A 72,089-nucleotide genomic window follows, 5' to 3' on the forward strand; every position below is an offset into this window, starting at 1 on the left:
TTCTCCAGAAGGTGAGGACTTGCGTAGGAGAAATGGACTCCGGCTGAGTCAGAGCGTACATAAGCTCACTGTGAGCCAAAAAATCCTGAATAAGATGAAACTCCTTGGGGGCTTCATCATTGTCTAGGATGGCAGCATAGTTATTGGTCACAAACTTTGCTCCATCAATCTCAAACGCTGTGGTCGACATGATTCTGAAAGAAAAATAAGAGTTTAAAGAGTGCAGGTAAGGTGTTTGATGAAATGCGTAGTAGAAATTGAAGAGTAAAGTGTGTGAGAGAGAGACGGTAAAAAAATCGTGAGTTAAAAAGTTAAAAACTTTTTAAAACTGATAAATATATGTGTGTGCACGATTTACCGAGAGGAAGCAGTAGTGGGACACGTGTCATGTGTCTAACGGTAACAAAAAAGATAGTGGGACGGTAATTATTACTGGCGTGTGTATCTGCAAGTGTGTAACAATTTCCGAGAAAACACAATCATGCACCGTGTTTTTCTCCACTCAGGAATTCAAATGGATTTGTACCGTTTGACAATTAAATCTAATATTTACCTGACCAAAAATCATTTATTTTAAACTCCGACTTTGATCAGATGTTTGACCATTTGACCAGAGTTTAAATAAATGGCAGTCTATGAGACAAATCAGAGATTGTTCATAAAATTTCGTACTGATGAGTGATAGACAATGAAAGTCTGAATGATAATTTTTCCTCAGAGTTTGCAAACGATTATTTGAATTTAATCAAAAATCACTCGATGTCAGAAGATATTTTAATTACAAATGCGGAGTGAAAGTTGTGTGTTGATATGATTCGTCTGTTGTCACAGAGATGGACAAACTTCTTAAGAAACATTAGAAAGAATCAGATTAACCGAAAATGTTTTAACCACATCATAAGCCGAGTTTCTCACAATATGGATCAGAGTATAAGTTTTCTTCTCTTTTCTAAGATACTTATTGTTTGAAAGGAAACTTCTCATGGTAAGTGAGTCATAACCTTCATCAGATTTTTATTTCTCAGTGTATTTCTCCAGTAATCAGAGAATGCGAAAGGTCTCCAAGAAAAAAATAAGATTTTTCTGATGCACTTTGTTTAATACCAGCAGTGCACTTGGATCTTTCCTTTCACAGAGTTTCTAAGATCTCAAAGGAGTACATGAGATAACCTTTTCTTTCTTTTCTTTTGTTTTCTTTTGTTTTCTTTTCTTTTATGAGCTTTTCTTTTCTGAGAAGAAACAAATTTTGTTGATCCATATCTGAGACTTATTCACTCTTAGCTCATAAGGGGAGTAAAACAAATTCTTCACTGAGTACATGTCTAATATTTAAGAAGTGAGGCAGTCTAGGTAACAGCTTTAAATCATGTTGTGTGTGACATAGATTTCCACATATGTAATATCACAAATATCAGACTTTGAGGAGTGTATGACTTAATTCAAGTATTTGTAACATATTCTTCACAGGAATTCCTCTTACCGGTGAAAAATTCATGTCATCAGAGTTTGTCAGGTCAGAGTATAAATATCAGAGTTTGTCAGATCAGTGCATAATCATCAGAGTTTAGATTAGAGAATAACAGATGCAGTTGAAATGAAGTTTATAACAGAGATTAATAACAGATATCTTATGAAGGAATGTAACAGAGTTTAGAGAGGACCAGAGATCATCCCTAATTCGTTTACAAGTCTGGTGAATGTTGCTTCAGCCAAAGGTTTGGTGAAGATATCTGCTAACTGCTGATCTGTTGGGACAAAGTGAAGTTCTACTGTCCCTTCCATCACATGTTCTCTGATGAAATGATACCTTATGCTGATGTGCTTGGTCATGGAATGCTGTACTGGATTTCCTGTCATGGCAATAGCACTTTGGTTATCACAGTAAATAGGAATTTGAGTAAGAGATAACCCATAGTCCAGCAATTGATTTTTCATCCATAAGATCTGAGCACAGCAGCTTCCTGCAGCAATATACTCTGCCTCTGCAGTAGATGTGGAAATTGATTTTTGTTTCTTACTGCACCAAGACACCAGTCTTCCTCCAAGAAATTGACAACTTCCACTTATGCTTTTCCTGTCTATTTTGCACCCTGCAAAATCTGCATCAGAGTAACCAATCAGTGTAAAATCTGATTCTCTGGGATACCAGAGTCCCATCTCAACTGTACCCTTGAGATATTTGAAAATCCTTTTGACTGCTACCAGATGTGGTTCTCTTGGATCAGCCTGAAATCTTGCACAGAGACAGGTAGCAAACATGATATCAGGTCTACTAGCAGTTAGATATAGAAGTGAGCCTATCATGCCTCTATAGTTAGTAATTTCTACTGGTGATCCAGTACCTTTATCTAACTTAGTGGCTGTTGCCATGGGAGTAGTGGCAGCTGAACTATCCTGCATACCAAATTTCATTAGCAGGTTTCTGGTGTACTTAGACTGATTAATAAAAATTTCCTCATCAGTCTGCTTAACTTGCAGTCCCAGAAAATCGCTCATCTCTCCCATCATGCTCATCTGATATCTAGACTGCATAAGCTTTGAGAATCTTTCACAGAGTTTAGGATTAGTAGATCCAAAAATAATATCATCTACATAAACTTGAAGTAAAAGCAGGTCATTACCATGGTTGAGATAAAACAGAGTTTTGTCTATTGTACCTCTGTTGAAACCACTGTCCAAGAGGAATTGAGCCAGAGTTTCATACCATGCTCTTGGTGCTTGCTTTAGTCCATACAGTGCCTTATCCAGTCTGTAGACATGATCTGGAAATTTTGTGTCTACAAAACCTGGAGGTTGTTCAACATATACTTCTTCCTCTAGCTCCCCATTTAGAAATACACTCTTCACATCCATCTGAAAAACTTTGAATTTCTTGTGTGCAGCATAGGCCAAGAAGATTCTGATTGCTTCTAATCTGGCAACTGGGGCAAAGGTCTCATCATAGTCAATTCCTTCTTGTTGAGAGTATCCCTTGGCTACCAGTCTGGCTTTATTTCTGGTGATTATTCCATCACTGTCTGTCTTGTTTCTGAACACCCATTTGGTACCAACTATTGATCTGTTCTTTGGTCTTGGTACTAGTGTCCAGACTTTATTTCTCTCAAATTCATTTAACTCCTCCTGCATTGCTGTTACCCAATCAGCATCCTTAAGAGCCTCTTCCACTTTCTTTGGTTCTGTCTGAGATAAAAATGAGTGAAATAAGCATTCATTTGCTGTTGCAGTTCTGGTTTGTACTCCAGCATCTGGATCTCCAATTATCAGATCTGGTGTGTGAGACTTTGTCCATTTCCTTTCATGTGGTAGTTGACTTCTGGAACTAGATCCTCCCCCATAATCCATGATGTTTCCAGTGTCATTCTGATTCTCTGATGCCTCTCCCCCATTATTCATGCTATCTCCATGAGTATTCTGAGTTTCTGATGCTCCCCTTGAAGATGTGTTCTCATGATTCTCTGATGTAGAATGATCAGAGTTTGAGGAGTCAGTATCAGAGTTTGTGTTTACTGCTGAGTCTTCAACATTTTCATCCAGATTTTCATTGTGAAAGTGCTTCCCCTCAACATGTGCTTGAGGTTGGTGAGTTGGAGTGACATACTCTGATATGATCTCAGAGTCAGAGTTTATGGAGTCAGAGAATGCATCTTCATCTTCAAATCTCAGTTGCTCATGGTCAGCAAAATCTTCCATTCCAGTAATTTTCTTATCATCAAAGGATACATAAATGGATTCCATGACTACCCTTGTTCTCAGATTGTAAACTCTGAAGGCTTTTGTTGACAGAGGATAGCCAACAAAGATTCCTTCATCAGCTTTTAAATCAAATTTGGTTAACTGTTCAGGATGATTTTTCAGAACAAAGCATTTACACCCAAATATGTGGAAGTATTTGGGATTTGGTTTTCTGCCTTTGACCATCTCAAATGGAGTTTTCCCATGCTTATTTATCAGAGTTGCATTCTGTGTGAAACAAGCAGTTTGCACAGCTTCAGCCCAGAAGTAAGTTGGCAATTTTGCTTCCTCCAACATGGTTCTAGCAGCTTCAATCAGAGTTCTGTTCTTTCATTCCACAACACCATTTTGCTGAGGTGTTCCAGGTGCTGAAAATTCCTGCTTAATTCCATTTGCTTTATAGAACTCTTCCATCTTAGAATTCTTGAACTCAGTGCCATTATCACTTCTGATGATCTTGACTGCATCTTTAGAAATTTTGTCCAGTTGTCTGACATGCTCAATTAAAAGAGATGATGTCTCATCCTTGCTGTGTAGAAAATATACCCAAGTATATCTGGTAAATTCATCAACAATGACCAGAGTATATCTTTTCTTTGCAATGGACATTATATTTACTGGTCCAAAAAGATCAACATGAAGCAGATGATATGGCTCAAGAATTGAGGACTCAGTTTTACTTTTGAATGAGGATTTCCTCTGTTTTGCCTTCTGACAGGAGTCACAGAGTCCATCTGGAGTGAAAACTAATTTGGGAAGTCCTCTCACAAGATCTTTCTTCACTAACTCATTTATATTGTTGAAGTTCAGGTGAGATAGTTTCTTGTGCCAGTTCCAGCTTTCTTCAATACTAGCTCTGCCAAGTAGACAGATTGCAGAGCTTTCAGAGTTTAAAGAGATCTTGGCTTCATAGATGTTCCCATGTCTATATCCTTTCAGAACAACTTTCCCAGTGCTTTTGCTAACCACTTCACAGTGTTCTTCAAAGAAATCAACATGATACCCTCTGTCACAGATTTGACTTATGCTGAGCAGATTGTGCTTAAGTCCTGAGACCAGAGCTACAGATTGAATGATGACATTTCCAAGATTGATATTGCCATATCCCAAAGTTTTCCCTATGTTGCCATCTCCATAAGAAACATTTGGGCCAGCCTTCTCCACAAAGTCTGATAGCAAGGCTTTATTTCCTGTCATGTGTCCTGAGCATCCACTGTCCAGAACTAGGATATTTTTCCTGTTGCCCTGCAATCACATACACAGCTAATGATTAGTTTTAAGGACCCAGACTTGCTTGGATCCTTTGTTCTTGTTAAGTTTGTTAACACTAGCAGCGGAAGATTTATCAGAGTTTAAATCAGAGTTTGTGCTAACAGACTTTTTAACAGAGTTTAAACCAGGAGAATCAATCTTTTTCTTCAAAGAAGGTTTCAATTCATAATAATCATAATATAAACTATGGTATTCCTTACAAGTGTAGATGGAATGTCATAAACTACCACAATGAAAACAAGGATTTTCTGGTCTAAATCTAGTATTCCTAGTCTTAACTTCTGATTTGGGAGACATAGCATTTATGTCCTTATTCCAGGGCCGGCTCAACAGCAAAGCAAACTAAGCGCTCGCTTAGGGCCCCCAAACTCTAAAGAGGCCCCAAATATTTTATAGTTTTTTATATATGTTTAAGTTATAATAGTTAAAATCTGTACTTATAAAAAATATTAAAATAAATATAAATTATTGTACTTGAAAAATATATATATATATATATATATATATATATATATAGGGGAGGGTTCTGGTACAAACTTTTTTAGTTAAAAACTTACAAACTTTTTTACACCATCAGATCTAAACAAAACAAGCGGCTGAGATTAAAAGATTTTGAAAAGGTGCGGTGGCAGTTTTGTAAATAACTGCAAGCCGCTCGTTTTCTGACACATTAATTAAAACGCACGATCTCCTAAATATTTAACTGCACGAAACCGCCATAACACTCAAACGGCATTACACACAAACCCACTGCTACACACAGCGATTTTCGATCATCATCTTCAGCAAATCTTCAGCAAATCTTAATCAACTGCAAGTCTACATTCTCAAGCGAAGTCGTCGTTCAACTCTCAAGATCTTGATCACTAACAATGGCTCCAAAGAGGAAAAGTGATGAATTACAGAGCGTCGCTGGTAATATCTCTACATTATTTCGTAAAAGCTTTGATTTTATAGTTTCAGTAAATTTAGGTTAAATGTTTGAGATATTTGTGCATTTTTTTCCAGTTAGAGATTTTAGGTTAATTTTTTTGATTTTAGGTTATTCGGTTTAAAAAGTGTTGAATGTTTGATATAATGTTGAATGTGATAATATACGTTTTGAACTGTGTTGAATAGTAAAAAATGTTTTGAAGTATTGAATATTTCGATTTTTATTTGTTGAATTTGTACTTAAAGTATGTTGAACATGTTTTAAAATCTTGTTGGAATGCTGTTGCCAGTAGATATTGTGTTGAATTTGTGAATGATTTGTGTTGAACATGTTTGAAAAATTTGTTGCAATGCTGTTCTCAGTGGATATTGTGTTGAATTTGTCAATAATTTGTGTTGAACATGTTTGAAAACCTTGTTGCAGTGCTGTTGCCAGTAGATATTGTGTTGAATTTGTGAATGATTTGTGTTGAACATGTTTGAAAACCTTGTGGCAGTGCTGTTGCCAGTAGATATTGTGTTGAATTTGTGAATGATTTGTGTTGAACATGTTTGAAAACCTTGTTGCAGTGCTGTTGCCAGTAGATATTGTGTTGAATTTGTGAATGATTTGTGTTGAACATGTTTGAAAACCTTGTTGCAGTGCTGTTCTCAGTGGATATTGTGTTGAATTTGTCAATAATTTGTGTTGAACATGTTTGAAAACCTTGTTGCAGTGCTGTTGCCAGTAGATATTGTGTTGAATTTGTGAATGATTTGTGTTGAACATGTTTGAAAACCTTGTTGCAGTGCTGTTGCCAGTAGATATTGTGTTGAATTTGTGAATGATTTGTGCTGAACATGTTTGAAAACCTTGTTGCACTGTTGTACCCATTGTATATTGTTATTGATATTGTGTTGAATTCTGTTGAACCTATAGTTAAATACTTTAATTTGAAGAACAAAAACAATGATTTAACAAAGAATATAAGTGATTAAATTTTGTCAGATGCACCTATTCAGGAAGATCCTTTACTAGCAATTCTGCGAAATCCTACAAGGACATCATCACAAGAAAGATATGTTGTACAATGTTTAACTGAAATCTTTTCTAGTGAGAAATCACAGAATGTTCAGTTATCAACATCGATATGTCCTACAAAATCACTAACTGGTATAGTGATGATCTCTGTATCCACCAGTACATATCAAACATCGATATGTCCTACAGAAGCTGCCATTGCTAATGATGAGGAATTTGATAACTCATACTTATCTGTTGAGTTACAGAATGACTCTGATGAATGGTTAGCACTACAGGTGGAAAGAGGTTTGATAATTGAATTATTTAAATGTTATGAATTTTTAATAGCTGTATTGTTCATATTTCATTATATTTTCTTTGAACAATATGTTCTTATTTAATTGCAGGGAAAAAGTCAGATACATCTGATACATCTGAATATCAACCTACTGATCAAGAAGAATCAGTAGAGACGTCAGATGAAGATCAGCTCATTTCTACAATGAGAGATAAGATTTTAAAAAAAAAGGGAAAAGCAGAGTCAAGTACTGGTGCAAAAAAAAGAAAGGAAAAAGGGAAAGCTAAGGCAAAAGAAAGCCAAAAGGGAAAGCAGAGGCAAGATGAAGATGAAGATGAAGATGATGAAGATGACGAAGAAGACATAAAAAAGCCAGGTTCTGCAAGGGATTTCTCCAACAGAACAAGAACAAGAAATTCACCTTCAAAATTCTGTGAAGTTTTAAGTCAACTATCTGCAGAACAAACACAATGGATAAGAGCAACAGGATTTCATGAGCTCCTTAATTTTTCAATTAAGGAGCTTCCACATAGACTGGGATTTCAACTGCTCAAATCGTTTGATGAGGACAAATGTGTCCTAAATTTGGAATGTGGTGAAATTCCAATTACTGAAGAAGATGTACATCTGGTTCTAGGATTACCAAAGGGCACTCTTCCTGTTGAACTTGAGACAGATGAAGATTCACAGGCAGAAAAAGAGAAACCTTTTAGAGCACAGTTTGGAAAAAGTCATGTTAGGACAAGTGATCTTGTCAGTGAGATTAAGAAAGGCACTGCTGATGATCATTTTAAGACAAACTTTCTGGTTTTAATGGGGAACACTCTCATTCAAACAGTGTCGAACGGGCTTGTTGATCAGCGACTAGTTCGATTTAAAGGAGATATCAATCGCTGCAGTGTCTACAATTGGTGTTCTTATCTTTTGCAGAGTTTAAAAAATTGTAAAAAGGAATGGGCAAAGGATCCAGCAACAAAGTACTTTTGTGGACCTCTGGTTTTCCTCATTGTAAGTATATATTATCTATATTTTGTTGAATCTAATATTACAATTTGTTGAATCTAATATTTTGTTGAATCTAATATTTTGTTGAATCTAATATTAAAATCTGTTGAATTCTTGTTTCCAATGTTGAACATGTTGAATTTCTTTTTGAATTGTGTTGAACATGTTCAAAAATATATATTGTCATTATAACATATTTTTTTATGTTATATGTAGTTGTTCTATGTGGATAGAGTGTGGATTAAAATTGAAACTGAAGTTGTCCGCACCATACCAAGATTCACAGCTTGGTCAGATAAAGATTTGAGAGCAAGAGAAAGGAAGGAAACTTCTGAAAATTTATTTGGAAAAGGAAGAATCAGGTCTGCAGATGAAAGCACTGAACAGACACAAGAAGTTGATAGAAATCTTGATGAAGAAAGAAAGAGAGTAAGTAAATATATGACTTTGTTTTTTTGACTTGCAATATTTTGTTGAATATATTAGTTTGTTTCTTTTCGTTGAAATATGATGTTGAATCTGTATATCAATTCTGTTGAATATGTTAGATTGTTTTTTTTAGTTGAAATATTTTGTTGAATCTAAAATTAAAATTTGTTGAATTTGTTAGGTTATGTCTTTAAGTTTCAATATTTTGTTGAATATATATATCAATGTTGTTGAATATATGATATTGTTTTTTACAGGAACAAATGATTGTTGAATTAGAGAATTTGGCTTTTATCTTGGTTGAAAGTCGAAAGCAATTTGATGCTGCAAACAGACAATTCAACAAATGTTTGAAAAGTTGTATTGATTACAACACTGTAAATAATAATGAAGAGTTTCTGACGAGGGTTGAAGCTGCCCAAGTTTTTGTCTGTAGTGAGGCTGACCAATTTGAAAATCAATCAAGGCAGCAAGAAAAAGAAACTGACGGAGCTTCTCAATATAATTTTGAACCATTGGGCAATCCGGTTTCTGAAGAAAGAGAAGTTCAAGCAGAAAAACAAGCTGAGGAAGAAAGACAAGTAGAAAAGGAAAGAAATATTCAGGAAGTTGAGGAAGAAAGAGAAGTTGAATCAGAAAAAGGAGCTGATGGAGTGCAAAAAGAAATTGAGAAAGAAAGACCTGTTGAAAAGACTGTTTCTCCGGTTCAGTCATCAAAAGAAATTGAGCAAGAAAAACCAGTTGAAAAGACTGTTTCTCCGGTTCAGTCATCAAAAGAAATTGAGCAAGAAAAACCAGTTGAGAACACTGTTTCTCCGGTGCAGTCATCAATGGGAAGTGAGGTGATCAGAATGCTTGATGCTGCTGAAAAGGATTACCAAGAAAAAATCAGGGCCCAAGAAATGGCAAGCAACGTAAATGTTGTTGGGATAGCAACGGAGGCTGTATCTGGGCTTCACGATGAACGCACCAGTGATACTGAGATGCCTGTTGCTGAACACGGAGCTGATGAAGAAGAAGCAGTTGAAGAACAAGCAGCACCAGAAGCTCTTGACGTCAGTTCACGTAAAGCAGCACAGCTTGTTAATAAGGTAAACTATTAAGAATTTTTAATATAATATAGTCGTGGGTTTAATATCACTTTATTCAACTAGTTCAACTGCCCAATAACCCATGTTCAACTTTTGTCTGTGTTGAACTTGGGTTCAATCCAGGTTGAACATGGTTTATTTCTATAAACCAACTCAACCCCAAACATTATCTCGTAAGTGTGTGATTAGGGTTATAAATTGAAATAAAAAATGACATCTTTCTATACCCCCAACCAAACCCTTAAGAGTTTTTATTATGTAGAGATTGGATCCATTTTATTCTCTATTTTAATTAATTTTACTGTTTTAGTATATTAAATTTGTTTTAGTTCAACAGCCGATTAACCCATGTTCAACATTTGTCTGTGTTGAACATGTGTCCAAAGGAGGTTGAACATGGGTTACTTCTATAGTGATTAACTGAATGTTATAATGATCAATAGGATGGAAAGAAAGTAAAAATTATATTCAACACATCAAGAAGGATGAATGTAGTATCTTCAACTGTTCCTCCTCCACAGAAGCTGACAATAAAAACAACTGCCCAACCAAATGTGCAAAGCTCTGGAGAAGTCCTTCCTAGTTTTTCTTTAGGATTGACTCAAGTTGAAAAGGAAGCAGAGCTTGAAAGACAGCGAAAATCAGAAGAAGAAGCTGCACAGGTGGACAAGGGGAAAAGAATAATACATGCAGCTGAAGTGTTGAAATCTCCCTGGAAAATAAGGTTAACAAGAATCAGCACAAAGATTAACAAAGAAGAGCAAAAGTTGAAAGATTGGCTTCTGACAATTGATCCAGAAGGATAGTAAGTTTCTTTTAACCTCCAGTCAAATTAAGATTTTTGTTGAATATTGTATCATTTTATGTTGAGTATATGGATAATATTTAATAATATTTGTGTTGCAACAGTTTCCTTTACTTTGACACTGCAAACGCAATTCTGGACAATTCAAATTGCATTTCTTTCCAGCCGAAACAGTTGGTGACAGCACAAGTTGTTGATGCTTTCTGCCACATTCTGAATATGAATGAAATGTATAAAGCAGAACAATCACCTCTGAGACTATTTGTTCCTCATCATGTGACAGTAAGTGAATTGTCAATAGAATTTAAAAAGTAAAATATATCATTATACCATGTGAATAACATTATATGATTACTTGTAGGTCTATGTTTTGAGACATTCAAATTCAGAGGAGGAAGAGCAACATTTCAAAAAGTTTGTAAGAGATTTTGATGATGTTCTCGCTGCTTATGATCACATCAAATTCAACGATGTTGACTTGGTAAAATATTTACTTCATTATTCAGTGATATTATATATATGATAACTATAATTTTAACTTATTTTAATGTTGCTGCATGAATGACTAATTATCTGTATATAATCATGTATTTAATATCACTGTATTCAACTACTTCAACAGCCCAATAACCCATGTTCAACATTTGTCTGTGTTGAACATGGGTGCAAAGGAGGTTGAACATTGGTTATTTCTATACCCCAACCCAACCCTAAACCGTATCTCATAAATATGTGACTTAGGGTTGAAAATTAAAATAACAAATGAGGTCTTTCTATACCCCCAACCAAACCCTTTTGAGTTATTGTTTTTATCTTCTACTGATCAGAAATTTAACAGTGTTGAACATGGCTACAAAAGGGGTTGAACATGAGTTATTTCTATACTCCAAATCAAACCCGAAACACTATCTCGTAAGTATGTGATAAGAGTTAGAAATTGAAATAAAAAATGACATCTTTCTATACCCCCAACCAAACCCTTATGATTTTTCATTATGTAGAGATTGGATCCTTTATATTCTCTATTTTAATTAATTTAAATGTTTTAATATAATTCTTTGTTAAATATCACTGTATTCAACTAGTTCAACAGCCCATTAACCCATGTTCAACATTTATCATTGTTTTTACTGTTTTGAGTTTTTGATTTTTAGACACAGCATTCATTATATACTCTATTTTTATTAATTTTACTGTTTTAATATTTTCCAACAGATTTTCTTCAGCATGACAGTTTCCGACCATCACTACCTCTTATGTTTCAACATTAAAAAACCAAGTTTTGAGGTTATTGATAGTAGTGCTCTGCAGCCAGATTTCGATGCAAAGTACCAGCAAATACCTCAAAATATTGTAAGTAATTACTACTTTATTAAAATGATCATATTCTTTTTTGACTTGAATTGGACATGGAATTCTCTCAATTAATGTATGCTTTTTAACAGAGAAACTTCCTTGTAAGATACATGGTTTTAAAAAATCATTCAAAGGCGAAGGACATAGCTTCTCTTGTGCCTGTTAGATTGGAAATGAAGTGGAGAACTGAGCACAATCATATTGATTGTGGTCTTTTTGTCATGAGACACATGGAGCACTACCAGGGTGTTTCAAAAAATTGGGATTGTGGACTCGCTGTTGAGGGAAAAGTCCAAGACCAACAGCTAGATGTTCTGAGGACAAGATATGCACACCAGATTCTATTGCATGAATGCAACAAACAGAAGCATCATGTGGAGTATCAGATTTTTGAAGAACATATGAAAAAAGCTGAATTGGAGAAGCAGAAAGCGAAAGAAAAAAAGGAAAAGGATACTAAAGCTCCTGCAAAAAGACAAAGACGTGCCTAAGCACAATTTGATCAGACTTTTAAATCTTTTGCTTGTAAATATATTGCTATTATGTGCATTTTGCATAATACATAATTCCTTGGTCACCAAGAAACAGATATGTAATTGCATGAATGCTAATTGATCTGTATATAATTGTTTCTTTAGTATCAATGTATTTTATATGTACTATTCTTCCCCAGTTCAACAGCCCATGAATCCATGTTCAACATTTATCTGTGTTGAACATGGGTACAAAGACAGTTGAATTCATGAGTTATTCTATATCCCAAATAAAACCCCAAACAATATCTCGTAAGTGTGTGATTAGGGTTATAAATTGAAATAAAAAATGACATCTTTCTATACCCCCAACCAAACCCTTAAGATTTTTTATTATGTAGAGATTGGATCCATTTTATTCTCTATTTTAATTTGTTTTAGTTCAACATTATTTATATACAAATTCAAGAATGAAAATATATAATTGTTTCTTTAGTATCAATGTATTTTAATTTGTTTTAGTTCAACATTATTTATATACAAATTCAAGAATGAAAATATATAATTTTATGCTAATTGATCTGTATATAATTGTTTCTTTAGTATCAATGTATTTTATATGTACTATTCTTCCCCAGTTCAACAGCCCATGAATCCATGTTCAACATTTATCTGTGTTGAACATGGGTACAAAGACGGTTGAATTCATGAGTTATTCTATATCCCAAATAAAACCCCAAACAATATCTCGTAAGTGTGTGATTAGGGTTATAAATTGAAATAAAAAATGACATCTTTCTATACCCCCAACCAAACCCTTAAGATTTTTTATTATGTAGAGATTGGATCCATTTTATTCTCTATTTTAATTTGTTTTAGTTCAACATTATTTATATACAAATTCAAGAATGAAAATATATGTGTTCAACATTATTTATATAGAAATTCAAGAATGAAAGTATATGTGTTCAACATTATTTATATAAGAATTCAACAAAACAAAACTTCAAAATAACAAATATTCAACTATACAAAAACTAGAGTTCAAAATTGTCACCCATGCCACTTTCACTGTTGTCTGTACTTTGTTTTTGTTTCTTCTTCCCAGCAGAATTCTCATCCAAATTTTGCATTTTTCTTACAGGACAATTCCTAAAGTCATGATAAACTTCTGTCTTGCAATACCTGCAAATCCTCTTTAGTTTACCAGAAAGTATAGTTGATTTTTCAGCAGCACTCTTAATTCTCTTTGTTCCACACCCTTTGTTCCGACATTGATTTGGAGGCTTGACTTCAATGTTAACTGGAATCTCTGATCCAATAAACTTTTCAACAACATCTTTCTTGTTTCCCACAACTAGCTTCCCTTCAAATTTCCAACCACGTAACTTCTGTTTTACATCTTTTAGACAACTTTGAATCAAATCAAGTGCTTCTTTATTGTCACCAGCCAACCCCATACACGAATTGAAATCAAACCAAATATCATTCACAATAACACTAAATTTCTCTTTATCATCACTTGATGTGCTTGAAACAAATCTTGTTGCATTTTTCTCAGCATTTTTCATCCATCTATTCAGAACAAGATGCCTTGGGAGCTTGTGCACAGGAACTTGTTTTAATGCAAGAATCAAATGACTGCATGGCAAACCAATTCTTTCAAACATCCTACAAGAACACTCAAGTTTATGATTTTCCAAAATGTGCAAAACCTGTACCAAATATAAGTGATTTAATATCAAATATAAAATACATACAAACATGAAAAATAAATTACATATATTCAACACTACTAAAACATATATTCAACACAAATTGAATTGTATTTCAACACAAACTAAAATATATTCAACACTACTAAAACATATATTCAACAAAAATAAATATATACAACACCCCTAAGACATGTATTCAACAACCCTAAAACATATATTCAACACCCCTAAGACATTGTATACGAAATATACAATACATGCAAACATAAAAAATAAATTACACTAAAAAAGGCATTAAATAATAATCAAATGCAATCTACTAGTACTTCAGAAATACCTGAAATTCTTTAGCAGCTTTAAGATCATGTAAAACAAACTTCTTTACTTCAACACCACTCATATCCTTTATTACCAAATGGAAACAAGCATCTCGTACTTGTTTCTGGAATTTATAAAATATTTCACGTGTGTATAACTCTGCAGCATCCTTCTCCAAAAATAGTTCTGTATCAGTACTTGGGAACGCAACATTAGACTTATGATTCAAGTCTGAATTGATATTACGTTGCTTATCCATTGCAGTCTCAAAACGTAGATAAAACTGAGATAGAGTATCACCAGGTTGATGATAATGACTAAAAAATGAATTTGCACTTTCTGACCAAGATGTTGTCCGTAATATTCCTAATAAAGGATCTTCTTTGAAATATGCTGGAATCCATAAATGTCGGCATTCATACATATCACACAACCACTCATTGTCAGTCATCTTAAACTCATCCATCAAAGATTTCCAACCAGCTTCAAACTCAGATATATCCAAATTTTCACCCCATACAAAAGGTTTAAGCTTTGATAAAAATCCACCATCCATTGCCAATACCACACCAACCTAAAAATACATTTTAAAAAAAAACTAACAAATATCAGGCATACAAATTTCTCAACATAAAAAATAGATATATTCAACACTACTAAAACACATATTCAACACAAATCAATATATTCAACACCCCTAAGACATGTATTCAACACCAATAAAACATATATTCAACACAAATACATATATTCAACACAAATGTTATGGAGGTTCAACAGAAGATACCTTGGATGGAAATTTTTTCATGATGTGCCACATACAAAGACGATGCCTTGTCTTTTCTTTATCAAACACATCAGCAATTGCTTGTTTCATTGCAGCACATTGATCAGTCAATATGCATAATGGATGTCGCCCCATACAATTTAGTAAAGCTTGAAAAATCCATTTGTAATGAGCTATATCTTCTTTTGAAAGTAGACCAGCACCAAAAGTTACACACTTTCTATGATTGTCAACACCACAGATTGGAACAAAAACCATGTTATACCTGAAAACAAATATATGTTTATTAAGAATTGAAGAAAAAAGAGAATAAGCTATACACAAAATACTTTAGAAAATAACATAAATTTCTTACTTGTTAGTACTAAATGTGGCATCTACTGAAATAACATCACCAAACACATCATAGTTTCTACGACCAACACAATCTGCCCAAAATAACTTTGTCAATTTTCCAGACTCATCCACATCATGTTCATAGTAGAATCTGCCATTAGAAGAATCCTTCAAAGATTGAAATTTATTCAATATTACTTGTGCATCTGCATTCCCAATTATGTTCTTCAAGTCTCTATTCCAATTTTTAAAATCAACAACTGTTGCCCCAATCTGGTCATACCCTCCAACAAACTCTTTCATTAAACCAAACGCACGAGCAGGACCTATTCTGACTTTTGAACAATCAAATGCAAAATTTTGATGTGCAACAGTCATTGACCGGTTTGCCTTCAAAAACTTCTTACCATCAGCACTAGCAAACCTATGATTATGTTGTTCAATAAACAAAGTAATCTCATATATTGAACCCTTCGTATGTTTCACCACAATCATAGCAGGACATCCACATCTAGTAAACATACTTTTCCTCTTTTGTTTTGAATAAAATGAGCCATCATCATTCTTCTCACCATTTTTAGAATAAAAGCCTTCTCGTGAACAGTGAAAACGTTTCGATTGAATACGTCCATCTCGATATCGCTTCTCACTACCACGCCTAATATCAAATCCACAAGAACGACCATAATCAACATAAAAATGCGCAGCCTCATCTATACTCCTAAATGATTTTCCAACATTAGGTTTACTATCAACCATACAAGGCAACCAATACGTTGTAGAACCTGGAGATACATATTTACGCGAAGACAAATCATCAACTTCTCCCAAAGACAAATCATCATCTTCTATAGCCACAACATCCATAGGCAATGTATTAGCATCAAAGTTTTGAGCAATTTTATCACCAAAACCTGAAAAAGTTATAGAACTAAACTGAAAATCCCAAAACATTATATTCAACAGTTACACATAAACAAAGTTCAACATAAAGAAAACAAAGATTCAATAAATATCTTGTTCAAATCCCAAAAAGTACTCAAGTAAGAGTAATCATACAAAATTGATACTTATATTCAACAAACACTTATAATTACAGTCAACAAATTAAATACAATTATAATTCATACTTATAAGTACACTTATAAGTCATTATATTCAACAGATGCACGTAAACAAAGTTCAACATAAATACAACCAGAATTCAACATATTTAAGTCATATACATATCGTTCAACAGAATTCATACTAATATTCAACAAACACTTTATAATTACATATAATAATTGATTCATATACAACTCGTTCAACAAAAGTTAATCATACATTCAACGAAACAACAAACATTCAGATTAAAAAAAGAATCAACAAACTAAACTCAAAGAAAATCATGTCGTACCTGAATTCAAGTCCATAGCACAATCGCATACAAGAAGAACAATCGTACAGAGTAATAACCAAATCTCCACCTAAAAAAACAAATTTTTTATTATAATATTCAATCGAACACCACAAAACACCTCCAAACAACCTAATCCCGACGAATACAGTACAGGCGTCAAAGAAAAAACAATAAAACAAGTAAAACACATCAAATCGTATATCTCGAGCTGAAGAAAACAACTAAACAGCAAATTTATGTAAAAAAAACAGTAATTTACCTTCAAGTATGCGTAAATCTGTAGTCGAAAACCGCGTTGTTCTCTCTCCAGCTCAGAAACTCGCCGTCGTCTCTCTCCGATGCGTCTTCTCTCTCTAGCCGGCAAAAATTTCCAACAAACAATAATACGCTTCTGTTAATTTTTTAGTTTATATAGGTTATAACTGTTTAAACGTAAATTGACTAAATTACCCCTCTATTATAAAATTTTAAATCAGCCCCAGCCCTAGGATCAAATCTAATCTGATGGCCCAAAAAAGTTTGTAAGTTTGTAACTTAAAAAAGTTTTTATTTGATCCCATTCCTATATATATATATATATAATAATATATTAATAAATATAGATAAGATTAACTAAAAAATGAGAATTAGATAAAGCAAATGATTTTGAATTTTTCAGTGATATGTGTAAGTACTTAATAAATTTAATAAACATACTATTTAAATAAAAAATATCTGTTTTTATTTTTCATAAGTATTACGTTATTATAAATTATTTGATTTCTATCTTTTGTGTTATAATACTTTTTTTTAAATTTAATTAGTTAAATGTTATATTAATATACGAATTAATATAACAAAATAAAAAGAACAATATATAAAATGATGTATAAATATTGTGTTAAATGTAAATATAATTATATATTATATTCTCATAAATAATTTTTATGTATAATTATTTTACAAGAATCTACAATATATACTATTTCAAATATAAAAAATAAGTATTACATAAAAATTATTACAAATAATATATAAATTTATATATTAAATGAAATAAAAATATTTTATATATAAAAAAAGGGCCTCCATTGAAATCTTGCTTAGGGCCTCGTATTGAGTTGAGCCGGCCCTGCCTTATTTTCCTGCAAAAAGAAGCAAGATGATTAGGATTACGACAATTATGACAAATTTTCCTAGGAGCATTTGGAATAGGCATATAATTATTGTTTTTGTTTATTCCTACCTTCCCATTTCTATTTTTCCTAGGTTCCTTAATCATGTTTTCTTTCTTAACCTCCTTGAGCTTATGCTTAAGCTGTTTCTGAGTCATTAAACCAATGTTTACCTGTTTAGGTTTATCAGTCTTTGGTTTGTCCTGAGCCTTTGATTCTGCAACAAATCTTACTGGAGCTACCTTAGGTCTTTCAATTTTAATGGTTTCTTGTTTTTGTGATTCAGCTTCATTTTTATCAGAGTATCCTAAACCTTTCTTCCAGTTTCCACTTTCTAAGATATTCTGAGTAGTTTTTCCTGAGTTAGTCCAAGTTCTGATTATCTCTCTTTCCTTAGCAAGTTCTGATTCAAGAGAAGCAGTTTTCTTTAAGAGTTCATTTTTAACAAAAACAGAGTCATCTCTTTCCTTCTGAACTTCTAGCATCTGAACTAGTTCTTTCTCAAGATAATCATTCCTTTTCTTAACTTCTAAGATCTCAGATTTTAGTCTCTCATTTTCTAAAGTTTGATCTCTATAACTAACATGCATATTTTTGAGAAACAATCTTAACTCAGTTATATCTTCAGTGTCAAAAGCAAGAGTGGAGTGAGGTACCTTAGATTCAACAGCCTCAGTGCTGTTGTCCATGTTTGCCATCAAGGCATAGTTGACTTCTTCCTCTGATTCTGATGAGTCTGCCCAGCTTCCTTTCTTAGTGATAAAGGCTTGTTCCTTTTCTTTCTTTGCTTTCTTGCACTCTGTTGCAAAATGACCATTCTCACCACAATTGAAGCAGGTGTACTTAGACTTATCAGCTTTTCCAGATTTTTCTTCTTTGCCTTCATTCCTTTTGAAGACCTTCTTATCAGAGTTTCTATCTTTCCTTGAGAACTTCTTCCCTTTATTGAAGTTCTTGTAAGCCATCTTCTTGAAAATTTTAACCATCAATGCTGCCAGCTGCATCATCTCAGTATCACTGTCATCAGAGTCTGAAGATATATCAGTGTCTGAGTCATCATCAGAGTTTGATGACTCAGTATCAGACTTTGTGACATGTGCTTTTCCCTTGTTTTTCACAGCTGTTTCTCCTTGAACTTTTAGAGCAACTGGTTTGGGTTTCCCACCATGTCGTTTGCTCCTTTGCTCCATCTCAAGTTCATAAGTTTTCAATCTTCCAAAGATATCATCCAGAGACATCTCTTCAAGATCATGATTATCTCTTATAGTGGTTACCTTAAATCCCACTTTTCAGGAAGAGCAAGCAGAAATTTGAGATTTGAATCTTCTAAGTCATATTCTTTATCCACTAGAGATAAGTCATTCAGCAGCTTGACAAACCTGTCATAAAGATCAGTCAATGATTCACCAGTTTTTGAATCAAAGTGTTCATACTCTTGAGTAAGTATGGTCCTTCTGTTCTTTTTGATGGCTTTGGTTCCTTGACATCTGATTTCCAAAGCATCCCATATTTCTTTTGCAGTTTTGCTTCCAATCACCCTGTTTGACATAGCATTGTCTAGAGCACTGTGCAACAAGTATTTTACTTTTGCATCCTTACTGATTGATGAGATGTCCTCAGGAGTATAGTCTTTCTTTTCTTTGGGGATCATCTTCTGGGGTTCATCTCCAACTGCAACAGAGAGCTTTGTTGGCATGTGTGGACCATCATAAATCCTGTCCAGGTACTCTGGATCTGTGGATTCCAGAAACATAACCATCCTAACCTTCCAGATAGGATATTCAGATGCCCTGAGGACCGGAACCCTAAGTGACTCATATCTACTATTTGAAGTTTGTGATTTTTCAGACATGATTGTGAGATTAAGATCTCACTGTAGGTATATCAACAGAGCTGGCTCTGATACCACTTGTTAGGCCGAAATTAATCACTATATAAATTAATATAGTGAACACAATCAATAACCGAACACTCAAATAAGAGAATTAACAAAGTAAACTCTTATTCACACAACTCAGTAGGTTACAAAAACTCTCTTAGTGATTTATAGCTTATCACTAAGAGCTGCTGGGTTACAAGAATAATATTCTCGATGTTCTAACTCTTTTAGAGTAAACCCTAAATTGTGTTTATATACACAGTTACATGATATCTACTGATTGATTCATAATTATCTGCTTCCTAAAATAATCTAATCAGTAGCTATCCTTCTGCTGTCCTGATTTGCACAATCTTCCTTGATCTTGATCTTCCTTGTTTATCCAGATCTGCTCCTGAAAATCAGCCGCCTGCAAACTCTGACTATCGATAAACTCTGATCCAGCTGGCAGTCGTTAAACTCTGATTTCCAGCTAAACTCTGATATTTGCTTCTGCACACTAAACAAGTTAGATACATGTGACATCATCAAATATGTAACAGACTGAGTTCTATAAATATAAAGGAATCGTGCAACAGTTCTCAGCACCTAACACACCTCAACAAAATAGAGTCGTAGAGAGAAAGAACAGAACATTAATCGAAGCTGGTAGAACCATGCTAGAAGAGGCAAAGCTACCCACCAATTTCTGGGCTTAAGCTGTCAATACAGCTTGCTTCACTCAGAATATTACTCTAATAAATAGGCATGGAGTTACACCATATCAAATCTTGAAGGGAAAGAAGCCAAATCTCAAGCATCTACATGTTTTTGGCTGCAAATTTTCGTTCTGCGAACCCATCCTGAGCAAATTGGAAAGTTTGAAGCAAAGGCTGATGAAGGCATATTCATTGGATATCCAACTACTAAAGCATATAAAATATTCAATCTAAGAACTAGAGTGGTTTCTGAATTCATAAATGTAACTTTTGATGATAAGAAGATCGCAGGATTGGATGAAGACTCTCATAAAACTCTAACATTTTGAAACGAACGGTTGCTTATCAAGATCCTGATGAATTCATTACTGATGAAGTTGATACTGATAAACAACATTACTGCTGATATGACACAAGTCGAAGCTGTGATACAAATAATAATGCAACCGTTGAAGGGGAGCAAGAAGATCAATCAGCAAACTCTTCAGATAACAATCAAAAACCTACTCAGCCATTTGATAACTACGACTCAACTAGAGAATCATCAGGAGTCAACGATGTAGGGGGAGCTCAGGAACAACACAACAATCAGGAAGAAGCATACGATGTAGTGGGAGCATCTAGCTCAAGACAAAATCTTCCTCATGTTACTAAATGGACAAAAGATCATACACCAGATCTTATCATTGGCAATCCAGAATTAGGTGTTCAAACACAAAGTGCTACTCAGAATGAATGTCTTTTTCATAACTTCTTATCCAAAGAAGAACCTAAGAAAGTGGAAGATACACTCAAGGATCACGATTGGATTACATCAATGCAAGAGGAACTTAATGAGTTCGAAAGAAATGAAGTATGGAAACTAGTACCAAAGGACAGATCAATTATAGGCACCAAAATTGGTCTTCAGGAACAAGACAGATTCTGATGGAACTATCATAAGAAATAAAGCAAGACTTGTTGCTAAGGGCTATTCACAACAAGAAGGAATCGATTATGATGAGACCTTTGCACCAGTAACAAGATTAGAAGCTATAAGGATGTTTCTAGCTTATGCTGCCCACAAGAAGTTCAAGGTCTTTCAAATGGATATCAAGATTGCCTTCTTAAATGGTGAACTAGAAGAAAAAGTATACGTGGAACAGCGTCCTGGTGTCGTTGATCCTAAATATCCAGTTCACGTCTACAGGTGAGACAAAGCACTATATGTACTAAAGAAAGCACCATGTGCATGGTATGAAACTATCGCTCAATTTCTCATAGACAGAGGTTTTGAAAGAGGTACAATTGATAAGACTCTTTTTTATCTAAATCATGGTAAAGATCTGCTTCTAGTCCAAATTTATGTTGATGATATTATTTTTGGATTGACTAATACCAAGTTGTGTGACAAGTTTTCTAAGCTTATGCAGTCCAAATATCAAATGAGTATAATGGGAGAAATGAGTTATTTTCTAGGACTGCAGGTAAAGCAAACTGATGCTGGAATATTCATAAATCAGTCCAAATATATATACAAATAATCTGCTCAAAAGATTTAACATGCAAGACAGCTCCTCAACTGCCACTCCAATGGCTACTACAACAAAGCTTGATGTTGATCAAGGAGCCGGAGTTGATATCACCAACTACAGGGGAATGATTAGTTTTCTCTTATATTTAATAACAAGCAGACCAGACACTGTGTTTTCTACCTGTCTGTGTGCAAGGTTTCAAGCCAAACCAAGAGAACCACATCTTGTAGCTGTCAAAAGAATCTTTCGATATCTCAAGGGAACACAAGGTCTTGGCCTATGGTACTCAAAGGAAAATGATTTCAATCTCTGTGGATACTCTGATGCTGACCTTGCTGGCTGCAAAGTTGATCATAAAAGCACATATGGAATTTGTCAGTTTCTAGGAGGAAGACTGGTGTCATGGCACAGCAAGAAGCAAAAGTCAATATCCACATCTATAGCTGAAGCTGAGTACATTGTTGTTGGTAGTTGTTGTGCTCATATTTTATGGATACGAAATCAACTATTGGACTACGGTTTGTCATATTCTAAAATACCTATTTATTGTGACAATCAAAGTGCTATTGCTATGACAAGAAATCCAGTTCAACATTCTCTCACCAAGCACATCAGTATTCGATATCACTTCATACGTGAGCATGTTGAAGAAGGTACAATTGAGCTCCACTTCGTTCCAACAGATGGTCAATTAGCGGACATATTCACAAAACCGCTACCTGAAGACACTTTTACAAAGTTGGTAAATAAACTGGGAATGGTTAATTTCAAATAAGTTTGTAAGTAAGAGTCAGATACTGATAGGGCATTAGATACTGATTCTTTTCTCTTTCATAGTCAAGTTTATTTATACACGGCCTCTAATTCTTATTTATATTTTAAGTACAATCACTTCATAAAGATATTTATTTTATTTTACGCATAATTTCTCAAATTGTCTTATGCTAGAATAATCATGACTTTTGTACTTTCGACTTTATTTCCTTCTTGGGAATATGCCATGTTAGATTTACATAAAGATACTTGAGGTTTCTTGCATAGATATGTGTATAAATATTGCATGCATTTGTAATAATTATCCCTACGCGTAGTGACCCTTCGTATACCTACACTTACTCTCTATATATTAACGCCTCCCCAAGCTATAATTTCCATCAGATACACAACTATCAAATCCAAGATCATATCTATTTTCTCGCTTCATCTTCTTTATCTCAACAATGACCCAAATCCCTTAACATTACCGTCTTGAGAATGGCTCCTACTTTCCCAACTACCCATATGGTCCAAGGCGTCCTTATTTCGACCATGAGGGCCTCACCATTCTCATTGACAACGAACTCTACCATCCAAAAGACCTACCCATTGAGATTTACAACCGTCTTCCTGATCAAGACAAGATCAATATAGAGTTATTCATCATGGACGTTCTCATGGAGGAAAAACGACGGTATGAGGGGAAGGAACACTACAAGGAAACGCTGAATTTGCACGAGAACATCATCAAACTCGCAAACTCTGTTGCGAAATTTTATCGCAACCGAAATTTGAAGAGTCTTGAAGAAGAGCAGAAGGCGAAGAGACAGAAGATCGATGCCTCCACTAGCTAGGATAGTTAGGGATTCTTTAGTCTGTTGTAATCTCTTTGCATAAATATATGCATTTCTGTTTTAATGAATATAATTTATGCTTATAAAACAGTTGCATATTATTCCAGGTTTTTACTCTGTTATTGCTTAAATGTAAGATGTTTATACTGATATACTATTGAAATATTGATCATATTTTAACTCTTCATTGATAAGCTATCAACAGACAAGTCAATTTATACAGGGAAAGCAATCCTGATGATTGAGAAAAACTGATGCGCGAAATACTAATGATGTTTAGTATAATCTTCATACTGATGAATATTTGTGTGATTTTTCAATTAATAAATTATCTCTTTTTATATCTAATTTATCGATAATTTATATTAATCAAATTTTAAAGGATCGCCTTTTGTCTCCTTAAAATTAACGACTGCCAAATATTCACTCATTTGTGCTATCTCCGTATTCAAATCACAATTATCACTCCGAATTTTTCTCATTACTCATAAATCTCAGAAATATCATCACACATTCATCTCTCAAATGGCTTCCACACAAAACTCACCATCTACAAACATCAAACACCCAATTAGGGGAAAAAAATTTGCTCTTAACAACTACTGTGCTCTACTAGATAATTCTCTTCTACCTAAGGACTTCCATTTTGTCCAGGACTTTTTAGCGAGCATTCCTATTGGGTCACATTTTGCTCAGTCATGTAGGTTTGAAATACTGCTACGTTTGACTATGATGAGGACAACAAACCATTGCTCCCATTTGAATTCAACAACGTCAAACATGTCGTCACAATTGAACTGCTGGAGGACATTGTCCATCTTCCCAAGCTTGGTAACATTACTCCTACTAAATTAAACCATGATGACATGTCAAAATTTTTGAAGACGTTAGGACACAAAGGAGAAGCTGATAAGATTGGGTCACTGTAAAGATCACTTATCAAGAAAGAGTGGAACTTTTTCTTTGACTGCATCAGTCGATGCTTTCTGAATAAAGTCTCTAACTTTGATGCACTACCATCGAGATCTCTGCAGATTGGGTACTCTCTTATTCATGATACCCCTTTTGATTATTTCTTGTTGGATCTCTTAGCTGTCAGAAAAGAGGATAAAACTGGCTACATCTGTTATACTCGTTTTCTATAGTTCGTTTTTAATCAATTTAATCCAAACCATGCTTTTGACAATGATGAGTTGCTGTCTATCTTTAAAATTGCTGATACTGGCATTAAGGCCTTGACTAATGGTGATAACAAAACTGGTTTCACATATCAGTGTAATCAGTGTGTCATTCCTGACACAATAAAGCGTCTTTTGCAGACAAGATATCCTAATAAGTATGGTTTGGCTACCACTGGTACCTCTCCATCAGATATCGATTCTAGGACACTAGAACCTACACCTCTAGTGTCTACCCAATCATCTCACTCAAACATTCCAACAAACAGTCTTCTTCCTCTGGTATCTCCAAAAAGACACCAGTTGCAAAATCCATAAGGGGAGCTACATCTGATACACATCCGGTATCAGGATCAAAGACCACTTCAGACACCCCTCATGGACAGAAGTCACAAGGGAGGACTGCACAGGATGTGTCCACAATTGATGTTTCTGATGATGATGACAATTCTACTATGTTATCTGTTATTTCAAGAGCTACTGGGATTTCAACATCAAAACTATCTGCACTGAAGAAAATAATGCAAGCTACAGATCAATCATTCTCTTCTTAGAAGATACACAAGCTTTCTACTGATGTGAATACTGTAAATAAATCAGTTGATGAGCAACCAGATCCTGTCACCATAATATCTAGAATTCCTAATTGTATGTCTCCTACTGCCAGGAATGCTCTCCAATCTGAGGAAGAAAATGTGACGGATCTCCCTACAAAGCTCAAGACTTAATCTATTTCTGAAGATCAGATGAATACTGCAGAACAGACTTTCCCACAAGAACCTTCTTCTCAAGGAGTTGAAGCAGAATTTACACAGCCCGGGATTCCAAAAGCACCTACATCTCAAAGTGATGCAGCAAATCTTGCAGATCTGAGGCTAGCCCACAAGAACCTATCTCTTTAAGTGAGACAGCTGCTACACATATGCGTCAGGTCCCACAAGAAACTGTATCTCAACGTGGTACAACAGACAAGTCAACTCACTAATCTGGCTATCCATCTAATCACATCTTCATTGTCAAGCCTCTGAATTCAATTCTCATGGATATTCCCATTCATGCTTCTAGAGGGACATATCTAAATTTTCTCTCAGTATGATTATAAATAGATCTTTTTGTTTAAATAGAATCCCCTATTTATATGACCGTTACTCCTATTCTTTAGCCACCCCTTATTTCTTTGCTTTGTTGTGAGTCTGTGCCTTTCTGTGAGATGTGTGTACAACATTTAGTGATAAAATATTTTTTTGAGAGGCAGTCTCCTATACTAGCAAAAGGAGAGGTAGATCTACTTGCATTTCTTACTTTATTCTCTATCATTAGCTATTACTCTTTTAAGTAATAATTCTTGGCTTTTCTGTGAGAAGGTGATGAGATCACAAATAAAGAATAGAGAAACTTAAGAATTTTGGCTCTTTTTTATGTCACAGGTTCTCAGGCTTTTGATTTTCAAAAGAACAAGCATAAGGGTCCTGTTGATACTGATTGTGCTTCTTCTTCTTCCGATGAACATTCCTTCGATCATGATTATTTTGAAGCTCTTAGAAGATCAAAACTACATAAATCTGGTAGATCAGGCCACTTTATGGCTGCCAAATTGTCTTGTGATCATCCCACACGCAAGAAGGAATGGAATGAAAGCTGGTCCAGGACATATGATTCAGATTCCATCACTTTTGCTAACTTTTTTTTATCATGCAAACCAGGTAGGGGAGAGCATGGGCCGCTTCGGCTCGGTTTTAGGATAAAACCGGAACCGCAACCGCAACCATATATCTTCGGCTTTTGAAATCGAAAACCGCAACCGCCGGTTCGGATTCGGTTTAAAAAACCTCGGTTCAGTTGCAATAGGCTCGGTTTTGGGTACAAAACCGACAAACATAAGAATGAAAAACACTTATAATTGAACAGCTTCATTAGGTAAAATAGACAATCTGGCCATGACATGATATTCTTATAATCAAGAAAAACTTCCAGTGACATGTACTCTGTAATAGACAGAGGAGAAAATTAACAAACTTCTTGCTCAATGAAATCCAACAAAGAACCGGAGTGTCCATGCATAAATCCTTCCATTCTAGGTCCTCAGAAGTTCTACTCTTGGTGATGTAGATATTAATAAATCGACGGGAAAGTTGTGGGAAGTTAACGAGAACGAACAGCTGCTTACTCAACTTAATTGACAACTAGCAAGCTAACCAAACCTATTACAGTAACATTAGCCCATATTATAAGATATAATATATTTATTTCCTTCAAATTATTTTTAAATTCATATAATACATATTATATTTATTTAATTATTTAAATAGTTGGTTCGGTTCGGTTTTTTCAGTTCGGTTTTAACTAATAACCGGAACTGAATCCATAACATCAGTTCGGTTTTTATTTTTCTGTTTCGGTTTCGGATTGGTTTTTTCCGGCTCGGTTTTTACCGGTTTTTATTGGTTTCGGTTCGGGTTTTTTTCGATTTTTTGCTAAGCCGTAAAACCAGGCATTTAAAATTATCTCTAATCTTGATCTTCAGACTATTCATAAAGTGAACAAAATTCTACACAAAGGTATTCAATCTGAGATCACTTCTATTAGAGAAGATGTTGCCGAACTGAAAACAGTTGTGAACACATTACCCTTAATTCACACAAGTGTTTAGGTATAGGTGTTTCACTCAAGTTCAATCAATATAGGCATGCGCTTTCAGAAGCTTGGTTTTCCACCTAATCTACATATCTTGTAATATGCAGGCACAAATCAAAAGGACTTTGTTGAGGGTTGTAACGAGGCTTAGGTTGGATATAGGATATCAAAGAAATAAACTAACAAGTGGCTAACTCGATTACTAATAGAGCATTGTGTGCACTTTTGGTTAAGCAATCAACATGAAACTATAGGTTATTATAAAAAGTGATCAATCTTTCACAAGCATTAAAGTCCTTGCAAATAATTATGTACTTCTCTTTTCATATTGTAACACCAATGAACATATTTTCCGCTTGATTATTTTTTTTTCTTTTTCCAACATTTTTTCTAAATGTCATGTCATTCACCAGTAATTTTGGGTAGTGAAAAGTGACCAATAAAAAACAAGAGGAATTAAGTTGATCCCCGTAATTTCTAGTAGCACATGCGCATGGATCGTCCTTTTTCCAATGACACTGCAATTGCCACCCAATGATCTCAAAGGAGTACTTGATATTTTTTTCCTTGATTCCCCCCAAATTTTCACCCTTTGACAAGGAAATCCCCACACTTGAATGTTTACCACTACTCCAATGAATCCAAAAAATGCTCTACTAGTCATTTATACAAGAATAAAAAAGTAGGCTTAATATTCATAAATTGGTGATAACAAAAAAATTGGATACAAGTTCAAGGGGGTTCACAAAGGATATAATCCTTATATACTATTCGAATAAATGAGGTTAATCCTAGTGTCTTTATCGTTTTCATGCATACACATAATATTTCATCTCAATAAGGTTTAAATCAAGTTCTAGAGCAACAAGCCAAATGAAAAACAACTCAAACAAAATAATTAGATTGTTATAAATTGTATCAATCATAAAATAGGCTCAAATCTCAAATTAGTTTTAAAATTTTCGCAAGCACACACAAGGAATTATCATGCATTGAACAGTTTTTAACATGGATATAACATTCAGACTAATCATGCCAAATTAGTCTACACCATGTGTATATGTACTCACTAAACATGTTGTGAGACAAGATAATTATATGCAAAAATTTTAAAAATTCTAAATTAATTTGGATTCTTAAAAAATATATATATTTTTTAATAATATTATTCCTAAGAACACCTCCCCGCACTTGGATGGTTCATTGTCGTCAATGAATAATATAAAATATAAGTGAAAAAATATAAAGTCAGGGTTTGATCCCCTCCACCAGCTGGTACTGTGTACAAACTTTCAACAGGCTTGAGTTGTCTCCCAAAAACTGCTTTTCTTTTAACGTCTTTGGCTAGACATTGTGCCTCCACATTCAAGGCGGATAACTCAACACTATCAGATCAATATTCATCAACTTATGAATGGCATCGTGAAAGTTGCATAATTTGAACGGCATCTAAATTGTGCCTCCACTTTCAAGGCAGATAACTCACCACAATCATATCAATATTCAGCTCATGAATGGCATCGTGAAAGTTGCATAAATTGAACGGCATCCAAAGAATTAATCCGCTCGAACATTTGAATCTTGTTGAAAATTCACCATCGATCTTGTTCATTGAACGGTATGTGATACCTAAAATGAGTTGGTAAAGGCTTCCACTCTAGTTTAAGTGGATCATGCAAGATAGAATGAAGCTCCAACTCCTTCAGATTTTTTTTGTATCCCCTCAAGAGTAGAATTTTCATCAAGATCAATTTCGAGAATGAACAGAGGAGTTGATTTATCAGTGACACATTTAGGGTGCATACAAAACTCTCTTTTATTCTAACAAACTCCATCCCTCACAAATTCTTATGATCTTCTTCTGAAACCACATCTTCCGATTTTTTTCCCACTAATTTGGAATCTTGTCGCACTGCACTTTCTTCTATAGTAACTATCTTTGTATCCATATGGCGTTCCTTCTCTATGTCATTCATCTTTGTCTGCAACAATCTAGATGGAAAAAGAACAATAGGAATGACTTTTAAAGCCAACTGGATAAGAAAAGTTAGGATGTTAAGAATCAATAATTTTGATGATAACATAAACACTCTGTAACATGTTTTATTTAGAATCTTTATCAAAATTTCAGTTGTAATTGTTATATTTCTTGTCCTTGAGAAGTATCAACGGATGGGTAGAATAGGATGGCTAATTGTAAATATTCAATGCCATGTAATTTTATCTAAGTGAAGGATATTCAACTGATGAGATGTAAATATTCAACTGATGAAGACCGGATCATGTTTCAACTGATGAAAACTAAGCATTCAACTAAAGACAAAGTGTTCAACTGATGAAGCTAAGGAATTCAACTGATGAGACTGGAACAACATTCAACTGATGAAGTCTGTAATTCGTTCAACTGATGAAGGTACATTCAATTGATGAAGCAAATAGCAGTTGAAAATGACTAGAGTTTAAATCTGACAAATCACATGGATCGAATTACACTAAAATAGACATGGAAGCCTGATTAGGACAATAAAGAAGAACCAGAAACATTCTTATCTCATGCAATGCAATATGGATCATATCAAGATTATGGTCAAAGATGAAGACAACACAGAAAGCATGCATAAGACAAAGATGTGCAGCATAGCTTAGATTAGAGTGCATAATTTGTATTCTAGTTAAAAGCTTTGTAAAACTTGGAGTATATAACCAAGTTAGTAGCATCAGTTGAATGTGTTCGAATACTTGAGAGAAAATCTGAGAGTTAGAAACTATTCAAGTGATGAACCTGTACCTGTGCGAATTGTAATCAATCCACAGATTCTTCAATATAAAATCTCACAAGTGGATCATTCAATCCACCCGTATTTTTAATACTTGGTGTTTTTCTGTTTTATTGTTTTAAGTGTTCTTGTTCTTGAATCTTTTAATTTTTAAAAGATTGTATTCAACCCCCCCTTCTACAATCTTTCTCATAGTTGGTGTAAAATAACAATTGGTATCAGAGCCAGGTTTTAACAGAATGGAGCTACCTCAAAGCCAGAGAGTTGCTCCTTAGTAAATTTAAAGGTCAAACTGGTAACAACGACAGCATTGTTAAGCTCTTGCAGCTTGCTGTTGAACATAAACAAGTGCCCTACTCTTACCAACATCATTCTATGTGAATATAAAGTTGCTAGACAAATCCAACAATTCACCATTGCCTTTGTCATGCAGGGTCACGGACTTGAAACCAAGTATAAGATTCTTTGCTACATTAGATTAGAAGAATATATTCAATAACAAATTTAAAATTATTCAACTTAAAAAGTTTCGGAAAATTAGATAGACATATGAGGTCATTTTTAGTCCCAAGATGGGCAGACACCCTGGGCCATATATGCTAATATTTAAAAAAGATAAAAACATAAATCAATAGGCATGTTTACAATGAGAAACACATACTTACCATAGGCATATATCCTTATAAGAGGATTCTCCTGCAATTTCATAGAACAAAAAAATGTCATAACTTAATGGTAAAATGTGAACATGGGAATATACTTTGTTCGAAACAATCACAATTACAAAATACCGGTTAATACCTATCATAATTAGTGAGTATCAACAAGCCCCAAATCCAAATCTCTAACTTACATAATAATATAGCCACAAATCGAAGCCATAATTCACTGAACAAGCTCCAAATCGAAAACCCAAATCGAGGAAGCACTGAAATCAAAGAGAGAGATAAGTTAATTGAAGTTTCACCGAATACATCCAATTAATTGAACTAAAAAATGAAGAACCCTAAGCTGAAAAAGCCTCATCCGAAATCTTCAAAATGGAACACAGATCAATCGAGAAGTCTAAATTTGAAACAAAATACATACTACTTCGAAGAAATTAAAGAATTTGTAGAGACTTTTACAAGAGATAGTTGTACAAGAGAGTGAAAGAGATAGAAATTGAGATCTATGTTTTGTTAAAAGTGAAGCAGAGGAACAAAATTAATGGGCGGCATATTTGCCGCTCTACTATTTCATGGGCCTTTGTGCCATTTAATATTATTATAAATATATATTTAATTTTTTTGAGACTTTAAAATAAAAAATTTTGCATCTTATAATATATAATAATTTTTAAGTTAATTATGTTTATTATTATGCATAAAAAATTATGCATCTTATTTTAGTGACATACAAAAATAATCTAAAAATAATAAATTTATTTTGTACGACTTATTAAGAAAGATCTAATGAAATTACTAAATCCCTAAAACTTGACTCGTGCCAGATTAATAGAAATATTTTTTAAAATAAATTTTTCACCGATCTAACCGTACGGATGTTATAACCACTCATTTTAGTCATGTAAAAAAATAATCAAAAAAAAAAAAATTTATCTTGCTTAACTTTTTATCTAAATTCTAGTAAAATTACAATTCCCCAAAACAGAATTTGTAACTGATTAACTGAAATATTATTTGAAATAAATTTTTCAATGATCCAACCGTACGGATGTTAATACCCACTCATTTTAGTCTTTTACTAAAATAATCAAAAAATAAAAAATTGATCTTGTACAACTTTTTAATAAAAATCTAGTAAAATTACTAGTCTCTAAAATGAGAATGGTGCCGGATTGACTGAAATATTTTTTGAAATGAATTTTTCAACGATCAAACCGTACGGATGTTAATACCCACTTATTTTATTCATGTACAAAAATAATCAAAAAATAATAAATTTATATTGTATGACTTTTTAATAAAAATCTTATAATATTACCAGTCCCTATAATGTGACTCGTGAGAGATTAACTGAAAAATTATTTGAAATGAATTTTTCAACGATCTAACTGTAAGGATGTTAAAACTCACTTATTTTATTCATGTACAAAAATAATCAAAAAATAATAAATTTATATTGTATGAATTTTTAATAAAAATCAAATAATGTTACTATTCCCTTACATGAGACTCGTGCGAGATTAACTGAAATATTTTTTGAAATAAATTTTTCAACGATCCAACTGTACAGATGTTAATACCCACTTATTTTTGTCATGTAGAAAAATAATCAAAAATAATAAATTTATCTTATACAACTTTTTAATAAAAATCTAGTAAAATTACTAGTCTCTAGAACAAGATTTGTGCTAGATTAACTGAATTTTTTTTTTTGAAATGAATTTTTCAACGATCCAACCATACTGATGTTAATACCCACTTATTTTATTCATGTACAAAATCCATCAAAAAATAATAAATTTATCTTTTATGACTTTTTAATAAATATCTAGGAAAAAAACTAGTCCCCAAAACAGGATCGTACCAGATGAACTGAAAATATTTTTTCAAATGAATTTTTCAATGATCCAACCATACGGATGTTAATATCCACTTATTTTAGTCATGTACAAAATTAATCAAAAAATAATAAATTTATGTTGTATGACTTTTTAATATATATCTGGTAAAAATACTAGTCCCCAAAACGGGATTCGTAGCAGATTAACTGAAATATTTTTTGAAATGAATTTTTCAACGATCCAACCGTCCGGATGTTAATGCCTACTTACTTTAGTCATGTAAAAAAATAAAAAAATCATTAATTTATCTTGTATGACTTTTTAGTAAAAATACAGTAAAAATACTAGTCCCCAAAACAGGATTAACTGAAATATTTTTTGAAATGAATTTTTCAACTATCCAACCCTATATATGTTAATACCCACTTATTTTAGTCTTGTACAAAAATAATCAAAAAATAATAAATTTATAAATTTATCTTGTACGATTTTTAAGAAAATGCTAGTAAAATTACTAGTCCCTAAAATAGATATTGTGCCACATTCGTTGAATTATTTTGATAAAATTCCGTTGTTTCCTTAATGAACCTTCTAGAATAAGGTCTAAAGACAAAAGTTATTTCATTAAAGATTGTTGTCTCATCTTTCCTATAAAGTTCTAGAACGAGTCTTTTAGACAACGGTTTTCTATGGGAAAATATTGTCTGAGAAAATATGTGCCAACATTTCTTTTGACAAAAACCGTTGTGTAAGCGTATCAACGTTTTTTTAATCTGACGACTGATTTTAAATCTCCTTTCAATCAACGGCTCTCATTGCACCATCTCAGCAATCCAAGTGATAGTCTTATGACTAATCATATGGTGCCACCTCATCATGTGGTGTCTATCGAAATTCTAAAAGAGTTATTTCAGACAACTGTTTCCATCCCGTTGTGTGATATTGTATAGGACAATACATTCGAAAAACCATTTTACAAACTTTTTAATTTGCACAACACAGTTTCAAAAAGGCTTGTCTAATTCATTAATTAGACAATTGTTTTGAAACCGTTGTAGTGATGTTTATTAGACAATGTTATTTTTTTTAATGAAATGTAACCGTTGTGTGAATTACACAACATCGCGTTAAAAACCATTGTCTTAACGATCTACATTCACAACGGTTACTAGACCATTGTGTCAACAATGTCACACAACACTTTCAAAAATAAAGCTTGTCTGTCAAGTTTTGAAGATTACCACATAGACAATAGTTTACGTAACCAATGTCTATTCCGCTCTCAGACAACGGTATGTCAAGGAAAAATATTTCTCCGTTGTATGTCAGATTGGCACAACGGAATTTTTCCAAACCGCTGTGTAATGTGTGTTGTCTGAGGCTGTTTTTCTTGTAGTGAACATAAAATATTAGAGCATAGCTCATATCAAACAAACAACAGTAATATATGTGTAGGAAAGAACCTTGAAAAGAAGCCGAAGACTTGGAAATCCATAAGGAATCAAGAAACCGAGAAGCAGAAAGGTGGTAGACTTTCAATTGGATGCAAGATAGCATCATCACCATCATAAAATTTATCAATCTCCAGGGCTTCAGAATATCACAAAGTTAAAGAAACTTTTTAAATTTATATTCGAAAAGAAATGTTCTATCTAACTCTGTCTCAAATTAACAGTTTCAAAAAGAGGTTTAATCTACCAAATCAGATTGAGATTTCAAGGTGAGTCTAAACTATACAATTTAATCTACCAAATCAGATTAAAATTGAAGTTATACAATTTATATGGCTATTAGAAGGACATCCAACTATAAGAGCAACACAACGACTAATTTTAATTCAATAAATCTACAAAAGAAATAAAAATATGCAAATATCAACTTAGAGGACGGATGCCATGTTTGAGAATGTATACCTGCAAGTATTCATATAATCAATTCTACAAAATTATTCTCGGTGATACGATCAATACATTCCATCTCCATATCCTTCAATATTCTCCATGATTTAAATATGTCAGAAATCTATACTCATAAAGAGCATCAATAGAAAATCTGAAAAATGAAAATGAAATAAAATATCACATTAGGCAAGTCATTTTCTTAAATTAATCTGAGCAAACCAAAACCTGCATTAGAAAAGCACAGAGTAAACGACAAATAGTTCAAGCAACAATCATAGAGAGAAAAACAAAATAAAAACATCTAAATCATACAAAATAGTAAACGCGATAAACAGTTAAACACAAATGCTGTAAAATTAAATGGAAGCGGCAGAAGGAGAAGAGGTATTAAACTGTTTTCTTGCTCAGAAAATACCCTAAAGAAATTAAGGGTTTCAAATCCTTAACAAATTAAAACCATTCAAACAAAATGAAAGTACAGGAGTTTGAAATTTGAAATTAATGGTTTAAACAGTGGACACGTGAGTTTGGAAACCGGGGCAACAGGTTTGATAGTTGTAAAGCTATCACAGTACATAGCTTTTACATACACGTGTGTGTATGCTGTATAAATTGATTTGAGAGTATTAAGAATCGTATAAGTCAACGTGGTCAAGAGATATATTGTTGTAAATACGGCTGAGAGTTGGAGGACATAACAGTAAAATACAGCATGAATAGGCTTCAGACAATATCAATTAAAGAGATTGTAAATACTTAACATCACACCACATAACATCACTACATTATCATCAAATTAATGCACATCATCATTTACCTAACATACGTATCAAAATATAGAAGTCAGGGTTAGAACCTGAATTTGAAGCACCGAAATCTCCACTAAGTTTACACTAAAGATATTCCCAAATCCACCAAAGTGTTGTTAACTCTTTCTCACTTAAGTTTAAACACCGGCTTCCTGAACAAAAAAAAACTAAGAGTTTAAAACTAAACCTGTTTGAAACTTAAACATACTATTCAAAACTAGTTCTATCACAACTAATTACATGACAACAAACAAAATATTTAGAAATACAGTGTCTGAAAAGCTTGTTGGTATGTCTAAATCAACATAAGAACATATATTGATACTACTACATAGAGGGATGTCCCATCTTGTTTCCAAAATCTTTTTATTTGATAATACTGCTTGATTTTGACTGTTCTGATGTTTATTCCTTTAGACCATATATTTGGACCACTTCTTATTTTAGTGTAATAAGTGTGTGTACACATTTTTGTCTATCATATCTAGTTTAAACTCAGTCTCCTATATTTGGTAACAATATATGGGACTCTACAGCTTTTCAGTTTAAACTTAAATCAGAAATAGTCAAAAACAAAATCTTGAGTAAGCAATTACATATCACATCTCCCTCTATTGTCTAAAAGATCATCATACCCAAATACATTAATACACTCCTAATATACAAGCAATTTCAACTAAAACCACAACGAATCAACATGAATTCAATCAAAATTAGAAGCAAAAGCTACAGATTAAAAACCCCACAAATAAAACCTAAATCATGGTTACACAACAAAATTCACATATTTCTACATTAGCCATAAACCACTAAAATGAACTTCATTGTGCTGAACTCATTCATAAACAAACAAATTTAACAAAAACCCCAAAGTAACATCAATTCAATCAACATCAGAAACAGAGCTACAAACTAAAAACCCAAATAGAGTATATTATTATAATATATTAAAAAATAAATACTTAAATTGACCACTGAAATTACACAGTCCTAAACAGAGTATTATCCACTTAACAACACCACACATAATCTTCACATAAACAGAATATTATTCACAACGAAAAAGAGAGTACAAATTAAAGATAAACAAACAAAAACTAAACACAAATCCAACTAAAAAATAAAAACATTTACTAAAAAATATAGCACCACTGGGGGAATACCTGCACACAAATCCTTGAATCCAACCCCGATATGAAGAATCCCTGAAAATAACAAATAAAGTGGGTATTTAATTTGACATGCAATCCCCCAACTCAAAAAGCCCTAAAATGAAAGCTAAAGAGAAATAATAGTTGTAAATGGAAATAAGATGAAGACCCAAAGCCCTGATTTGAAGACCCAAAGCCCTAGTTAGAGTACCAAAGCCTCGTCCCTTCAAACCAAGCCCTAATTTTAACTCTAGCTACCAACCTATTAAGCACGATAGAGAGAAGACAGCGCTGAGGATGGAGCACGAGGCAGAGCTGAGAGAGCACGAGAGCGGCAGTGAGGGAGAGAGCTGTGAATGGAGAGATACAGGAGTAAAAGAGACAGTGTTGTGAATGAAGTGAGTGAAAAAAGGGGCGGGTTAGTGAAAAGTAAAATCCTTCTTAACTTGTCTGAATTTCACCCACAAGCGTATGCGCTGTCCAAAATCCAGCCACAAACAATTTTTTCTTTATTTTTAATAATTAAATGTTATAATTAATATTTATAATAAATATTAATAAAATAATTAAAGTTATTTTAATTAAATATATTAATCCACTTAACACAATACGATTTTGAAGTTGTTATTATAAAATGTAAATAAATTTAGTTTTATAATTATAGAATTTGTATTTTTTTTTAATTTTAAATGAAAATAAATATTTTCACCTTTAATTATATGTAGAAAAATAGTATATATACTTTATAATAGCCTAAGCTAATATATCTGGATGTATGTTGCAACCACACACAAGTTCTAACTTTGGCAACATTACATTTATGGCTAAGCTAACATCTAAAACATGTTGTTGCGGCAGGGTAGAAGTGCTTTAGCTAAGGTAACATAATCGAGCAACATTCACTAGGACGACGTTGCGATAGGCCTTTTATGGTGTAGTGCCACCTGCACTTGATGAAAACAAAAAGGGGGAGAAAGCACCCTTACCATCACCTGCAGAGTTGGTAGCAAGAATTCCACCTCCCTATTTCACTGCAAATGAGCTCAAAGCAAGGAGCAAAAGGGATTCAATAAGGGAGATGTTAGACCAGTTGTTGGCAAAACAAGCTTCAAAGTCTACATCTACAACCACAACAGTCCCAACCTCTTTTCCAACTACAACAACAATTCTCTGGGTAATCACACCTGAGATTGTTATTCCTTCAAAGAAAGAAAAGGGTGAGCCATCAATGTTGAATGAGTTCAAGGCCATCCTATTTCCAAACAACTGTGGTTATTCAAGGCCTGGCAAAGATTCAAGCTCAATCTATTTCCCTTTAGCCAGGCCTAACAAAAGTGAATACAAACTTCTGGGCCAAGAAATTAAAAGCTACAAGGATAGTACAGATGAGGCTCTAAAAGCTCATTTTGCTATTATCTACAGAGAAGGTTAGAAGCTGTTTATTGGAACTGGCCACCCATACTATTCTTTTGCAAAAGCTGAGGAGGTGGCCAAAGAATGTGAACGGAAAGAACATGAATCTCAACTTTCTATAAATCAACAAATAGAAGTTGATGAAAGGTATGCAATTGAGCTGGAAAAGGAGTTGGAAGCTGAACTTCTTCAAAATGAAAATAGGATTGCTCCTGAGAATCCTCCAAAGAAGAAGAGAGTCAAAACCAGATCAAAGATGCCTGAGGCTACTAAGAGAAGAGAAGAAGAGCCTGAGAAGAATGTTCAATCATCAAAGCCTTCTTCTCCAATCAAAGAAACCACAGTTATGCATCCAGATGTCAACTTCCATGATGAGCCAATCATACCTAAGGAGGAGCCAATTGATCTTGACAATATTCCTGTACCTGCCTTCCTTGTTCAAGAAACTTCAAAGCGTAAGAAGAAAGGAAAGTCAATAGCAAAGAAATTGGCTAATCTTCCAAAACCTCCTAAGGAACCTGAGAATGCAAATGACTATCTTGTCATAGCAAATATTGAAGAAATTTCTGAGCTGGAGCTGGATTTGAATGATCTAAATGAAGTAAGAGGAATAGAGCCAACTTCCAAGCTTCCTGAAAGACTGATTTTCTCATACAAAAGAAAGGGTGATGTCACTTGGCCTCTTCATTGAGTTCTGCAATCTGAAGGTTTTAGGTCTCTCACAAAAATCTATGCTGCTATGAAGAGGACAGGGGGCTTTACACCACCAGCTAAGCAAATGGTGCTAAAGAGAATTTTGGAGATAAGGAAGGAATGGAATTCTGATGATAGCCTACAAAGAAGGCTGAAAATCCCCTACACTGAAAAGAAAATTCATTATGAGCCAACCCCAATTATGGAGTTCAGGGACAGCCAGGGTGTTAGGAGATTTTTCAGACCTAAAGATCAACTCAAAATTGCTAGCCTGAACACTCTGAAGACTCTTCAATCCAAGCTCAACAGACAAGATAGTGATGAAGAATGGTTCTACAGGATATTCCAGAAACAGATTGATATTTTAGAAGAAAAGCTTAAGTCCAGAAGAAGAAGATCTTCTAGGAATAAGTAAACTGCTCAGTCTAGAGGAGCAAAATCATCCGTAAACTTTCTATCTCTTGCATTTAAATTTTGTATTTTGTTTTATTTGTGTTTTGTTATCATCAAGTGTAGAATTTATTTCTGCATCTTCTCTAGTCATAAATTGGGGGAGATTGTTAGGAATCAATAATTTTGATGATAATATAAACACTCTGTAACATGTTTTATTTAGAATCTTTATCAAAATTTCAGTTGTAATTGTTATATTTCTTGTCCTTGAGAATTATCAACGGATGGGTAGAATAGGATGGCTAATTGTAAATATTCAATGCCATGTAATTTTATCTAAGTGAAGGATATTCAACTGATAAGATGTAACTATTCAACTGATGAAGACTGGATCATGTTTCAACTGATGAAAACCAAGCATTCAACTGAAGACAAAGTGTTCAACTGATGAAGCTAAGGAATTCAACTGATGAGACTGGAACAACATTCAACTGATGAAGTCTGTAATTCGTTCAACTGATGAAGGTACATTCAACTGATGAAGCAAAGAGCAGTTGAAAGTGACTAGAGCTTAAGTCTGACAAATCACATGGATCGAATTACACTTAAATAGACATGGAAGCCTTATTAGGACAATAAAGAAGAACCAGAAACATTCTTATCTCATGCAATGCAATATGGATCATATCAAGATTATGGTCAAATATGAAGACAACACATAAAGCATGCATAAGACAAAGATGTGCAGCATAGCTTAGATTAGAGTGCATAATTTGTATTCTAGTTAAAAGATTTATAAAACTTGGAGTATATAACCAAGTTAGTAGCATCAGCTGAATGTGTTCGAATACTTGAGAGAAAATCTGAGAGTTAGAAACTATTCAAGTGATGAACCTGCAGCTGTGCGAATTGTAATCAATCCACAGATTCTTCAATATAAATCTCACGGGTGGATCATTCAATCCACCCATATTTTTAATACTTGGTGTTTTTCTGTTTTATTGTTTTAAGTGTTCTTGTTCTTGAATCTTTTAATTTGTAAAAGATTGTATTCAACCCCCCCTTCTACAATCTTTCTCATAGTTGGTGTAAAATAACATAGGAGAATTCTCTTTAGGTACTGTTACAACCAATTCTTAATTAGTTGTTACACTGCTTCTTTATCAGGTTCATCAAGTATGTAACTAACTTGTGAAATAGAGTTTCCTTCACCTAATGACTAATAGGCGGTAAAGACATTTACATGCTTAAACTTTGGTTGTGGCTGTGTAGTTTCATGAATTGCAACCAACTCATGTTTGTAATTTGTTTTGTTACCCACATCCCCAAGTTGTGTTTGAACCTCTTTGATGTCTTGAGAATCTTTGGAACATCATCTTTGCATCTCCAATTGTCGCCAAACTAATTTGGTCAATAATTTTTCAATATTTCTTCCACTAGTTGAATTGAGATGGAGTACTGGTTCCCTCTGCTGAAAACCCGTATGTGTAGAATTGTCCCGAAACTGAAATTTATATAGAGCATCATTAGTATCTCCATATCTCATGTGATCTCCCATCCTTGGATTATATGTTTCTAAGAAGTGATATTCTTCCTAACTTCCATAAAATAAATATGGTCACAAATTAGTAGAATGCCCTAGAGTTGTGCAAAAATCACATATTGCAGCTTGAGGTGTTCTTACAATATGAATTAATGCACTCAACCTCGCCAAGTTTTGCTCTTTGTCAATCTTGGATCATATTAAACTCCTAGAATTGATTCTGACCTTGTAGGACTCCCATATTCAAGCTCATTGGCAGCTCTGTTAGTAATCAGTTGTTCAGCAACACTAGGAGACAAATCAATAAAAGAACCTCTAGCAAAAGAATCCAATAATCTCTTTTCGTTCTCATTCAGACCTTGATAAAAAAAGTGTAGTCTTCAAAACAATCCAAAGCTGTTAAACCAAGTGAAAACGGGAAAGCCTTTATATTTAAAATCTGAGGATGCACCATATCAGGTCCCATACATTCAACAATAGTCACAAACCTAGAAATATGTCGGTTTGGCTCTTCAGTTGGAAGATCATGGAAGACACGTAATCTCATTTGAAGATTTTGTTTGAGCTCGAAATTGCTACTCTTCCCTTCAATTGGATCAAAATACACCATGCAAGAATTTTCAAAATAGGCAATCGACAATGCAACATCATCAAGAAGTGTTGGGATTGCCATGTCAACTACAAAAAATTCCTTCCACACCTGAAACAAGACAAGAAATAGGCAGAGAAAAGAAGAAGAAAAAATATGTACATAATACAGAACAAAAGATAAGCAAAATTAAATCTCTAACTGCGCGGCGCCAAAAATTGATTTGAATCAATTTAAACCCTTTTATGTCGATTATAATATAGAATAAGTACGGATATCGTTCAATGTTGAGGATCAAGGGCTCAGTTCTCTTTTATTTTTCTATGCAAATAAATGATTTGGTTTTGATTTTATTTTATAATTAATCTAGATATTAATCTCAATAAGATTACTTCTAAACAATTAAATATATATGTTGGAAAGCATGAATATCCACCACTGAACCTATGACACAATTTTGAATTATTTGATATGTTAAGAGAGATACTTCAGAGAACTTTCCATGGACCGCTTGGAAATAAGCTCCGTTATTCGCATAATCTCATGAACCGCATAGAACAGTTAAAACAGATTACGCACTAATACAATTAATCTCATGGCCGCATAGAAAGATTAATTGACTTTGTAGATATAACAATCACATAACATATCGTGATGTCCGCATACTCTAGCTAATCCAAGCATCTCTACAAGCATTAACGTATATATAAGCATAATCAAAACACATCTCCATAACTCAAACCTGTATAATCATTAAGGTTCAAGATTTCAAAACAGCCCACGAACAATAAAGGTTTAACGAATAGTAGTGATAACAAAATAAGTAAGAATCATGAAGAGATTATGATATAATACAAAGCGTAGAGGTAGAAAATTATCCCTATGTTGTTGATCTTGCAATCTCCAAGAACAATTTCATTCATCTCCTCCTCTTGGCTTTTCCTCGTGGTGGCTATCTCCCAAAAATAGTATGTAATAATCTTTCTCTAATAATACCTAATACAAAAGTGTTCTAATTCCAATAGGCATATACAAGGAAATTCCAAAACTGAATAAGTTTCCAAAGTCAAAATTCATGGTTTAATTTCTCCACTTTTCTTGGGCTATTTCAGTAGGCTTTTGATATCCGGACACATCTAAAATGATAGAAAATTAAATTATCTTCGCATGGGCTGTTGAATCTACCAAATCCGACTTGTAGAACTCTAGATATGGCCTAAACAATAATTCTCGCGTGATTAGTCAACAAATCCGAATTTTTTTCTAATTTGCTCTAAATCCTTTCCAATTTTGAACTCCTTACTTCTTATGGTAAAATTTTAAAATTTAATCAACAAATATCCAATTAAATGTAAATCATAACTAATATGAGAATACTAATATCTAACACATATATATAAATATATACTCAATCAACACTCCCGAAGCTTAGTTGTAAGTAACTATAATTAGCCTGAAATATATGTCTTTGCATTGCTTGCGCTCGATGATGATTGCAGAGATGGAACGACATCACTAATTATACAATCGTCGGAGTCTTCAGAGTAAGTTCGTGAAAAAGAGTCGACGGAGCAGTCGCTGAAAGGTCTATACTTAATGCTATTGACACTTCTAAAACTTCATTGTAAGTAACCATAGTTGGCCTGAAATACTGAATTTGTACGAATTTGCACAATATATTCAGAATTGTTTTCTGAACATTGTAAAATTACAAAAAGACTTACAAAAAATAGTATATTTGCTAAAGTTCCTAATATCAAATATTAAATACTTATTTTTTAATAGAATGCATGACTTATACTATTTTTTAAATTTAATTATTCAAATTCGTAAAATACCCAGAGCAAAACACTCGCCAGTTGTGTGCGCTTTTGTGTAATCATTTATACATGCTGAATTTAGTAAATTAGGTTTCTTATTAAACTGATGTTACCTTTAATGTTACCAGTGTTCAAAAGAATCGACAGAATTACGCATATGGCCTATTTTGACAAGTGTAGGAGGCATTTTGTTGGATATTGGAATAAAAGTACACAAAATGCATGGAGAGGAAATTATGGGTACAGAATTTACATTTTACTCTATGATAAATGTTAAAATAGATTTGTTGAATATCAGTTCTTGACTCAAATATTGAGTTTAAAGAAACAACTCCCAAAACTTTAAGAAAAAAATGTTTTTCAAATTTTAAGAAACGTGTCAAAGATTTCATTATCATATCTCACAAATTATAGTGTTTTCAAGCTCTATCTTAAATCAAGTAAATAACAAAAATATTATCAAACTGGTTGTATAACAAACGTTGATCTTACCAACATATTTTACTAAATCTCAATTTATATTACCAGCTTTATACAAGTATCTGAATATCCGTAACTATAATTAAAATTTAAATTTAATATTTTTTTATATACACAAACAAGTACATATATTCATTATCTTCAAATCGCTTAGTTGTCTCTCGAAGAAGAAAAGATTCAACAATGATATTCTTTCACGTTTGTCCAATTTCGATTGTATTTGTAGACTTTAAATGAATTGATTTCTTTTTTATAAAAAAAGTTTAACAAAAACGATCATCAGTGTAATCCATGTACAGCATGGCACGCCCTTTCATATCATAGGTAAGTTTAAAGTTGTTTGGGCAGGGTATTGCTATATTTAGTTTAGTTGGGCCTCATGGGTTAACGATTTAAATTACTGTGGTTCTTAGAGCATCTCCAATAGGGGTGCTAAGAGAGGTGTCAAAATGCCATGTGGCATGACATGGCATAACAATCTTTTTGGCTACTCATTGGAGTGACCGGGGTGCCAAGCAAAGTTGTCAATTTTTGACACCCTCCCAAAATGGGAAAAATTCATTTATTGTCATGAAAGCCTATAATATCCTATCTAATTTTAGATAAACAAAATTATAGTATTTTTGACAACTTTAATTGCCAACCATTGGAGTGAATATTGATAAGAGGGGTGCCAAAAGTAACTTAAAAGAAAGAGAAAATAAAATATTGATATTTTTGATGAATAAGCATGTTTAGCAATTTTGGTTGGCACCTCACATTGGAGATGCTCTTAACGAGGCTCATTGACTTCGTATACGCATATTTACTTTCGTGCAGTTTGTCGTCACTTTCGTGTGCATTTAACTTCAAAATGAAAGTAATTACATACAACTGATCAAGTCTGAAGACACAGAGCCATCTATATAATATAACTGGAGGCTCTATGATTTATCTTAGGCTTGGGTTTGAATAGCTACGAGAATGGCTTTCTCCACTCGTCCCAAATCTAGAGGAGCTTTGTCAAGTTGTTCAACAATCGCTTCCATGGAGAAGACGCATTCGCAACTAACTTTTGCATTGATAACATTCAAGTTCATTTTCTCAAGGACTTCCAGTACTGGGACTAGAATATCTTCTCCCATCTTGCATGCCACCTTTATTTCTATCTGTCCCGTTTCAGTCTTTATCACTTTCACCTCCTGCCAAACATGCACAAGTTTAAACAGAGAGAGAGGGAGAGAGGTAGGGGGAGACAGAGAGGGAGACAGAAGAGAGGGGGAGGGGGAGGGGGAGGGAGAGAGAGAGAGACCTGAAGATGCTGCATGACATAAAGATGTTCTTTATGTATAGCCAACTGAAGTTTCAGCTTACACATGTAACAAAACGCATCCTTAATGATAGTGTTTGCCTTCACCTTAATATATAATCAGTACAAAACGTATAAGAAAGGGATAATTAATTTATACGTCCTTGAACTTTGGTCCATTTTTTATTCGCATCCTTGAACTAAGTTTGTCAATTTATGCATCCTCAAACTTTGTAAATTTTCAATTAAGGTCCTTCCGTCAGTTTTTGACTAATGGAAGTTAGTCAATTAGGGTTTTTAATTTGAGGGTTTTCGATTCGTTCATGGATTGATGAAATTGATGGTATGGGAAGTTTCGGGAGATCAAACCGAACAGATTAATGTAGGTTTCAATGATGGAGGATTGCCGGAATGGTGGCAATGTCTCCGCCGGCCGGAAAATGGCCATTGATTCCGGCCATCATTCCGGCAATCCTCCGCCATTGAAACCTACATGAATCTCTTCGGTTTGACCTCCCGAGACTTCCCATACCATCAATTTCAACAATCCATTAACGAGTCGAAAACCCTATAAGAAATTGTAGTAGATCACAAAAACTTGGTAAATATAAGCAAAATGAAATACAGAAAACGAAAACAAGACCGTCGAGAATCTCACAGATTTGGAGCTGGTAAGATGTTTCAGCACGCGAAGCTTTCTGTGCAGAGTTAATCCCTTTCGTCCCTTGGTCACTGCCATCACTCTCTCCCTCTCAATAATAACTCGGGTGAACTTGTTTTTATAGGCGAAATGAGAAGTGACTCGTGATTTGATTTTGATATTGGATATTGGAATAATAATTATTGTCTGCAACACAGTTTTGTCATCTTCGCAGGGCTTTAACCTTCGTCGGCATGTGACACGTTATAATTTAGTTTTTTTATTTTCGAGAGGGAATTATGTGTATAATAATTATAGATTTTAGAATGACCACATTTTCGTAATGAGTGATAGCTATTATTAATACCAGTTAATAAGCTTGATACTACCTAACTGGATACTAAACAGAAGATACAAAATTTTCATAGACTGGCTAAATAATACAACTAGCTCTGGTTCAAGTTACAGTCACGTGAATCGAAGAGAATTTCTGAACGGAATATGATAACAAGCAAATAAAAGCAAGAGTAGATAATTTGGTGACGTGGAAGGTGAGGGTGATTCGGTAGCTAAATCACTAAATCCTACTAGCACAGATTTTATTATCTTATTGCATGCATGTATTTGGTTGAATTTGGTACTGATAAAACCCATCGAATTCATATTTTTTATATTTCCTATCAATTCCGGGCAGTTTAGTTTTGGTGGTATGGGGTACAAGATTAGGGACTCACATTTACTATTTTATACCGATCATTCTATCGGTAAGAAATAGTTAATCTATATATATCAAAAAGAAATTGATTCACCTTATTCGGAAAATATTGTTTATTTCCCTTCACTAAAAAAAACAGTTCAAAACCGACCTGACGTGGTGTGACGTGGTGTGACACCTGTCGTCACGTGGTGACAGGTGGCATCATGTGGGACCATAATTCTGAGAACACAAAAGCATATAACCGACCACATATACGGTCGGTTATAAGTGTTAAACACGACCAATTTACATAACCGACCACCTCCAACGGTCGGTTTTATCGTTATAACCGACCGATATCCTTCATAACCGACCATTTTTCGCGGTCGGTTTTGTCCTATTTTCCTGTAGTGCTTGCAATGCATATAAAAACCTATACTAAAAATGAAGGTCTTTGATGTATTCCCTCTGTCCCTTTTTAGTTGTCACATTTCTACTTTATTGGTCAAATTGACTAGTTTTTGACCAAATATTATAAGTCATTCCTTCATTATTTTAAAAAACTGAAATTTACATCTTAAAGTAGATTTAAAATTATTTTCGGTGACATTATTTATTTTATTCTATCAATCGATAAAATATTAATAAATTTTAGTCAAATTTTGGTCAATTTGACCGCCACAAACCAGACGGAGAGAGCAATGTTTTTTGTTTATGCCTGATCTGATTTAGTTTGTGGCTGGTGATCACTCGTACTCCGAGGACTACATAAATACAGATCAAGGAACGCATAAACAAAATTGTTATGGAAAACTGAATACGTTTAGAATAATCTCTTTGTTACCGAGTACTATGGAAAACTGAAAAATATTTGGGATAAACTCCAAGTGTTAGAGGGATATAATGTTTCGGATAAACTCCAAGTGTTATAGGGATATCTTGGTTGTTCTTATAGAGCTATGAATAATTGTACTTGTAATTTTTCTAGCTAACAGAGTTTTGGTTAGTGATGAGACTGAGAAACTAATTCATTTTATCTATGGTATATATAAATAATATGATTCTATAAAGAAAAATTTACTGAGTATGAAACTTTTATCATCTGAACTCACAGATTATCATATCTTGCATCAAATAGAATAACAGAATAATATTATTTCTACTCCCAAGTCACTAGAACTCAGTACTTTGTATAGTCAAAAAATCTATACTTTTGGAACTCAGTATCAAGATTTTGCATGATCTTTAACTTTAAGAAAGATTTTAAGAAGATAAAATATGACAACATTTGTGATTACTGCGAAAGAAAGGTCATAGTGCATATCAATGTTTCAAACTTGTAGGCTATTCTGACTGGTATCCACTCTTAAAACTAAACCACAACAATCTAGAATGGTTGTCCATGTGAATGCCACAAATCAGGCGGGATTTCTTATTAGTACTCCATACTCTAGTACTTCTAGAGGCGGATTCTGGTTCTCGGATGATAATTAGATGGTTCAAGCTGTTTATCAAGAGATTTTAAAAATGACGCAACAATAATTAGTGTCTTCACCATTCGCTGACACTTATCAGCATTCGTCTGTCAACTTTGCATGTATCACTTCTCCTTTTCAAGTAAATTTTCTATATGAACATAATTTTTATGCTTCTTAAATCATTGATACACGAGCTAGTGATTATATGGCTTTAAATTCATCATTACTTTCTCAAATTCATGATATAGCTACTCCTATTGCTATATGTCTTCGTGATGGAACTATTAAACTTGTTAATCAAGTCGGAATTGTTTTGCTTACACCTTGAGTCACTCTAAACGATGTTTTGCAACATAATTTGCTCTATGTTGGAAAATTGTTGAACCAGAACAAATCGATTGCCAATTTTGATTAGACAGATGTTTGTAGAACCATTTGAGCAATGTGTTGGCACAAGAAAAGCGGGATTATACATATTTTTATTCCGAACCTAATTCCTCTTGTTTTTCTTTTAACTCTGTTCAAAATTCTGCAAAACATGTAAATTCTTGCTATACTGCTTCTGTGATTTTAGATAATATACATCTTCTACATAACAAACCTGGTCATCTTTATGTGGAAAAGCAATCAAATTGGTGTTCATATGTTCAATTGAATGATTTTTTTTATGAATCCTGCATACTTGTTAAGCATCATAAAATGCCATATACTAATTCACTTGTTTGAGCTCCTGTTTCATTTGACTTGTTGCATGTAGATTTGTAAGGACCTTATACAATTACCACTTATTCTAGCAATAATTATTTCTTAACAATAGCTCATGAGCATAAAAGAGTTACATGGACTTTTGTTACAACCAAAGCATTATGTGCCACACATTATTGCTAGTTGTTTTTTTCTATAAATTCGATCAATTCTATGCCTCAATCAAGACAATCATAAGTGATAATGGTACTCAGATAACAAGAACTTTTGTACTTCTTTATTTCATGAAAAAGACATCATTCATCAAAGGAGTATTGTTGGAGTTTATCAACAGAATGGTAGAATTGAAAGGAAACATAGGAACTTATTAGACACCGCTAGAGCACAGAGGTTGCACGCTAATCTTCCGATTGATTTTTTGGGAGATGTTTATTATGATCCACTTATTTGATTAATTTGATGCCTAAATCTGTTATTTCATAGCAAATTTCTTTTGATGTTCTTATGAAGAAGCCATTATCTTATGATAATCTGAGCATCATTGGCTCTTTGTGTGTTGCTCCTACAAAATCCACAGATAAATTTATCAAGAGAGCTAGAAAGTGTGTTTTTATTGGATATCCTTTTGCTCAAAAAGGTTATAAGGTTTATGATTTGGATTCTTAAGATATCTTTTTGAGTGGGGATGCGATTTTCAAGGAAATTTTATTTCCTTTTCATTCCTATCAACCAACTAATTTAATTCCTCCATCTGATTTTTGACCATTAGTTAACCCGGTAGATATTGATCAGCTCTTGCATTTTCTGCTACTACTACCCACACTTCCTCTATCAGTCCATTCAATTCTACATTTTAATGTTCCTTTATCTACTTCTTTAGATAATCTTGTTCAATCTTCTCTTCATTCCACTAAGTCGTCTTCTTCTTCAAGTCCACCTCAAAATGAAATGGTTCCGAGGAGAACTTCCACAGTTCCAGTATTTTCAGAAAAGTTTGATTCTTTTATTATTTCTAAACATTATCAAGCTAATTCTGTTGATTACATTGTCAGTTTAAATAATATCTTAATATCTTCAGTTGATCCTCCATAGATTGCTACTAACTAAACTTCCTCTATCAATTAAGATAATTCTATTCCACATTTTAATGTTCCTTTATCTACATCTTATGATAATGTTGATCTATCTTTTCTTCATTCCACTAAATGATGCAGCAATAACCAATGTCTTCTCCTTTCGCTGACACTTATCAAGCATTCTTCTATCAACTTTGCAGGTATCACTTCTCCTTTTAAAGTCATTTTTGTATATGAACATAATTTTTATGCTTCTTGGATCATTGATACACGAGCTAGTGTTTATATGACTTTAAATTCATCATTACTTTCTCAAATTCATGATATAGCTACTCCTATTGCTATATGACTTCGTGATGGAACTATTAAACTTGTTAATCAAGTCGGAATTATTTTGCTTACACCTTGAGTCACTCTACACGATGTTTTGCAACAAGATTTGCTCTATGTTGGAATTATTTTGATTGGACAAATGTTTGTAGAACCATTTAAGCAATGTGTTGGCACAAGAAAAGCGGGATTATACATATTTTTATTCCGAGCCTAATTTTTCTTGTTTTTTTTTAATTCTCTTCAAAATTCTGCAAAACATGTAAATTCTTGTTATACTGCTTCTGTGATTTAGATAATATACATCTTCTACATAACAAACTTGGTCATGTTTATGTGGAAAAGCAATCAAATTGGTGTTCATATGTTCTATTGAATGATTTTTCTTGTGAATCCTGCATCCTTGTTAAGCATGCATCATAAAATGCCATATACTAATTCACATGTTAGAGCTCCTGTTTCATTTGACTTGTTGCATGTAGATTTGTAAGGACGTTATACGATTCCCACTTATTTTAGCAACAAGTATTTCTTAACAATACCTGATGAGCGTAAAAGAGTTACATGGACTCTTGTTACAAGCAAAACATCATGTGCCACACATTATTGCTAGTGTTTTTTTCTTCTATATTTTTGATCAATTCTCTGCCTCAATGAAGACAATCATAAGCGATAATGGTACTCGGATAACAAGAACTTTTGTACTTCTATATTTCATGAAAAAGACATCATTCATCAAAGGAGTATTGTTGGAGTTTTTCAACAGAATGGTAGAATTGAAAGGAAACATAGGAGACACGGCTAGAGAACAGAGGTTGCATGCTAATCTTCCGATTGATTTTTTGGGAGATCTTTATCATGATCCACTTATTTGATCAATTTGATTCCTAGTTCTGTGATTTCCTAGCAAATTTCTTTTGGTGTTCTTATGAAGAAGCCCCCATCTTATGATAATCTGAGGATCATTGGCTCTTTGTGCGTTGCTGCTATAAAATCCACAGAAAAATTTACCAAGATAGCTAGAAAGTGTGTTTTTATTGGATATCCTTTTGCTCAAAAAGGTTATAAGTTTCATGATTTGGATTCCGAAGATATCTTTTTGAGTGGGGATGCGATTTTCAAGAAAATTTTATTTCATTCTCATCACCTATTACCCAACTAATTTAATTCCTCGATCTGATTCTTTACCATTAGTTAACCCGATAGATATTGATCGGCTCTTGCATTTTCTACTACTACTGACCACAATTCCTCTACCAGTTCAGATATTTCAATTCTACATTTTAATGTTCCTTTATCTACTTCTTTAGATAATCTTGTTCAATCTACTCTTCATTCCACTAAGTCTTCTTCTTCTTCAAGTCCACCTCAAACTGAAATGGTTCCGAGGAGAACCTCCATAGTTCCAGTATTTTCGAAAAAGTTTGATTCTTTTATTATTTCTAAACCTTATCAATCTAATTCTGTTGATTACATTGTCAATTTAACTAATATCTTAATTTCTTGAGTTGATCCTCCATAGATTGCTACTAACCAAACTTCCTCTATAAATTAAGATAATTCTATTTCACATTTTAATGTTCCTTTATCTTCCTCTTCTGAAAATCTTGATCAATCTTCTCTTCATTCCACTAAATATTCTTCTTCTTCAAGTCCACCTTAAACTGAAATGGTTCCAAGGAGAACTTCCAGTACTGTTCTAGTATATCCAAAAAGTTTGATTCATTTATTATTTCTAAATCTTATCAAGATAATTATGTTGATTACATATGCCAATTTAAATGATATTTTAACATCTTCAGTTGATCCACCATGAATTTCTACTAATTAAACTTTCTCTACCAGTTTAGATAATTTTATTGCACATGATATACTTCTAATAATCTTGATCAATATTGACTTCATTCCACTAAATCTTTCTATTCTACAAGTCCAGCTCAAACTAAAATGGTTTCTAGGAGAATGTCCACAGTTCCAGAATTTTCAAAAAAGTTTGATTCTTTTATTATTCCTTTACCTTCTCAAGCTAATTCTGCTGATTACATTATCAGTTTAAATAAAAGTTCCGCATCTTCAGTTGAACCTCCATAGATTGCTATCTTGGAGATGCAGAGTTGAAGGCTTCGAAAGCCAATCACACTTGGGATTCGATTCCTTTACCACCTGATCAACATGCTATTGGTTGAAAGTTAGTTTTTAAAATCAAATACTACCATAATGGGATTGTAGAGAGATGTAACACAAGATTAGTTGTCAGAGGTGATAAAGAAATTAAAGAGAAGGATTTCAAGAACACTTTTAGCCATGTTGGTAAGTTTACAACTATCAGGAACTTTAATGTCGTAGCAGCTGCTTCTGGTTGGTTTTTAGAACTGCTTGATATCAATAATGCTTTATTGCATGGTTATCTTATTAAAGAAAGTTACATGTATCCATCACTTAGTCACTCCAAAGTTGCTCCTGATACCGTTTGCAAACTGATAAGACCTTTATATGGCCTTAGATAGGCTTTCCAAGAATGAAACAAACTCGAGATTAGTCAAACTGTTGTGTAGTCTTCTCAAGATTATTCCCTATTGGTTAAGATTTCTATTTAATATTTCACAACCATTGTGGTTTATGTGGATAGCTTTCTCGTGACCGGAAATAATTTGGTTGTTGTCAATGATATCAAGGCTTTGTTGCATCAGGAATTTACTTTAAAAGATCTTGGTGATCTCAAGTATTTCTTGCGAAGTGAAGTTTTTAAAAATTCTAATGGTATTCAATTGATTAAAGAAAGTACGTAATAGATTTTCTTCATGTAGCTCACTTATCTAATTGTACTCCTGTAGAGTTTTCTATCATGAAGTTGACACCTGAGCACAAATAATGTGTCAAAACTACCTGATCCAGAGGTATACAGAAGAATCATTTGTAAGTTATTGTATCTAAATCTCACATGACAGATATCTCTTATGTTGTTCAACAAATTTCTCAGTTTCTTCAAGCACTTGCACGACCACATTATGATGTTGTATACATTGAAAGTTGGTCTTTTCTATAAGTCTACTTCATCTCTACATTCAACTTCTTATTCGGATGCTGATTAAGGTACTTGTTCATTTGCTGCCAAGTTACTCTCTGGTATGTAGTTTTCTTAGGTTCTTTCTTAATATCTTGGAAGACTTAGATATTAAAAACATGTAGTATGAGTTATACTACTTTTGAATTGATTTGGCTTGAAGGTCTTCTTTGAGATTTACATGTTCAGGTTTCATTGCCAAACAATCTATGTAATGACAATACTTTTGCCCAACATATTGCAGAGAATCAGACTTTTCACGAAGAAAAGAATGAAGCACTTGGAGATTGATTGTCACTTCATTTGTTAATATGTTGATTTTCATTCATTCAAATTTTCCACATCAACACATTCCTTCAACTGCTTGACATTCTGACTAAACCATTGGATGCCACTCACAACAAATTCCTCACTCCAAAGCGTGGTTTGCATTTGATCACCCTTAACTGCCCAAGATTGAGAAGGGGGTACTAAACTAATATATAAATATTATATGCAGCTTTTAATCCAGCTATCAAATTAGTTTGTCAGTTAGTTAGAATATTCTGTTAAGTCACTTGTATAAACACATTTCAGCTCATTTCAATATAATCAATTATACAATTTTATAATTGATGTCAACAACAACAAGAAGAAAATGCTTCCTCTTACCAGTTGAAGGTCATACCGAAGAATCCAGAGGTCATTAGCCAGTTTTCTGAATGACAAATAAAAAGATATAATGGGGGTGTTTGGCAGGGCTTATAAACCCAGCTTCTGGACTTACAAGTCAGAAGCAACTTATTCGTATCTTTTATGTAACGTACTTATAAGTCAATTTCCAGCTTATAAGTTAGAATCTGAGAAGTTTAAAATCATAGCCTTTTTAATGATTTATTTTTATTTTTGAAATTTAATTTTACGAATATGTAGAGAATCACTTTATAAGATAATTTATAATAATTAATTTTTATATTAATAATTTTAATATCTAATAAGCTATAAACACCAAAAATTTTATCCAAACACATAAAATAAAAGTTATTCCCTCCATCCCGCTGGAATATATACGTTTGGATTGGACACGGAGAATAAAAAAGGTGTACAAAGTGATATAAGGTAACGAGAAAGAGAAAGAAAGTGGGTAAAGTATTGGGACCCATCAATATTTAGTTGATAGATTTAAAAAGGTGGATGAAAGTAGTGGGTGGTTATGATTTTTATATTATAAAAGATTACTATTTTGGAAAAGTTTTGAAATGTATAAAATTGAGTGGGACATAAAAAAGGAAAGTGTATAGAAATCAAAAAGACGGAGAGAGTTCTTATCACTTATAATGAACTTCTTCTAAATTATATGCCATAAACACTTCTTTTAAGTTACGCCGTCAGACTCTAGCTCATTCGAGAAATATTAAACCACATACTTGTAAGGCATAAAAGTCTAAATCGTAAAAAAACAAAAATAAAAAACAACCAAACACCGTCTGATTGGGCAAATGCTGCTATAACGATTAAGGTCATGATAGTAAATGATCGGGTTAAATATCAAAGTGGTCACTGAAGTGGAGGTCATACATCAATGATCACTTTGCTCTCTAATCTTAACGGGGTCTCATTTCAAGCATTAAAATCACAATAAATATCAACCAAGTACCTCCAAATTTCAGCTCAAGAAATAAAAATATTATTTATAGAGTTTGACACATTATTTTTAAATACTACCACAACCAAGTAAAAGGTTATGACTTCTACTATTTATGATAATATATTTAGATTTTATAAATTTTATTTACTATATATTTTTTATTATATTAATACAATTTTTCGTTTTAATTAAAAATAAATACTAAACAAAATTGATAAAATCTAAATATATTTTTCATAAATGCTAGAAGTCATACCCTTTTAATTGGTTGTGGTGGTATTCAAAAATAATGTGTCGAACTCTATAAATAATATTTTTACTCCTTTAACTGAAATTTGGAGGTACTTAATTGATATTTATTGTGACTTTAATGATTGAAATGAGAATCCGATAAGATTAGTGAGCAAAGTGATATATGACCTCTACTTCAATGATCACTTTGATATTTAACCCGTAAATGAACCAATGAAGTTCCAGAGTAGTGTTCTGTACCTGTAAGGCTACAAATATGTTAATGTCAGCTCAATGGCAGTTCTGACTAATATTTTTTATATATACATGTGTGTAGAAGATCAGGGAGCATTCTAGGGTATTTGCTTAGCTAATACATTCACACACATAGATATATTTTATTTATAAGAGAAAAGAACAGTGTGCAGTACGTAACCTGATTTGCATTGGGTTGGATGGGAGATGTAGGGTTAGCTGATAATGAAGTAGTCAGTGATAGATTTTGCAAAATAAAATCTGGTGTCTTAACCATGCAAACAATCTCAGTAATCACGAGATCAAATACCTCTCTGCACTCTGCCGAATACTATGGCCACGGCCTGTGAGGAGTCACATGTTCTGACAAGAAATTCCTTGTCCCTTTTGTTCAGTGTTCTTTCTATTTATAACCTTCATCCAATTATTTCATTTAAAGATATATAGTACATTGTTTTCAATTACTAAAAAACGTAAACTTAAATTAGAATTTGTTTTGGTCGTTTTTCTTTTAGTCCATGATTGAAGGGAAAATCTACTTTTAAGGGTGTTTGGGAAACCCACTTCTACGCTTAAAAGTAGTAAAAGCCAACTTCCACTTATTTCATGTTCGTTTGGCAAATTCTGAAAAGTGCTTAATTAAAGTAAAAGAAGCTCACAAAAAAAACTACCAAACCTAGCTTTTTTTTTTGGCTCAACTTCTTGTTAACTCAATTGCTGCTCTTCTCTTAGGTTTGATACGAAATAAGGTAGTCCAGTGTTGGTCTGATATGTAGTTATCTTGAGTATAATGTTGGTCTGTAGTTACTTCTATTAACTTTCTTGCATTTATTAATTTTTGTAGTGTAGAGTTTTAAATTTTGTATTTGTAAAATATTCCATGTATTAATAATAAATGGTCTTATATTGTTATAATTTATTTTTTAGAAGAAACAAATTATTATACTACAAAATTACGAAACTATACCAATTTATAAGTTTAGTTATCCAAACACTTAAATAACTTATAAGTCGTGGTATCCAAACACTTATAATAGCTTATAAGTCCAAACCAACTTCTCATTTCTAATCCACTTCTTTAAGTGATAAGTCACTTCTTTTAAGTTCAGTCAAACGGCCCCGAAAAAAGAAAGAAGAAAAATGATATGATCATGCATGTCAATGCAGGCAGGTCCCTTTTGTTTTTTCATAATAAACACGTAAGGGAAATATAAATGATTTGGATATGACACGTTGACAAAGACAAGTTAGTCAAAATTTTGCAAACAAGATGCACACAATTAGTTTGTGGCTATATTATAATTTAATTTACGTCATCTTACTATGTATTCATCATAATTTAGTTTTCATATTAAAATTGAGCACGATCGCTAATTATATATATATTGATTCTTATGATAAATTATCAGCTATTTCAAAATTTTTGAATGCTAGAGACCGGTGTTTCTAGAATTTTATCGATATTTTATGGTATTTTTAGAACAAAGACGAAATGCCATATTCTTACTATGGATTCATCATAATTTAGTTTTCATATTAAAATTGAGCACGATCGCTAATTATATGTATTGATTCTTATGATAAATTATCAGCTGTTCCAAAATTTTTGAATGGTAGAGACAGGAATTTTTAGAATTTTATCGACATCTTACGATATTTCTAGAACAAAGACGACACGCCATGTATAGTTTCAGATAGAGTTTATTTATTTTAATTTTTTTGGAACTAACGGTTTGAGTTTAGTTAAATATGTATTGTGCTCCAACCTTTCTACTTGTACCTCCGATATATATGCATAAGCAAAGCAAATGTTTATGATGGGGCCGTTTGGACCAGCTTGAGAAAAGTGATTTCTTACTTAAAGTTGAGAAAAGTGATTCCTTACTTAATGTAAAGAGTAGATTAGAAATGAAAAGTAAATAAATTAATAAAGTGTTTGAAAAGGAAGCAGAAGCTCTGAGACATAAGGTAGCATCCTCATCTGCTTGTACTTATTTACACAAATGAGTAAAAAAAAAAACAGAAAAAACAGAAGAAATAAGCACCTTCTTCTTCTCATAAACAAACATCCCCGATATACATAGAGATTATTCTTCCGACCAAGAGAGGCTAACAAACAGTGATATATATAATGTTAACAAATATTATATTATAGTAGTACATACAATAAGGTAGAATAGGATAAAAAGCATCACATGCATTTAGAAGCTAGTCGAGGACCGGAAAACACAAGTAAAAGGCTGACAGGCACATTGGAATGTAGTATAGGCAGTCAGTCAGTGAGTATTATTATGTACAAATCACCTGCCCTTGTTGATTCAGTCTCTACGGTTTCGTTTTCTAGTCCTACCATCTTTGTGCATGTTTGAAAAATCACTTTCAATGCTCCTTTTTGTTCGCTGCTCTTCTTCTCATTCATAATTCTATATTCACAAATTCACCTGCAATTAAGCTTCCTTTGTCCACTTCTCCCTGACATTGCATATATATTGAAAGATGAGCATCTCCAATAGGAATGTTAACTAAAGTTACTTAAAATGACAAATCATCAAAAATGTTATTATTATATTTTTTTTTTCTTTTGATAACTTTTACACAAAAAATTTGCTGCAATGGGTGGTAACCAAAGTTGCCACATTGTACAAGTATAACAAGATTAGAAACTATATATCTTTAAGATGATATATACACTTTTTTTTTAATTTTAGGAGGGTGCTAAAACTTGACAACTTTGCTTGACACTCCTTCCACTCCACTGAAGAGCCAACAGTGTCATGTTACATTATTGACACATGACATTTTAGCATTTTTTTTACACCCTAATTGGAGTTGCTTTTACGAGCATGTTTGTTAAAGTTACTTTGAGCTCTTCTGCTTCGCTGAGGAATCTAAAGTCACATGTCAAGTTATGAGCTACCTTGTAAATCTATCAATCTTGGGGACTTTTTCTTATATATTTTAGATATCGGGTACTCGTACACTCATATTCGTTTCTCACAAAAATAAATACATATTTTCAGTAAATAACTACACATTTACATACTTTTTTCAAAAATAAGTCTATCTTTTTCGAAAAGAGATAAAACAAACACGTCCATCGTGATCTTGGGACTTATTAAAGTGGATATAAATGACCGTCTCTATATTCAAAATATATTTTTCTTACATATACATCTGATGTGGGAATTAGTTTGTTCGATAATTAATAAAATAACCATTTGTGCTGAAAAGAACTCGAAACAATCAAAGAAGAAATAAAATATATAAGTATAGAATTATGATTTGAACTAATGCTGAATTTGCTGATAAAGTAAAATCAAAATTAATGGTTTTTCTTGTACTGCAATTTAATTCGAAAATACATCCCAATTTTGACAAGTAATTAGAATACATGATCAGGTTTATCTTCATTTGTTTAGTTTGGTTTAAGAAGAAAGAACGATTATATATCCTCTTTGTAATTATTTGAACAATACAAGAAAAAAAATTGTGTGTGCAGAGCATATATACAAGCCCCACTCTATCTTTTCCCACATATTTAGATTTACAGTTGACAGATCGGACCTGGTGTCCTCCAGTACGGAAGGAGCATAAATTTTTTTGAAAATATTGCATGCACAAAATTGAATATAAATTTTTTAACAAAATAATGTGTTAAATTTGATTGAAATTGGCTCTCTGTATACATGCATAAATAACACCAATTAAAATATTTCACATCAATTACGATGGTATTCTATGCTAAAATTTTACCCAATTTTGTGCATGTAAATATGTAATATTGCTAAAAAAAACATTGGATGCTATACGTACGTGCATCTATGCTTTATTTCAGCTGGCTTCAAACATTTAAAAAACAAAATAATTAATTGAGTAGAAATTTATTAGCCATGTTTCTGGATGGAAATTAGACCTGGTAGACAAGAGAATGGCTTACAGAGGTAAGAAATAGTGAATGGCAGGGCAATTCTCCTTTGGCAAAATCATTATACACTGATCATCGAACATACTGTACCAGCTTAATAACCTTTGTGCCAAAGGAGAATCAACCAGTCATTCATCCCTACCAAGCGAGCGAAGAACTATTTTTGGGTTGCATTGATTCTTTAATTTCTGGCTGCATTTGATGTTCACTTAGTTCGAACCATGCATTTATATCTGTTACTATTCGGATATAGTGTTGGATATACCGGGAAGGAGCTGGTATAGTGGCATATACCAGGCATAATTCTTCTTTTGCATAATTGCATTCATATGCTTTTAAGTTCTAGTGTCTCTTCGTATATTGCACAAATGGTCCCCTTTCAGATGAAACACTCTCAAGTCGCTTATGAGGTTGGAAAGCTAAAGTGAATTCCAACACATGCACGCGCACATTCTAACCGTACAACAAACTTCAAGCTCCATATATGAAACACAATGCACAGAATATAACTTCAATATGATAATGGGCTTTAGCTACTAATTTGGTGGCAGAGTCGCTGCCGCGGAGGGATCAATTGGCTATGCAGTGTGGTCGGACTTGTATAATTACACAGAATATAACTTCACTATGATAATGGGCTTTAGCTACTAATTTGGTGGTGTTTTGTGTTAACCAAATAAATGCATCAGATGCTTGTACCATACACTTCTGCTAATTGATCACACATATGCATGCTATGTTCACGCGAATAGGTGATCCGTCGTAAGTTATCGGTTTCTGTTATGCTCTATCATCATAACCATTAGATGTCCGTTATATTAGTTAGTTCTTTTCTCTGCTTCATCTTCGTCATGTAAATAGAGTAAGAGCCATTAGAATTTTTATGGGAATCTTCATTTATTTGCTGCAAAATTAATCCATGACCTCCTTTTGACACAGAAGAAAGTTGATAAAGTTTTGCAGAAATAGTGCAAGTAAAATTGGCACAATTACAGACTAGAAGTGGATCAATGGAGCCCATCTGATCCCATAACATCTTAATTTTCGTTAAGAAAGCTGAAATATTATCGTTTCCCTGTTTGATTTCATACAAAGCCGGCCTGTTGAGTTTCAAAGAGTTGTGTGCCTGATGTTTGGCCATATCTTTCTTCAAGTTTCGTCGAAATTTCCCTCACTACAACAAAAACGGGTAAATTTGACCGCCGATTTCCGGTCATATTTAACTAAATTTGACTGCCCGCTGTCAAATTTAGCTAAATTTGACCGGAATTTGTTGGTCTCAAATAGCTTAGTGGAATTTAACATTTTCGGTCAAATTTAAATAAATGTGACTGCTTAAATATGACCGGTTAAATATGACTTCTTAAATTTGACCGCCTAATTTGACTTCAATCGGTCATTTTTAGCTCTGATTTTTCGTCTTCAATTTTTTCGTCAAATTCAAATTTCCCGCTACATTTTCAATAAAATTCAAATTTCCCGCTTTTTGTACTTAAATTTGACTAGTTGATCAGTCATATTTATAAATTTGACTATTTTATCGGCAGTCATATATATAAATTTGACTATCTTTCTGGTAGTCAAATTTATAAATTTGACTGTTATTCGGTGGTCACATTTATAAATTTGACCGGTTTAGACGAATAAAATGAGCCAAATATGACTGTATTCGGTTACTTATATAATATAATTACGACCGTAAGCCGCCAAATATATTTAAAAAATATTTTAAAAAAAATTAGCATGACCTTTTTGTTCCGGTCATAATCCCATCTGTAAATATTTTTTTTATCCGAATCACCAATCCAATCATATGACTATCTAACCAAAATCAACCAAGGCAAAAATTGTAAGAGATAAACTACTCCTTCAGATACATGCATCTTCAGACCATATAGGAAGCTTAATACCAGAGGTTCTGCAAGGTTACGCAGAATGTTTAGCAAAATATGTTCAACCTACTAAACGTCTAGTCACGAAAGTTAAAGGCTGCCTACGGCCCTATAGAGTGACTAAGTACTACAGACTAATTTTGTACGCAAAATATACATCTACGTCAGAAATGTTTAGTCTTTATAGGCAAGTCTCAAAAGATTTGTTCCAAAAGTTAAGTCGTTGATAAACCTTGTGCAGTTAATGAAGGGGGAAGTCCTCCGCTTCATCATCTTCGTCATCATCTTCTTCATCATTGCTGCGAGATGTATCACGATCTATTGGTGCCTTTTCAATACTAGTTCCCTGCCATATATAATAAGAGTATATGAAGACAGTATATGAAGACAGTACTTGACAACACAAGTACCAAACAATAAGCCTATAAGGAAGTGTACAAAATTTCACATGTATTCTTATTGCTCGTTACCAGATTTTCTAATATAGTTCTAGATTTTCTTCTGTGCTCAAAATTTTTATCAAGTTCACCAATCCGATCATATAAAATTTGACTATGCCAGCACATATAACAAAAAAATTTATCGACAACTTAACATATATGTTCAAGCAGCATATATAATAGTCTCTTTGGCTAACCAAGACTTGTTCAACTAACGATAAACATAAACAAATTCCTTATAGAACACTACTAGCAATATTGTGATAAAAATTAAACACCTAATACCAAAATATTAACATACTCTTACAACGATCCCGGGTTCTCCAAGTCACATCATTAAAACCCTGGTTTGAAGATACTTCAATCAACAAAATCAATTTTGTTTTAGCACACCAACTCAAAATCATTGAACGTTTTCAATATATAGACGCCATTAAGAGAGAGAGAAACAAGCTTCATTACAGGATTATCAGATAGATGTAGTAAAAATGGTGAATTAGGGCTAATTGAAGGATCATTAGTACACTGTGCTCCAGCCATGCATAGAGAGATTGTCAAAAATTGTCTATATATATATATATATATATATATATATATATATATATATATATATATATATATATATATATATATATATATATATATATATATATATATATATATATATATAGGGGCGGATCTAGGAAGAGGCACGCGGGGACACGTGCCCCCCCTAATTTTTTTTTTTTTTACATTTTTTCACCATTCTAAATTTTAAAAAATTATGGAAGTGCCCCCCAAAATTTAAAAATATATAGGTGTTTTCCGAAAATTTGCTTGGTGCCCCCTCTAGATTTCATCTCTAGATCCGCCCCTGTATATATATATATATATATATATATATATATATATATATATATATATATATATATATATATATATATATATATATATATATATCGAATTAATTGGAAAAAACGAGTAAGGAAATAAAAAATCAAGAAATATAACAATTGCGAAGAAATGCAAACTAGACAAAGAGAATGATCACGAGAGAGATCATGATTAATAAATTGCGAGATAGATAGCTAAACCAAAAAGATCAGCAACACACCAGAATCAAGAGCCTCAACTCTGATACCATATTAAAATACTCAGGAAGCAACAAAAACGTTCACTATCTCTATTAAAACCACCATGAATACATCTTTCTTCACAAACCGTGAAGCTCCTGTACTGTATTTACACACATTGTTTATCTACTCTAAAATGTAAACTAAAACTATCATAAGATCAATCAACTAGGATTTTTTAGGCTAGACTATATATAGAAGAAGAGAAGCTGTTGTGGGTAGAAAGTGGCTGTGTATTGCCACCTCCTTTCTGAGCTGTCAGTTAGTTACTAACTAAATCTGAGAAATCTTCGTGTTGCTCTGATCCATGGTAAGCTGTGCACTGCTTGTGTACTTTCTTTACTACAATATTCAACACATTTATAGATTACTTTTTAGCCTGCTAATTAGGGTACACGGAGGGCATATCTCATTTTGCAGGAAGGTTTGCTACCACGGAACAAACTAACATTTGATTCACAAGTAAAATATACATTAGACGCCTAATCATAGGGGGCAGGCCAGTATTTCATGTATTTGAAAAATGCAAGGGTACCATCAACATGTTTGGTGAGTTAGATTACTAGTATGTTATTAGAGTAAACAGTATCTAGCTTTGGCCTGTAAGCTCGTATTTCGTATATATATTTTGTGGGAAACATCAGAATACAAATATACATCTGTCTGTGTGTGTGTCAGTTTGTAGTATTTTGTACAATCAAGCCTTCTCAAGTATAGTTCGCATGCCTTTATTACTTAATTGGAAAAAAAGAATACAATCTAACAACCTGGAAGATTTGCAGCAAATTACATATGAGAGTTATAATGCATGTTTTTGGTTAGTAAACTTTAAGAGCCATAATTAAACAAGTTTCATAAAGCTGATTGTGATGATAATTTGCACATTATGATCTATATCATCTTTGTCAAAATATTCTTAAGGTGGGTATTAGGGATTATATATCTATGCATTAGGGTTTGAGAGTGGGTATATAATCTTTGTCCATGCAATGGTGTACTCCAATCTTGGCTTAGAAAAGAGATTCTTAATCTTGTATTGGTAGCAAGCCTATGCCATTAATGCGTCTGCACATATGATAAACAACACATCTAGGTCACTAAAATATATTATATAATAATATTCAGTTTTTTTTTTTTTATAAAAAGTTTATCAGTCACGTATATATTATATTTTGTTATGTAGCTTTAATATAATGTAATAGCTAGCCAGTTCTTATTTCATGACATCTTGGTGACATTGTTAATTATTGTGAGTACCTAGCTAGGGTTCATAAAAATTACTCCCCAGCACGAGTTAAACAAGTCCAACGTCTAAAGCATTCTATACAGTTTATACTTTGGAAGGGAGCTAGCATGTTCTTCTATATAGGCTCAACAAGTGGTAATTGAGCGAAACAAGCCACACATGTTATTGCTGTGTTCACAACAAGCAAATCACTAATTTGAAATGAAAATTCACAACTGAACGTATAGCTAATGTACATATCGTGATATCTCTCTTCATAATTATATACGTAATCCTCTAGTTTAAAAAATTCTAGCAATGTACGTACAGCTCTAGCTGTCTAGCTAGCATCGCAGAAATGCAGCAGATTATGCAGGACATGGTCTTTCACCAATATAGATGATTTTCTTATCTTCCCAAGCTAAGAACAGATGTGATCATGCTCCCACTTTCACCTGAAAATGATTTTGGCAACACAATCAGTGAACTCTAAACAACAGTCGCATTAGATAAAATTGAGAGCAATCAAAATTCTCATGTACAATCAACAAATTAAGAGCAAACAGAGATGATTTATAATTTGTCTGAGGCACACTGTGTGAGAATGAATGGCAGGGCAATTCTCCTTTGGCAAAGTGCATAATGCAAATGCAAGATCTCCCTGCCAAAAGAGGATCGCCCTGTTATCCTTGATCTCACATCTTTCGTTGATTTAGTCTTTCCTTGACCGACTTCTCCCAGAAACTAAAACTCACATGCATTTTATAGATAATACTTGCAAGTTTCAATTGGATATACGGAAGCAAGACATGGCATATGCTAAGGATAATTCTTGATGAAACTACTTTCCATTAGTTATGCAAATATGGTCCCCAGTTTTATGAAGGAACCATCACTTTTTCTCCTTAGGGACACTAAGGGACGCAACCAGAAAATTTTCCAGACTTTAGTGATCATATATTAGTTTTTCATATTCCTTTCCATCTCTTTTCTTGGTTCTGTATAGAGTTCAATTTCCTTTTTCTTTCTTTTTGTGATGCTAAGAAGTCGAGTTGGCCTACTGATCAGGTCTCCAGCTTTTAACCAATTGAACATGTTCGATCCAATAAGCCAGGGCCAGGCATAAGTGAGTAATTTCCTTTCCAGTTTTAGTACCTTTGCTATATATAAATTGCAAAAGCTAGATCTTATTGCCAATATAACTAAAGGTTATTGGTGATTAAATGACACCACTAGTACAGAATGGACCTTTAACGTCGGTCAAATTAGGCCTTTAGCATCGGCATTTCAGCGTAGTATACGCAGTCATTTTATATGAAGTCATCTTTAATTATTTCAAACTGAGTTATAATGTTATCACAGCATTCCTAATTTTTTCTGGCCAGGGGTCTTGATCATTAGTTTTGGATCAGAATACTCTCTTAAATAAATTCAGTTGATTGTGTATCATGTATTTCAAAAAAACAAAAAATTTTAGTGTTCAAGAAGATAAAATTTAACATATTCTTACAGTGCTAATTTATCAGTTTATTTCCTACTCTCAACAAGTATATCCTGTTAATACACTAATCTTTCTTACGCAAGAATTAAAAATAAAATGTTATCCATGGGAAGCATCCTAAACATAACGAACATGCTGATCTCTCTAACTCTCTGGTGTCAGCACAGCATGTAGCATCACCTGCTTCTATACCACCATCTATTCCTGTATCATCATCTTCCTTCTCCTCCACAGCAATTCATTATAAAAGAAAACCTACTATATATCAACTATTATTAGGACCAAATTTCATTATCCAGGTGAATATGAACTCGATCCTACCATGAAGAAACATAATTAGAAAATAAGAATATAAGAAAGGGGGAGGGATCTTTATTATAATTATGCGAAAAATATAGAGTATAGTCTTATGTCTCATCTCCTCAATTTGCCGCATAAAATCTTAATAACTTCTAAATAACTTAATCGCATATGGTGCCTTATAATCGCATATACCCAACAAAGAGTAGGATATGCTGAGACATTCTGCAGAGCAATACCCTTATGCCAATCTGTCATTTACAAATATTTCACTATCAATATACTTTGGACATGCAAATAAAGTTTACCTATTTAGTCCCCCCTATATTCTCTTTGGATATTATGCTTTCCATTGCTACACAAAATTGATTTACGGAGAATAATATCAAACATCACACTTTTTTTTTGGATTCTATACTGTTAACGCAATTCGTACAAGTGTCAATGTTTACCAGGCATTACACTTCGAGGACCAAGTCTAACAACAAAAACGTATCATTTCGGTATATTAACACTACTAATGAAATATTAATCTTATATCATTCTTAATCATCTGGTCAAATCTCTAGTGTCAACACTGGTCTATAATTTTAGTCAAAGAATAGCAGAACTGGTTTTGCAGTTTTAGGGGTTGGATTTTTCTATAATGTATATTACTCAAAATATTATATCAGTTGAGTTCATATTAATAGTGCATATTTCACAAAAGTTTCTTTAGTTGCATCAACTACTTTACGTACCCTTGGCTTATATATAGTTTAGGATCCCCAGAACACTTCATCCCAACAAGTGCAACAAGAACAAAAATGTGTATACCTGAATTACCGGGTAATACTCTATTGGCAGTAGAGGCCACCTAGATTGCTGATATCTAGAACAAGATATAGGTAGTTATTTGCTCACTGCCAAGGGAGATTTGCCCTGCAATTCAGGGTTACAAACAGGTGGCATCGTTTCAGTTGAGAAGAGTAAGAGCAGTACATAGATCCATAGTTCTTTTGGTACTGTTTAAGTATTTTGAATCGTCTTAGTATATTTTCTACATCTCACTGAGACAAACTTATTAGGTGCATATTGCAGCTGATTTTTCAACAGATGAAGCGAGTCATGCATGAAACAGTTATCTCCATCTTCAAGCTTTTTCTTGGACAGGATGACAGTAAACTTCACATAAAATGTCATGGGGATAGAAGAATTATTGCACTGGCGCCATAATGGATGCGACACATCTTCCCGGACCTCCGGAGACTGTTACTGGGATTTACATATATTTTTTGTTATGGATTTTTTTCATGAATTATTATTATTACATGCATCTCCTAAAATAGTTTCAAGAGAATGATAATAATCCCAATCTTTGATGGAAACGAATTAATGGCCAAGAAGAATAACACGATGATGAACACACGACCACCACTGTTTGTATATCATTTGCCTGGCTCACTACAGACGACAAAACTGTTTTTTTCATAAGCCTCTACAGTGTTCTAATATTGTTGTTATAACTAGGTTAGAAGCCGCTCGGTCCTTTAATAATATATCGATAATTAAAAAATAATATTTGTAGAATAAAATTAAATTTTATTTGAGAAAAAGGAATATCAGATTAACCTCATATAAGAGTAGTAGTTGTATCAGGTTAAACTACATCATTTCATTCTTAATGTAAACATAAATACACACAAATCAGTTCAAGATGCAAATTGATTTTACCCCTTCACTTGCATCTCTCCCTATCCTTATACATCATAATCACATGCCATTGATTTCTTCAAATCGAGATTATAGATATGGTTTTGTAAATTTTTTTGTGTTTTCTTTGTTCTGCATGATGAATCATTTTTAAAACAAAAGACATTTCCTTTGTTCTGCATCGGGGTGAGTTAACAGTTAGTTAAGAGAGTAACGTCAATTCTGGATGGTAGTTTCGCCGATCTAGTAATCATAAGTCTATCACTGTGAATATCTTTAAATTGTCCCGCAGTTTTGTTGTTCGCGGTGGTGGTTCTTGTAACTTCCGGTATATTTCTCGTCTATTGTCTTGCTTACATCTTCCGGGTGTTCTGCAAATGGTTAATCAAGAAGAACAATTAGGTCAATATGCAGAACAAAGGAACAAGTCATCATTGATGTTATTGCTGTTAGGATCGCATCCACTATAGATTGACTTTAATCAAACACAATAACAAGAACGAAAGTAAAGAACACAAACAATTAACGTGGAAACCCCTCAAGGGAGGGTAAAACCACCAATCCACTAAATATGAATGTAGTAAAAGATTGGAGTCGCTCCCTCACTCAACACTCTTGTATACAAACCTCTCAACTTGATCACAAAAGTTCTCTCTTGTGTATCTCTCACACAACTCTCTAACTTTTGCAATACATAAAACTCCTACAAATAACTATATTTATAGGCATCCAAGATATTCTAATCCTAATTTACTTCGAATCCTATTTATGATAATTACCATATTTTCCTATCTTGGATAGAAATCCTTCCACAATTAATATTCTACCAAGAATCAGATTACCTCAATTATCATAAATAAGATACCTTCTCCAATTAGGATTCTTGACTTATTTAGGAATTTGGGACGGAACCCAACAAATCCTCCCTCGGCTCGAATTCCCTAATACTTCAACTGAATCCGAGAATCTCACCTTTTTCTCGGTCTTCGTCTTCGTTTTTCCACCATTTAAACAATAGATGTTCTTCTTGTTCATCATCCCTCGTAGAATCAAGCTCTTTCCTTTATACACCTTGCAACTTCGCCCTCGTCCAACGAATCTGCACCCTTGTGATGCCAACACGCTCAAAGATAACACATTCTTTGATTCATCTGGTACATATCTCACATTAAGAGCCTTCTTGATTGTACCATCATGGAGTTTAAGACAAACAGTTCCAACACCTTGAACCTTCATCTTCTCATCATTCCCCACAATGATATTACCAAGATATTCATCCGTGCATAAAGTCTTAAACATCGCTCGATCCCTACATATGTGCATGGAAGCAGCAGAATCCATCACCCATTCTGATTTATTCATCGCTCATATCCTTCTTACTCGGCCGAGATTTACTTCTTCCTTGTGGATCATTGCGCGCGCGACTCCTCCCTCTTTCAGCACTTTGGACAGCTAAAACTGTCTCACCACTTTAAGAAACAGCATCCTTTGTCATCCTCTCATTATCTCTTACCGCTTTTAACACATCATCAAGCGTAAGAGACGTCCTCCCCACTAACAACGTCTGCTTAAAATATTTTAAGGACTTCGGTAATGATGACAACAGCAACAAAGCTTGTTCCTCGTCTTTCATCGGCTCATCAACATTAGCCAGATGACATACCAGCTGATTAAAACAACTAATGTGATCATGGAGATTACCTTCTTCATCCAGTTTTAAAGAGTACAACTCCATCTTCAAATTAAGTCGGTTGGTCAACGACTTCGAAGCGTATATGCTTGCCAACTTGTCCCATATCTCCTTCGGTGTCGACTCCTTCAACACGTTATATCTCACATCGTGTGCAAGTGCTAGCCTAATTGTACTCGCTGCTCTCTTCTGGATTTTTGCCCAATCTGTATCACTCATCTTTTTTGGCTTCGTCTTCTCCAAGGCATCATCAAGTCCTGTTGAATTAACACATCCTTGACGGTTAATTGCCACACAGTGAAATCCGTCTTCCCATCATACTTGGGTGCATCAATCCTCAACGATTTCAGATCCTCCATCGAGCCAAAGAATCAACTCAAGACCAACTAACAACACAAACAGCCTACTTTGTGATTGTCTCCTCTTTAACGTCGAATCTACTCCTCGAACCTGAGCTCTTGATATCAGTTTGTTAGGATCGCATCCACTATAGATTGACTTTAATCAAACACAATAACAAGCACGAAAGTAAAGAACACAAACAATTAACGTGAAAACCCCTCAAGGGAGGGTAAAACCATCAATCCACTAAATATGAATGTAGTAAAAGATTGGAGTCGCTCCCTCACTCAACACTCTTGTATACAAACCCCTCAACTTGATCACAAAAGTTCTCTCTTGTGTATCTCTCACACAACTCTCTAACTTTTGCAATACATAAAACTCCTACAAATAACTATATTTATAGGCATCCAAGATATTCTAATCCTAATTTATTTCGAATCTTATTTATGATAATTACCATCTTTTCCTATCTTGGATAGAAATCCTTCCATAATTAATATTCTACCAAGAATCGGATTACCTCAATTATCATAAATAAGATACCCTCTCCAATTAGGATTCTTGACTTATTAAGGAATTCGGGACGGAACCCAACAATTGCAAGATACCTAAACTCATCGTCCATTGAAGAATCTCGATCATAGTAGACAATTATGAATTGAAGAAATCTACAGTCCGGCACATGCGATTTTGTTTACTTTTGTCTCTATCCAGATCTTCAATTGATTTGGGGGAGAAATTGTGGGACACAATTTGACTACTAGGATTGGAGAGAGAAGTGGGATGTATACGGTATATTTTCAAAAAAATCTATAAAATAGGTACTTTTTAATCTCAAAGCACAGTCTTTTAACCTCATATAAGGGGTTCATATATATGAGGTTAATCTCATATTCTTTTTTCTCATTTTATGAAATATTTTAATTTAATGTTAATATTAAGATAAAAAGATTAAAAATTTAAAAAAATTGGACTATAATTATGATTAAAAAATATTGACATATATTTCTCTATAATTTTAAACCTTGAAAGATTTTTTTTATAAATCATAAAGCAAGATCATTGTATATTAGAATAAAACTATCATGTTTACAACACATGTGGTGGTTCCATCACTACTATTTTATTCATCACTGCTCTAGTGTTCTCTTCATCTTCTTTTTTAGATATCTTTCTTCTCTTTTCGTCATGAGCAAATTTATCGATTAATATATTTGTAATAAAATAATAATATAATAATAAGTTAAGCAGACAAAACATATTCATTAACTGAATATTTATATGATAAAATATTATATTATATTTGTAATTAAAAAGATGAACCTAAGTGTACCTAATACATAATAGATTAGAATGTACTTTGTTGATTGTTTTGATTCATACTCTTATTTGAAAGTTTCAACAATAGTGAAATTTTGTTAGTATAATGTAATTCTTTACTGTACGAGACCAAGAACCTAAAAAAAACAAACGTGTTTGTGTTAAAGTTAAGAATGTCCGAACTCAATTTATAGGGATTTATTAATTATCCCTAAAATGCACATATGTTTAATATAGCAAAATATTAAATAATCAAAAGTAATTTATGTTCATGGTATACACACTTCCCAAAAATATGCACATAGTCTTGGAAGACCAAGTATTATAATCTTACTTTCTTCCAATTAATGATTTCGAATATAATTCAAAAAATTCAGAAAATTAGAAAAATAGAACTTACTAAATATTATAATTTGACATTGCATTCCAACAATTTCGAAATCGAAAAAATTAGTTTTTAAATTTTCTTTCAATATCGAATAAGGTAATTTTGGAATTGCATTCCAACAATTTCGAAACCGGAAAAAGTAATTTTGGAAAGGTTCTGTAAGTTGTAATTATCTCTATTAATTAATCTGTAATGCATTTGTCCGTAGAAGTTTTTGACATCATCATATACATATATATAATGTGTGTGTGTGTTCACTTGTCCATTTATATTAATGCACAAGTTGGGGGAGATTGTTACATATAAGATGATGTCTTCACTAACGGGCTTGTTTAGTTTCAGAATTGCATATCAGAGTTTACAGCCTGCAGACGATATCAGAGTTTACGATGATCAGAGTTTGAAGGCGCGTGATTTCTAGGAGCGGATCTGGACTAATCAAGGAGGATAAATTTTAAGGAGATTGGACAGCTCCGGACAGTAGAAGATAGTTGCTGATTGAAATATTTTAGGAAGCAGATCAGTATGAAATCAATCAGAATATATCATGTAACTGTGTATATAAACATAGCTTAGGATTCACTCTAGATGAGTTGAATATCGAGTACATCATTCAATGTAACCTAGCAGCTATTAGTGATATGAATATAAATTACTAGGAGATTATTTGTATGCTATTGTGATCAATTTTTAGTGAAGTTAATAAAAGCTGAATTAAATTATTCTCTTGTGTTCGATTATTGTCTTCAGTGTGTTCATTATATACAATTATATAGTGTTTATTTTCGGCCTAACAGGTGGCTCCTGGATACATGGGAACCTTGGGGCTAAAACTGACTTATCCCCTCCCTATTTGTTCGGTCAAGCCTGTGTCAAAGATCTTCTTTTATAATCCTCCTCCCAGTTTTATGACGACCTCCTCTTTCTAGCGTCAAACAAGTGTTGATACAGGAATGTTACAACACCCTCAACTAAATATATGAAAGAATAGGAAGATAATAACCGTCGCAGAGGGGTTCACGGTACCCTTTTCGTTAAATATTGGTGGTGTTTGATAAATGACAAAAGCTACGTTTACATGATTCCAGTGAAAAGGGTGATGCAACTCTCTGTACAACCACTCTAAATCAGCTAAAGATGTGTTCCTCTCTTGTATATGGCGCTC

General features: G+C 33.3%; 2 protein-coding genes and 1 long non-coding RNA gene across 6 annotated transcripts; all 3 read right to left on the bottom strand.

Annotated features, from left to right (window-relative positions):
• Window positions 1-13,314: 13,314 nt before the first annotated feature.
• LOC108208203 (protein FAR1-RELATED SEQUENCE 5-like) lies at window positions 13,315-17,504 on the bottom strand. Its single transcript, XM_064086280.1, has 6 exons — window positions 17,218-17,504; window positions 16,956-17,025; window positions 15,576-16,470; window positions 15,221-15,485; window positions 14,453-15,007; window positions 13,315-14,112 (listed from the first exon to the last, which is right to left on the bottom strand). The coding sequence occupies exons 2-6, from the start codon at window positions 16,969-16,971 to the stop codon at window positions 13,435-13,437; spliced, it is 2,409 nt and encodes an 802-aa protein (XP_063942350.1). The 5' UTR covers window positions 16,972-17,025; window positions 17,218-17,504; the 3' UTR covers window positions 13,315-13,434.
• An 11,117-nt stretch (window positions 17,505-28,621) lies between these two features.
• Window positions 28,622-37,185, bottom strand: LOC108206964 (uncharacterized). 4 transcript variants are annotated; one of them, XR_001804198.2, is made up of 8 exons: window positions 37,035-37,185; window positions 36,785-36,826; window positions 35,669-35,773; window positions 34,825-34,963; window positions 34,375-34,501; window positions 31,204-31,330; window positions 31,068-31,098; window positions 28,622-29,617 (listed from the first exon to the last, which is right to left on the bottom strand). It is a non-coding gene; the product is annotated as an uncharacterized LOC108206964 (long non-coding RNA). The 4 variants fall into 4 exon arrangements; XR_001804199.2 differs by having other exon boundaries at window positions 28,623-29,617; window positions 31,256-31,330; XR_001804197.2 differs by lacking the exon at window positions 28,622-29,617 and adding an exon at window positions 29,635-30,870 and having other exon boundaries at window positions 31,256-31,330.
• Window positions 37,186-44,507: 7,322 nt separating this feature from the next.
• Window positions 44,508-45,805, bottom strand: LOC108208407 (uncharacterized). The gene is made up of 3 exons (XM_017378939.1): window positions 45,650-45,805; window positions 44,995-45,099; window positions 44,508-44,884 (listed from the first exon to the last, which is right to left on the bottom strand). The coding sequence occupies exons 1-3, from the start codon at window positions 45,728-45,730 to the stop codon at window positions 44,639-44,641; spliced, it is 432 nt and encodes a 143-aa protein (XP_017234428.1). The 5' UTR covers window positions 45,731-45,805; the 3' UTR covers window positions 44,508-44,638.
• Between the last annotated feature and the right edge of the window lie 26,284 nt (window positions 45,806-72,089).

Source organism: Daucus carota, chromosome 2, assembly GCF_001625215.2.
Source record: "Daucus carota subsp. sativus chromosome 2, DH1 v3.0, whole genome shotgun sequence".
In the NCBI taxonomy this organism is placed as follows: domain Eukaryota; kingdom Viridiplantae; phylum Streptophyta; class Magnoliopsida; order Apiales; family Apiaceae; genus Daucus; species Daucus carota.

Excerpts from the sequence above, each read along its gene's own strand:
- LOC108208203 (XM_064086280.1), bottom strand. Across the intron at positions 15,008-15,220 it reads TGAAAAAATTTCCATCCAAG|GTTGGTGTGGTATTGGCAAT; the intron begins GTATCTTCTGTT and ends ATGTATTTTTAG. Across the intron at positions 14,113-14,452 it reads AAGCTGCTAAAGAATTTCAG|GTTTTGCACATTTTGGAAAA; the intron begins GTATTTCTGAAG and ends TATTTGGTACAG.
- LOC108208407 (XM_017378939.1), bottom strand. The coding sequence starts at position 45,730 with ATGGCAGTGACCAAGGGACGAAAGGGATTAACTCTGCACAGAAAGCTT. Across the intron at positions 45,100-45,649 it reads ATCTTACCAGCTCCAAATCT|GTGAAGGCAAACACTATCAT; the intron begins GTGAGATTCTCG and ends TTATATATTAAG. Across the intron at positions 44,885-44,994 it reads ATGTCATGCAGCATCTTCAG|GAGGTGAAAGTGATAAAGAC; the intron begins GTCTCTCTCTCT and ends CATGTTTGGCAG.